The sequence below is a fragment of the Triticum aestivum genome, chromosome 7B (assembly GCF_018294505.1).
Source record: "Triticum aestivum cultivar Chinese Spring chromosome 7B, IWGSC CS RefSeq v2.1, whole genome shotgun sequence".
Taxonomy (NCBI): Eukaryota; Viridiplantae; Streptophyta; class Magnoliopsida; order Poales; family Poaceae; genus Triticum; species Triticum aestivum.
Window position 1 is genome coordinate 759,175,965 of NC_057813.1, and position 72,089 is coordinate 759,248,053.

The following is a 72,089-nucleotide window of genomic DNA, read 5'->3' on the forward strand; positions in this document are numbered from 1 at the left end:
CCCTCGACCCCGTGCGCCTCTACTCCAACACCGGCGCGATTGGCCGGCTTCTTCACCGACCCGGCGGCCTCGCGTGTCGTCCGTGCGTCTGCCCATCGGTCGCCCCGACTAGGCGGCCTCGCGCGTCGTCCGCGCGTCAGCCTGCCGGTCGCCCCGACCCGGCGGCCTCGCGTCATGCGGCAGCCCTTCACCGCCGCCGTTCGCGCGCCGGCCCGCCCCTCGATCAACGCCGGCCGTCACCGCCCTGCTCCGACCGGGACTCCTGCATCACCCCGACCCGGCGGCCTCGCGTCATGCGGCGGCCAATCATAGCCGCCCTGCCGCCCGCCGCCGCCGGCTTCATCTCGGACTCCGCGGCCACCACGCCTCCACCGAGCGGCGTCCCCGACCTCGCGCGCGATTGGCTTGATCACCCGCTCGCCGCCGCGATCCGCCTCATCTACGTCGCGCGACCGACCTGGCCCATCGGTTACGCGCGCCTCCGCAGGTCCCGTGAAGATCGTCCCCGAGTTCAGCGCGCCTCTCCATCGATTGAGCATCGGGCTGCCGCTGCGCCGCCCCGTCGGGCTGCAGCGCCGCCGCCCCGTGGTTTTTCTCCCGGTTGCACCGACCCGCGTCACCGCTGCGTCGCCCCTTCGGGCCATAGTGCCGCGGCCCGCGGTCCCCCGCCGCCCCGAGGGCGTCCGCTCTAGGCCGTCCCGTGGTTACATCGACCCTCGCGCCGCCGCTGCGTCGCCCCGTCGGGCCGTAGCGAGCGTGGCACGCGGTCCACGCCGCCGTTCCGAGGCCGTCCACGCGGTTGTGCCGACTCGCGAACCGCCGTTGCGTCACCCCTTCGGGCCGCAGCGTCGCGGCTCGCGGTCCCCGCCGCCGCCCCGAGGTCTTCCCGCCGTCGCCCCGACCCTCGCTGTCGCCGCTGTGTCGCCCCTTCGGGCCGTAGCGCCGCGGCCCGCGGTCCGCTCCGCCGTCACCCCGCGTCGACCTCACGTGGTATGCGCCGCGCCGTCTTCCTTGGCGCGGGAACGCCACCGTCCGCGCCGGTCTTCGTCACGCTGTCAGGGTTCTTCGCCTACTTCGAGCACCGCCGCCGCACTCCTAACCTAGCCGCCGCCGCCGCCGTCAGGCCGCCGCTGCCGCTCTTCTTTGGCCGCCGCCACCGCTACCTTTGTAGCCGCCGCCGCCGCCCGTCCACCCCCTTCGTCTTCGTCCAAGCACCAGCTCGTCGCCAGTGTCGCCGTCATCTACCCCGACCACTTCGTCTACTCCGACCACCGTTAGTGACATCGGCCCCATGCCGATGGACGCCGCAATCGTCGTCGAGTTCTTCTCTGCTGGCCCCTCCGACTTCTCCGACATGGCGTACAGCTCGTGCAGGTCCCTCGTCTACGCATGCCCGGTGCTGGCAACACCGACGCGTGCCTTCATCCACGACGTGTCCCCGGGCCTGGCAAGCCTAGTCGGCGCTTCGTCAACTTCGTCTTCGTCCGTCTACGCATGCCCGGTGTTGGCAACACCGGTGTGTGCCTTCGTCCATGATGTGTCCCCGGGCTTGGCAAGCCCGCTGCGACGCGTCGTCAACAACATCTTCTTCCCGGCGCACCACTACTTCGACACCACTGCGCCCATGACTAACTCGGCGCCTCCTTGCGCCCGCGGCTCCATGGCGACCTCTTCGACACCGGCTACCCCGACTCGACATCGACCACGGCATTCTTCGCACGGCTACCTCGACCACGGCTCCACCACACACGCTCTCGGCTACATCGACAAACGGCACAAAGGGCTATCGCCTGCTTGAGCAGCCTCGTCGGTTCTCACTCCAGCCATGACTGCGATGCGTCGACCGTTCTGACTGTGGGGGGGTGTCCGTCGGCTTGCCTTCGGATTCTTCTCCAGTCTCACCGTCTGCGCCGCTACCGTTGTGACTGCGGGGGGATGTTGAGTAACGTGATTGTATTAGGAAACATAGCTTAGACTAGGAAATATTCTGGCTTGCCTTGTACTCCAAGTAGATCATGTACTCCTATATATATGCCCACGAGGCTCAAGCAATACAACGAACAATTCCACCAATCCCTCTCTATCTTTCAACATAATCAAATGAGCGCACCGAACCGCTTCCTTGCCATCCAAAAGAGAGTTTAAACAGCATGCAGCTTCAGTTATAAGTGGATATGAACGATATGGCCGCAGAATACACTGAGGTGAATGAATCGCACATTATATATTTTCTAGGTTTTGAGTACGGTTTTTTATAGATTGAGCTACACGGCACCTCATATCAAAGCCGTCCAAGCTGGGCTGAGGTTCATATGGATACGTGCAAAGATTCGAAATCAGCAAGTGCGCCAGGGTACTTAACGCTTGTAAGACGACCTAGACCTACACGGCACCGCATAGCAGTGTTCGCAGCTGTATCAGACGCATAGGGACTCCCACTTGTAGGCTACTGTACACTGCAGGTCGCAGTTTGTTGCAGACCACCAGTTGAGCATTGAAGTACCTTTTTTTTCTAAACAAGTATCATCTTGTACTGGACACAAACCAAAAAATACTATACTCCGTATAATATGTGTGGAGAGGAGAGTGGTACAGGGCTATGCTTCTTAAATCTCATATTATAAGCACCGATGAGACCAATATGATTGACTAAAAGCATCATACCACGACCGAACAACATTTACATGTGCATGTTTTTGTTTTTGCGCGGATTTGCATGTGTATGTTGAAGAATATATAATTATACAAAAACAAAAGAAGAGGAGTAAATATGTGCAATATATATTTTCGCATGTTATTGTGATAGTACTAATGTTCATATGCAGAATAAGAAATTCTCCTTCAACCCCAGGACTCTCCCTCTCTCTGAATCAATGAATGGACAGCTCCAAGACAAGACGTGCAGGATGAGACATGCACTAGCCAACACCTAGAAAGCAAAAAAGTACTAGCTAGCCTAGGAGAGCACTGTGTGCTCACGTGATGGTCAAACACTTACCACTGCTAACCTCTGCTCCACCACTGCTAGCAGCACGTATCTCGTAAAACAAGAACGGTTCAGATAATGGGTACCGTGGAGCTCGTGCTACATTGCAACTTTCCGATTTTCTAGTCCCAACGACTCAATGTGTCTGCATCCGTGTTCATACATATGCCAGGAGCAATTTCGGCGACATTAACTGTCCGCCAAGGAAGGGATCCCTCTCTGGTTGCAAGCTACTCTGCTATATGTTTCACACCTCTCGCAAACTAATGCTATATACAAGAGCTGAATAGAAGAGCAATCCAGTCTCCAGTGTGTTCATTCCTCTGCTCTGCAAGAAACAGGGGAATAACAGAGACAAATACGAACTCTCCCTTGCTGTTTGTTTGTTTGCCCTTGGTGAAATAACTGAATTTGAGTTGTATACAGGAGATGACCTGTTCAATCAGAATGACTAATACTCCCTCTGTCCCAAAATTCTTGTCTTAGATTTGTCTAAATACGACGAAAGGAGTAGAACTGTATGAGTGCAATCATGACAACTGAATGGCTAATACGACTAAGGCTGCGCTTGGATTGTCGTGTTTCTTTCCGATACAACCGTAAATAATACACGCTCCCGGACGTCTGTATAGTTTATTACCGAAAATCTGTGTAATCCTGTAAAATACACTTATAAAATTGATACACCTGTATTAAATTACACTCAATCCAAGCGCGGCCTAATAGAACTGAGTGGCTAATAGGACTAATAGAAAATTCTCAATTAGAATGAAGGCATGACCAATTCATGCATCTAACTGAGAAAACTGCATCTGCCAAACATTAGAGGGAAATGATGATTATTTAGTTAGACGCAAATCCGTCAACAACAATTGTTCATTAAGGTAGAGATCCCTCTCTGACAGCAAGTCAAGTCTTTCCGCGGGCAGCGAGTAAACTAGTCTACTACTGCTAGTATGACTAAATAATTCTTGTTTATTTCTTATACCACCCTTGCTGGAAGGAGAAGTCCTCAGTGCGGGATCAGACCCGTTTCATTCATCCTTTGTTTCTGTTTTGAAAGAAACAGAGGATTAATAGAGAGAAATACAAACTCTACCCTTGCTGTTCCCCTTACAAAACATGCCAGTGTGCAGTAAATGCTAGTTCCTAATGATATGATATGCCAGTGCACACTCCTCTTCCACCGCCACCCCTAACCCTTCACCTTTTGCAACTACCAATCGCCGCCTCCCTCTGCACCCAGGATTTGGTGGACTTGGTCCACCTCTTCTTCATCTCCCATGCCCCTCCACCTTGTTTCAACAGGGCCCGTATCCAACAATAAGCTGCAGGACTTCAAGCAAGCCGGACGAGCAGCATTCTATTGTAGTGAAGCAAACACTGATCATTTAGCCACTGCCTTCCATCTTATATGTGCTGGCAAAGAGAAGGAACCCACCAAAAATAACGTAGTTAAGCACTTGTCACCGTTCTAGCAGGAGAAAATGCAGAATGAACCAAACGCTAGAGGACATTATAGTACAAACCATACATGCGATGGTAAAAATGATTGGCCTGGTTGGAGCTTTCTCATCGCACCGGCTTTCGATCAAGGAGCCACCAGTGTTGTGGGCTGAAGAATGAACGTGTGTTTGGTTCCACTACAAGGATTCCGGTCTATTGCAACAAAAAATATTGCTACAACTATCTTTTGTTGCAATAGAATGACATATTACCACAAAATTCGAGTTCGTGGTAATAGGATCTACATATTGCCACAATTTCGTTTCATCGCACTAAGTACTCATTTTGTTACAATAGAAGCCATGTATTGCCACAAGCTGCCTTGGCGTTGTAATATGGTAGTGATATTGCGGTAGTTCCATCCCGTTGCGTGAATTAGGCATCTTGTTGCAATAAAGACTAGGTATTGCAACAAAGTACATCTTTGCGGTAATATTTAGACATATATTGCAACAATTCTGACATGTGGCGCTAGTCATAGATACTGTTGCAAAAAACATGGCTTAGTATTGCAACAAAGCATGTATTGGTTGTAACAGGGTGACTTTTTGCCTCACCTTCGTTGCATTGCAATAACTATTACATATTGCGAAAAATTGAGCATCCATGGTAATACGTACAACATAATGCAACAATCATCTAGTGTTGCCAAAATGGAGCAAGATATTGCAACGATATTCTCTACAGTGCTCCTGATTTTTTTGCTTTATTTATTATACTATTTTTTAGGATCTGATTAAAGGGACGTACTAGTTTAAAGAGGTATTAACACATTAGGTACCACAACTTGCACCTAAGTTGCATTTTAGTTACATATCTTGCAGAGTGGACATCGGTGGTACGACAACTTGGAGGAACGCTCGCTTACACGCGTGCGAAGCGTTGCACACTCACGAACGCCCTTCACTTTAGGGTTTCTTGCACCGCCAGGGTCTCCTCCACTCGCCGTACTGACCTCCTCAGGTAGCAGGTCGTCATCGGCACCGGAAAGACGGCAAGCTAAGTGCCCTTCTCACAAAGGTGAGTCGTGAGAACTGAGCAGCAAATCCTCAAATTCTCTTCCTAATTGTTTTGTATCTTGCCTGATGTGATTGTATGATGTATTTATGTGTGCTGTTAATAAAAAAGGAGATTCCATATAAAATTATCTTGCTTGATGTGATTGTATGTATTTATGTGTGTTGTTAATAAAAAAGGAGATTCCATATAAAATTATGTGTTAAAATACGTCCAGATACATTCCTTTTTATTCATTTTGATGACAAGTATTTCCGAATGGAGGGAGTACAACACATGTTTCAACATGACAGCACACGCAGCCATACTTGTAAAGATTGTTCACACAAAAGACCATAAGTTGACGGCTAAGTAATGAAAATAGCAACAACACTAAATGACCACAAGTTCATAGCAACAGTGTGTACATAGCATCACTGTCAAAATAGCAACATCACTAAAAGAACAATAACTACTCTTTTCTTCTCTTCATCACGAAACTGTTAGTGCTGGGCACTAGCTTCTGTTCCCATTTGCCACAACAGATCACACCATGCAGGGGTGCCTTGTTTGAACCTGTTTCACAATTAACTCAGGAGATACTACTTGTAGGTAACCATAAAAAAAGTTCAGGAACTTATATTCGTGGCTTAAACATGTGAAAGGCACCTTACCAAGGGATTAAAAACCACAAAGAACCCCTGGTCACCATCCGATTCTTCTTGTCCCAAAGGAGCAACATGGCCATCATTTACGTAAGCATCGTCATCATCCGTATCATCATCAGACTCGAACTGGACATCTTCAAACTCAACAGATTTTATATTTTCTATGACTGAAACATCAACACTGGATCCGTCATCATCATTTATACATTGTAAAGCAAAAATTGGTTGATGGAATAAGAAATAGTACTACTGTCAAATGGTAGTATATGTGACATGAGTTTAAATAAGTTCAGTTTAGTACTCCCTCCGTCCCATAATATAAGAACGTCTTTGACACTAGTGTAGTGTAAAAAATGTTCTTATATTATGGGACGGAGGGAGTAGTTGCCTAGATAATGCAAAAACAGAAATTCAGAGAGAGACAGTGAAGATATCATAGCTCAAAACTAACAACCAGATTGTTTAACTTATGCTCAAGAACATAGCATACCTTTATGCTACTAACCTCCACGAGTGTGTGGTTCTACATACCTCACGCTGCATATCAGGTTCAAGATACTTGCTTGATTCTTTACTTGATTCAGTGTATGATACTTGCCATGCAATTTTACTTTAGGAGTTTCAGTTGAATGGTTGCAGCCATATGTGAATTTTTATAGATGGTTTGATTTGAATGATTCACTCAATTAAAGTTGATGTGTGTTCCTGCTTATGTTCCATGACTTCTCATTCAGTGTGTTTTTGTTAATTCTCTTGGTTTGAGGTTCGGTATTTAGAATCATGGTTCTGACTAAAAGTACTGTTTGCTAATGCATAAATAGCTCAGTCAGTGCTACTTTGTTTTCTTTGAGACGATTTCTTTGTTTTTAATTTAAGGGATCATTTGATCAGGACAGGGATGGCCAAATCAAAGCCAAAACAATATTACCCTAATCCCATGGTCTGAAAATTCTTCCAGATCTATTTTTACCTTTGTCACACGTTCTTTAGAAGATCTTCTGTCACTTGCATTATTTCTCTAAAGCGTGCCATGTGAAAATCTTGTTCTTATGCCTTCCACATTGTAGTCAAACTGAATCTGCTATAGTAAGCATTATATTAAAAAAAATAGAAATTTAACAGATTTTGGTAGAAGACAATTGATTACCAAAGTCATGAGAGCCAAAGAAGAGACCACGTGTACCTGAATTTAGTGAACAGGGGCATACTGAACGGTGTGAAGCAACACCATCTTAAGGCAAGGAGCCCGAGACAGCAGCTTTGCGATTATACAAGCACATGAGCAGGGAACAGATTGAACTGAACTGAAGTATATGAACGGCATTCATGTTCATCAGATCCAGTTTTGAAATTTGCCTGGGTTTTCTATCTTATTATTTGCCTGTACCATATGATTATTGCAGATATGGAAGAGCATGAAAGTAGCTGCCAATAAAATAGCAAACAATAGAAAATTGGTCTGCTACTTTCAAACTAAAAACAACATCCTTATGTTGTATGTATAGCACAGTACTAATGCCCATGTGATGTATTTTGAATCTAATTTTGATGCACTTGCAATGAAAAATACAGTGGGAAACATGGGGGATAATCATACTATTGTTGTTCAGGTCGTTGGTCGCAAGGGAGACAGGCGAGCCAGTCTAGGCGGAGCTGAGCAGAGGGACGGCTGACCGGGGGAGAGCTGCTGCAGGCCCGTTGGCGTCGGAGTTGAGGTGTCGGGCGGTCCAGCCACACACCCACTGGCAAGATCGACCAGCCGAGATCCAGGGAGGAGGAGGCTGACGGGCAGAAGGCACCGAGCGGCAGGTGGCGGAGCAAGGTTAGAGGGAGAGGGTAGCGACAGGGAGGCGCCGGCGTGGGATGCTTCGTCGCGCCGCCATGATGTGGCTGCTGGATGCAGCCAGCGCTCGGGTCGCATGGCGGCGGAACAGGGGATCGAGGTAGTTTTTTTCTGTTTGAAAAGGAAAGAGGAAAAGGGGCACCAGATCGTGGGCAAAGAAGGAGCGAAGGAAACAGAAAAAACTGATCGAAGGAAAAGGGGAGGAGATTTCGCGCGGCGCAACCCACCAGACCCGCGTGTGATCCATCGCACTCCACCAGACAGGAGACAGGGCGATCTGATCCATCGCGCGGATAGCGTATATTACTGAAATACGTCCACGCAAAAAAATACTACTGAAATATGTGATCGACGTGGCCCTTTTTTTTCTTTTTGAAAGAATATAGTAATTCTATTGACCAAACTTTGATTATCTGCAACTTTTAATAAACCACAAATCCAAATAACCTTATTATTTTTGGATTTTTTAAATTAAACTGTCATTTATATAGTAAGTTGGTTGCATATTTTTACCTACTTAAGTACTGTAGGCACGACGACTGCTGCCCGAGGTCAAGTACGACCCGGGGTCCGGCACCAGACAATTTCCCCTGACCGTCCACGTGTCCCCAGAGTCATGTTGTTCTCCGATTCCTCCCATCGACGCCTCCCCGCCGCTATCGAGGCTCAGGGGAACCCGTCTCCCAAGACTCCGGGGGCGGCTCCATCAAAAGCTTCCAAGACTGTGTGCTTTATTCCCAAACTCCCCGTCCATCCACTCCGGAGTCGATGCCGCCCAACAATCGACACGTATCAACGTCCTAGACCACCCATGTGATCACTAACGTCGCCTCCGATGACCAGGTCGCCCTCGACGACCGGGTCGACTCCAGCCGCGGCTCCATCAGAAGCTTCCAAGACCGTGAGCTCCATTCCCCAGCTCTCCGTCCATCAACCCCGGAGCAGATGCCGCCCAACAATCGACAAGTATGAACGTCCTACACCACCCATGTGATCACTAACGTCGCCTCCGATGATCGGGTCGCCCTCGACGATTGGTCGACTCTGGTCGCGGCTCCGTTGAAAGCTTCGAAGACCATGCGCTCCATTCCCGAGCTCTCCTTCGATATCTGAAAATGAATATATAAAGAAGAGACAAGGCGTTGGCCTTATCTGAATACATTTTTTGTTTTTTAACAAATGTGTGATATGCCAATAAGTAAATCTCAAAACTAAATTTGTTTGGTTAATAATTGATATAGTTGTATCTCTATTATTTCTGTTAAAACAAAAGCAATATGATTATGTTGGACCCACTGTGGCGCGAAGGACCCTCTCGAGTGGCCCTCGCAGGCGACGGGAGAGATTGCTAGCCGCCTCCCAGCGCCCCGCCTCCTGCTCCTCCCCTCCCCTACCGCCGCTAGAGGGCGTGACTAGGTGAAGCCCGGCCAGCAGCAGCGGCGGTAGGGCTCGTTCGCCCCCTTGCGTGTGGATCCGATGTAGGACGGATCTGACAGGCAAATGCGTCGCGATGCAGGGTTGTTTAATTTACATAGTTGAATCTATATGCTTATCGTTTGAACAAAAGCGACATAATTATGTTGGACCTACTCTAGCGTGGACAAACCCTCGACGGATTGTCCTATAAAATGAAAGATGTTGAGACCACCCCATCTGAAAATCGGAATGTGAGATCGAGACTGACATAGATCGACCGTCTCATAAACCCATCCCATCAGTACTTATGTTTCGAGATAAGGGTATAACCTAATAGTTTTAAAGTGAGGATCGCATGAGGTTTCTGTGACATGTAGTTTAGAATTGGCCAATTTTTTGCTGCTCTGACCAACCATTGACCAAGGCACAATTTGTTGACATATCCCAACCTAAGTGTAGATCCATGATGAAACAACACCTTCCTAATTGGCTGCGGGTGGTTGGCGGACCGGGGTTGCGGCGGAGTGGTTGAAGCACCGTGGTACATCACCTACCTAGTCCGTGCACCGGTTGACGGTGAAGGCGTCCGTGGACGTCGTGTTCCTCTCACTCCTTCCGTCTTACTCCGGGTGAAAACTTGATCTTTGGATCGGACAGTGGCAATGTTCGTGGTTGCGCCCTTCCTAGAGGCATCGTCTTGGAGTCCTCGCTCCAGCGTTCATGTATCTTGCCTTGGGTGTGTGTGGCGTCCATTTGTATCGGTTCCTTCAATGTATGTGATGGTTGTTTTGCAATATAAATAGTGAAACTCTTTTTCGTTCGTCATTGGCTTCCTTAGATAGCGACGACTATTCAAATGTCAACGACGAGAACGTTATAAAGGAGGGCGTCGGATAGCCCCTTCACAATTCTCGGATTTGGTGGTTTTTCACCATGATATAGCTTTTTACAAATAAACATTCGTATTCCCCCCATCTCTAAATATATTTACAATCTAGTAAATTCCCTCCAAAATAATTACTTTTTTAAAACAAAAAGAATTTCTTTCCCACCATCTCTAAATATTTTTAACCTACCGCTAATAGATCCCAAATTAGCGTCTTTGTTTCCACCAAAAAATTAGCTTCCCGCTAAATACCTTCCTAACAACCCACGAATATATAATTCTAGACCAAACCACGGCGTCTTCACGGGGCGATTGGATCTGAGGTCTCGTCTCTGTTCATGTGTGCTGCCGGCATCATGCCGGCGTCAACAGAGCGAACCACCGCAGCTGCACGGCGTCAGGTTAATCCTCCCGATCTCCTCCCTTCCTGAAAAATCCAGTCCTCCTCGATCTCCCCCTCCTCCCTCTCCTCTGTGCCCGCCTCCGTCCGGGATCAAACCCCCCTCCCCCACGAGCTCCTCCTCGACGCGCCGCTCTCGATCCCGATCCATTCAGAGGGGCTGCCCCTTCTCTCCTCCGCTCGCCGCTTGGCCGTAAAAAAGAAGTCCGGGCAGGGGACATGGCCGCCGCCGGTGGCATTTCCCCGTCGCTCCTCGATTCGGCCGCCTCGGCGGAGGCGCTCGCAGCCTGGAGGGTCGGCGCAGCGCCTCACCTTGGCCTGGAGGCTCGCCGCCATGGAGCTCGCCTCGGCCTAGAACTGGCGCTCGACGGGGCCTCCCGGCCCAGTTCATGGCCGCAGCCGTCTTGGCTGTGCACGCCGGCGTCGTGACGTGGTGGCCAGACGCTGGTTGCTGCCTCGCCCGACCGTAGCGTGCCCGAGGTGCCTGCAGGCCTCTCCAGCATCTCTGCTCCTGGACAGTGGCGGTGTGTGTACTAGAATCCTCTCCGGTGATTTCACCTTCGGGCCTTGGTCTGGTTTTCAATTCCCCCGACTGTACATCTGGGTTGTTAAGAATCATGTCTGCTCCTTGGTCTGTAGCTGGCGTTATCTCTGCTCCTTTTGCTTGCCTACGTGCATCAGTCCCTGTTGTGTTAGATGCAAATTAGGCTGTTTGAGCACCACTATGTAGATCCTAGTTTTTACTTTTTCGGTCTTTAATCTCTTGTAATTTTTGACACCCTTAGGCTGAGATCTTGTATCATTCTGGTTTCGTTTTAAAATGAGAAATGGAGCAGGGGAGGTTGCCCCCCTGTTCATCTAAAAAAAAAATCTCACTTCTGTAGACCGACTTTCTTAGTTCAATCCCCGAACTAATAATGATGCCAAATACCAGATTTTTTTCTGGATACATGGATGCTTTCATGATCCACTTTACATTTGTTTTCTCCCTCGGTTCAGTCCGAATCTTTACGTTACACTTAGTATCCTACCATCTCTGTCGCTGTCACCCTGCATACACCATTAATTCTTATATCTGAATCAGGTTGGTTAACTTTCGATGTAATATTATCCGTTTTGTCTAAAATAAATCCACATGCTTACACTCTGTAGTTTCTTCTTATACATCCTACAGTCACTTTTGTAGTCTGTTCTCCTGAGTTCAGTACCCCAATTTAGTGGTGGTGCCCACTGCCAAGTAGTACTACGGAATGATTCATGTTAGATAGAGATAGATTGGACTCCACATCACAATTATAGTATCTATGTCTAGGTTCTTGACTTGCATTTCCAAAGATAAACTTTTTTTGATGGCTTGAGCTGCACAAAAGACCTGAATATGTTCAGGAATTAATATGTTAGCTGTTCCTTTTCTAGATTCGAGGTATAGTTAGATTGATCATGTGTAAAATGCTCGTGGATACGACGCACGTTGTAGCTACGAAAGTCTGTTAGTTTTATTCTAATAAATACTTTTTAGCAATTAGCATAGATCGAGATGAGTTTCTTTCAACACGTTTTAAGCCATAATGTCATATATTAGGTGATATATGTGCGTCGACAGAGCAGAGGATTCAGGTTTAGTCATCCTCTATATTGCATTTGATTCAGATTACTATAAGATGATTTTTACTAGATATTTGGTCTTACACGAGTCAATTTGGAAATGTTTTTTCCTATAGGTTCGGAGAGTATTTTCACGAACAACCTATCACTGATACATTGGCTTTCATGTTCATTCACATATGCTTAATACTTCTGAATAACGTACGTCAGGAGAACCTAGGGTTCAGGTTTAGTGCATCCTCTGCATGTTATTCAGACCACTATAATACGAGTTTTTAATAGATATTTTGTTTTTATTGCTTTCTTATATCGTGTTGTGCCTTGTCTAGCTGGAATAATCAACATAGATTTATACTTTTTGCCGTATCATTTAGCTCGAAACTTGCTTGAGATCGACTCGAGATGGTTACAACATGAGCATGAGTCGTGTTCTACAGCTCGACCTTGAGCTTCTTTCAGTTTGAGATGCCTCGAATTTTAGTATGAGTTAAACTGATTTGATTTTATGCCTGCTTAATTATTGCAGGATTGAGCCAACAGATGGGAACCAAACAGGTGATTACAGTCATATGCTTGCGACCTTGTAAGATTTATGTTGCTTACTTGCATTGCTAAAAGTGCACTTCTATTTACAGGTGCCTACGAAGAGGGTTGACAAAGAAAATAGTAATCCAAACTTGCAAAATATTCTTTCACAGAGATCTAGTCCTAATAAGACTCCAGGTTCAAGGCCAACAGCTTTTCTTCAAATGCGCTCATACAAGCTGCTGCAAGGAATTCTTGAATGTTTAAAGCAATGGTAAGTCACAACATTGCTTTCTCTTCGTGTTCACCTGCATTTTATACGTAATTGGCCTTCATAATTAGCTAGCTGCTTCTTCCCTTTTACCATGTGTTCTTGCTGCATCGAGTCACAACTTAAACAAAAAATGAATATGTGCTAGCTGGGGACATGAACTTAACTGAAACTATACATCGAGTCACAACTTAAATTAATAGCAGAAGCTTTTAGTAGATGTACGATCGGAAGATGGCATCATTTTGTATGCACGAGCAGGATGTCACGAGCATGCGCGTGATGCCTTCGCTGCTGAGTCCATTGCAATGTCCCATGCAATATCTCTTGCCGCTGATATGGGGGTCGTGAGGGTCGTTTTTGAAACGGACTTGCAACTCCTACGGAAGCACTGAATATCAATAAGGTGGACTCGTCGGCCTATGCTGCTGTTATTGAGGATACCAAGTACCAGCTCAAATTATGGTTTTCTTATTATGAAATAAATATATGTCCTCGCTTGGCAAACTCTGTTGCTCACGAGCTTGCTAGTCTTGGTAGGATGTACGAACCTAACCACTATGTGGAATGGAAGGCCGATGTACCAGCCCTTGTGGCTGCTTGTGCTTTGGGTGATTCAGCCCAGCATTGTTAAGTTATATAGCAATGTTTTTTCCTCAAAAAAGAAGCTTTTAGTAGATGTACTTGTGCTTATGCTTTAGACCTTTACACTTGTATAATTGTTTTGATCCCTCAGTTACATGCTTGCTGACACAATATTAGTCTAGTTAGTCTCGCGATAGTTCTTTTTAACAATGGGGCTGGAATAATTGTATGATGTATGTTATGCTCGACTCATTAACTAGAACTTTTTCTATTTCTTGATTGCAGGATCCAAAGAACTAGCTGGACTGGACTCTAGATCAAGAACACTTTAGTATTCGCAGTTAATTAGGATGGCTAAATTACATTTGAGTTTCATTTGATGGATATTTGCTATGAGAATTATGAATTTTATGAATCTACATATTATACGTATGATTTTGAATATTGTAATTGAAAGCCTATATTATTTTTACGGTTGCAATAGGCTATTACCACAACCCACTTTCGGTTGCCACATGCTAGCACTTGTTTGTTGCACTAGGATGTTGCAACAGAGTGCTTTATATTGTCGCAATAGTTTGGCACCACAATTTTATTCACGATGCGACAACTGTTTGGTGCCATGAAAGTAAGTTTTGTTGAAATAGAGTATTGCCACAGAAAGTTTAAATTGTCGCAATACTTTCTTTCTACAAAGATATTACCTGTTGTGATACCTATTTACCACCATCAAACACAAGTATGTTGCAATTTCCTGTTACGACGACTGAAATATTTGTTGCCATAAGTTAATGCCACAAGTGCAGTGGGTTGTGGCAACATGCCTAATGCCATGAAAACAAGGATTGTTGCCATAGTTTATTGCCACAAGTGTAGTGGGTCATGGCAACATGCCTAATGCCACGAAAACAAGGATTGTTGCCATATTTTATTGCCACAATTGACTATTGCCACAGAAGAGTAATGTGCCACGAAGCGGCCGTCGTTGCCATAGGTTGTTGCCACAAATGTCTATCGCTACGAGATATCAGTCGCCACGATTCGTTACATGTTGCATTAAAGCTATCTCCACAAATCAAATTGTGGCATCAGGTGAGTTTTGCCACGGGAAAACATGTGGCTACTTCTCGCATTGATGTTGCGATAGCACGCTTTATTTCCACGATTGCTTTTTCGTGGTAATAACCTATTACCATGTGTCCAGTCGCAACGGCTACCAACGAATGTCGTTTTGTGGCAATAGGTGCCTATCGCCACAAAACATCATGTATTGCAACAAACAATTTTGTTGCAATAGACCCGGATCCTTGTAGTGTTCACTGCCACCAAGGAAAAAATGGGATGAGGAATAAGTCAATAAGTACTATATAACATGGCGTTGGACTTCATAGATACACCACAATTTAATAAGGATACTCAAGAAGTCAGTACAGTACAACTTGAAAACCTGTTTTTTTGTGGGAGTTACAGTAGCAGAAAATGGCTGGCTCATCCACATCTTTTAGCCAATTCGATCCGTTCCTTCAAATGAGATTGATCAACTGACAGCATGGCTCTGACTGCAGTAGGGAAAATGGCAATGAGAGTTAGGCACTCACAAATCAATCACTAGTTAGGCAAGATTCACATGTAAGCGACCCAGCAGCAACTAAATTCTTGTCACAGCACGCATCCTAATCAAGTGTTGACTGATCTGATCAAAATTGCACTATTTTGTCACGGATACAATTGCAAACAAAATAATGATGATTACAGTCAGTCTAAAGATTAACAAAACTAATGCTGACAAAATGGAGATCCTCTGTAAACCTTAAGAGAGACTGCCCTGGATTGTGGAACAAAAGTATTTTCCAACTCTGTTTACTAGATTGATGAAAGAACAATGGCAAGCTTAACAAAGGTGATTTCTGTGTAATATTTTCCAGAGATGCAGAGGTAAACAAATATCTAAGTAATATAAAGCCAATATGCAGATGTCAACATAATAAGTTTGTTTTGATTATTACTAATAGGTTCTGAAATATGCACACGGCCTATTACCTCCACTATTGCTTCAGCTATAAACTATTTCAACTAATGTGTTGTGTAGTTCCAGAGTTGTACCACATGCCAGGGCTATCAACCGAAGGAAGAACCTTTTTTCACCCTGAAACTTTGGAAGCACAAGTCAATTAACATTCCTACTTTTGTGCAGAAACGCGAGCAATTACAGAACCACCTTCCATATAGATGCAAAGGGAGAACATACTAGACAAACCTTTCAGTGATAGCCTGACATCTGAATGTTGGGGAACGTAGTAATTTCAAAAAAAATTCCTACGCACACGCAAGATCATGGTGATGATATAGCAACGAGGGGAGAGTGTTGTCTACGTACCCTCGTAGACCGAAGCGGAAGCGTTGACGCAACGTAGAGGAAGTAGTCGTACGTCCTCCGGTTCAACCGATCCAAGTACCGTTACTCCGGCACCTCCGAGTTCTTGACACGCGTACAGCTCGATGACGCACCCTCGATCTCCGATCCAGCAGAGGCGCCGAGGGGGAGTTCCGTCAGCACGACGGCGTGGTGATGATCTTGATGTTCTCCTGTTGCAGGGCTTCGCCTAAGCACCGCTACAATATGACCGAGGTGTAATATCGTGGAGGGGGGCACCGCACACGGCTAAGGAACGATCAATGATCAACTTGTGTGTCCTAGGGTGCCCCCTTACCCCCGTATATAAAGGAGGGAGGGAGGAGGTGGCCGGCCCTAGGGGGGCGCGCCATGAGGAGGGGGAAACCTACTCCAAGTAGGTTTCCCTCTCTTTTCCTTATCTTATTTGGAGGGGGAAGGAAAGAGTACTAGTATTAGGAAGTAGTACTAGTAGTAGTAATAGGAAGAGGGGGAAGGAGAAAGGAAAGGGGGGGCCGACCCCCCTCCCCAATTCGGATTGGGCTTGGGGGGGCGCGCCCCCTTCCCTTGCTCCTTCACTCTTCCTCCTACATGGGCCCAATAAGGCCCATATACCTCCTGGGGGGTTCCGGTAACCTTCCGGGGCTCCAAACTTCTCCGGAACCTTTCCAGTGTCTAAATATATCCGTCCAATATATCAATCTTTATGTCTTGACCATTTCGAGACTCCTCGTCATGTCCGTAATCATATCCGGGACTCCGAACAACCTTCGGTACATCAAAATACATAAACTCATAATATAACTGTCATCGAAACCTTAAGCGTGCGGACCCTACGGTTCGAGAACGATGTAGACATGACTGAGACACATCTCTGGTCAATAACCAATAGCGGGACTTGGATGCCCATATTGGTTCCTACATATTCTATGAAGATCTTTATCGGTCAAACCGCATAACAACATACGTTGTTCCCTTTGTCATCGGTATGTTACTTGTCCGAGATTCGATCGTCGGTATCCAATACCTAGTTCAATCTCGTTATCGACAAGTCTCTTTACTCGTTCTGTAATACTTCATCTTATAACTAACTCATTAGTTACATGCTTGCAAGGCTTAGGTGATGAGCATTGCCGAGAGGGCCCAGAGATACCTCTCCGACAATCGGAGTGACAAAACCTAATCTCGAATTATGCTAACTCAACATGTACCTTCGGAGACACCTGTAGTACTCCTTTATAATCACCCAGTTACGTTGTGACGTTTGGTAGTACCCAAAGTGTTCCTCCGGTAAACGGGAGTTACACAATTCTCATAGTTACAGGAACATGTATAAGTCATGAAGGAAGCAATAGCAGAATACTAAACGATCAAGTGCTAAGCTAACGGGATGGGTCATGTCAATCATCTCATTCTCCTAATGATGTGATCCCATTAATCAAATGACAACACATGTCAATGGTTAGGAAACATAACCATCTTTGATTAATGAGCTAGTCAAGTAGAGGCATACTAGTGACTATATGTTTGTCTATGTATTCACACATGTATCATGTTTCCGGTTAATACAATTCTAGCATGAATAATAAACATTTATCATGATATGAGGAAATAAATAATAACTTTATTATTGCCTCTAGGGCATATGTCCTTCACTGAATATGTGAAGTTGGATCCAATGGACAGTACCATTCTCATGTGGCTGAGCAGATGATCTATCAACTAAATTGATATGATAACTGATGTAAGCTTCTGAGAGTATATGTTATTTGAAATAAGGATTGCAAAGAGTGAACAACTGAAAACTGGTGTACCATTCTTTTGATCCTCAAACCTGAACTTTATAGGTACACCACCAAGTCTTGTGCGTAGCGACCAATTGCAAACGTGAAATACCAGGAACCATACCAGCGCAAACATGATGAATACCTAACAAGCCAAGAGAAATGGTGAATTCTAGAACACCTGGCATCAAGAGCAATGTAGCAGTGGGTGAGAAAATGGCAAACCTTAATATCAGTAGCGAAGCACAAAAGTCTCGCTTATTATGTGGTGATATTTTGATCCTCACACCCAAAGTTTCCGTGTACACCCACCAAGTCTTGACGAGTGATGCCGGCCAAAATTTAAGTGTAAAGTACAAAGAAGCCTATGAAAACAAGCATAAGAACACCTGCAAAACATGCCAAGCAAAATGTTGAACGCCAGAAAATCTAGTAACTATAGCATGTAGCAGTGATGAAAAAATTGCAAACCTTGTATCAATAGCAGAACACTAAAGGCTGACTTATTCTCCAATCATTTCATTGTAATATATTGATCCTCGACAGTCAATTTAGTAGTGTACACGAAGTCCCGATGAGTGATGGCTACCGAAATTTAAATGTAAAGTATGTAGAAGCCTACGAGTACAAACATAAGAACACCTGCAAAGAAAACTGAAACAAATGGTGAATACATGAAAGATGTGTTATGATTTTCGTCCAGGAAGTAAAACAAAGAAACTCACATAAGGCATTAACTAATTTTTTTAGTGATTTTATCAACTTGTATGTACGAAGACAAGGCAGATGGAGAATCAATTGTTAAACAATTGTTTCATAGGAGAACCATTTTCACTGCTCTGGGAAGAAAAATGGCAATCTGATATATTGTACAAGTGGAAGTTTTTATAACTGGTATATGGCAGATCAGGAGTTAAGATCCTGTTAGATGTACATACCAGATTTGTGTACAGGAAGGTAGAAGGCTTCTGGTAATATCAATAAGGCTTCTGGTAGTAATATATTAGATTCTGACACCAGAACTACTTAGTAGACCATCGAATCTTTGAGGAGTAATGAAAATCCAAATGTACATGCAAAAGCATGTTGAACCCTATGAGAAGAACACCTGCGCAGAAAACCAACAGAAATGGTGAATACAAGACCGATTTCACAATTCTTGTCGAGGAAGAAAAACAAAGAAACTTCATAAAGCACTAACTGATAATCACACCATTTTTCTCAAGATGTGAGTGAGAAGGTAAGGGGAGTGGATAACATGTCTTAGCAATTGATATGAAACAACAGGAACAAACTTTTAAGTTAGATGTATACTTACCGGATTTATGTACAAGAAGCTTGCCACAAGACCCTCATCTATGTGACAAGTGTACAAGGCTAGAAGAATGTACAGGGGAACTCCAAGGCTGAGACCTGCATAGCAGATGAAAACAAGCACTAATTAGATTATGTTGCAGGGGGAAAAGCAAGGGTGGTTGTGGGATCTGTAAAGCAATGGGGGACAAACAAGGAAGTAGCTTTTGTTACCTTGGATCAGTCTCACGGTTAAAGCCTGATATTTGGGATGATTCCCACTAACCCCTCGCACTGCTGTTTTAGCTCCGAGTTGCCGCAGTACTTGACATTTAATTCTTGAAGTGATTTGGGGAGGCCATCCTCTGGCAGCGAACGGACAACAGGACATGAGTAGACCGATAATTCCTTGAGGTTTGTGAGCTTTTGCAGCCCTGCAGGGAAGCTTTGAAGCTTGCTAAAGTCGATAAACTTTAGTTTTTGGAGGTATACGAGGAGGTGAAGGGCGTCCTCTTGCTCCTTGGTAAAGCGCTCCATCTCTTGGTTGCCAGAAAAGCCCAGGAGGGTGAGGGAGGAAGAGAGGTGGTTGCAGATGGGCACAAATAGGAGTCCCATGGCATCATCTGTATGGAGCTCCTACAGTTTGCATCCATTCAGGGGTGAAACAAGCTGCTGCAGTTCCTGCTCTTTTCCTCCATTCTGTAGCTTCTGCAATTCCTGATCCCATCCAACAAAGAATCCAGGGCAGCCACCAATGACTAACCATATGAGCTTTCCCCCAGCAGTAAGGAGAGGCCCGAGGGTCACCGTGCCTTCCACACCCTCAAGAACGAGTTGTTGCAGGGAGGATGGAAAAGGGCAGCAGGATGGAGAACTCTCTGCGGATAGTATCTTGGAGCAGGACCAAATTTGTAACTTCTTGAGGGACGGCAGGGCCTGGAGCCCTCCTCTGGCAGGAAGAAAAGTTGAAAGGGGGTCCACCAGGACCAGCTCTGGACAACTCATGATGCTCAACATCTGCAGTGAATCAGAGAGATGGGCAGGCAAGAGCAGCAGCGCTGAATCATCTTCTTCTTTCTCCTCCACCTCCGTAGCTGCTGCTTCTGACGTTGCTTGTTGCACATCCAACCCCACTGCCAGTTGTGTTATCTTTTCACATTCTATGATTTCCAATTGGGAGAGGTTTGGGAGGTGGGTGAGGAGCTCTGTCAATTCCTTCCCACGTGATTCCTTGCCCCGGACCACAAGATGCTCAAGGGGGTGCTGCCATTCCACATCAACCTCTGAACCCTCTACAATCACACCTTCTGAACCCAGTACAGTCAACTTCTTCAGTGAGGTCAGCAGCAGAAGGTGCTTTGACTGCAGAGCTGGGCCCTTGCAGAGTACAAGATTCTCAAGACATGTCAGGATATGTCAGGATATTGAATGCTACCACCTCATCTAAGCCCTGCAAATCATCTTTTCCCGCAATTACCAAACAGCATTCAGAGATGGAATTTGTTGAGTAGGAAAGCTTTTCCAGTAGCTTTACATCACTTATATTCACACTACGCAGAGTTTCAGTCCATGGGATATGAGCCACTAACAACAGTTCTGGACACTTCTCTATCTGAAGCTCTTGCAGTTTGGGAAACCAATCAATATTCCGGTCTTGATCTGATGGATAAACAATCTGGCTTGCAAATGGCAGCTCCAACAGTTTAGGGCAGTCTTTTATAATCAATACTTGCAAAAGAGGAAACATATGATCAGCATCCTGTGATGCTACCCATTTTCCAAAATTTTCCAATCCAACAAGCTCAAGCCTTATTAGCCTACAAAAGCTTTGCTCTATAACGAACTCCTCCAATGCGGCAATATGTTTCAATATTACTTTACCAAGGCCCCACATCTTCCCCAAAGGAGGGAGATATTGCCAAGACACACCAGAGAGATGAAGAGATTCAACAGTGACCTTATCACCCAGCCATGTTGGACAAGAAGAGCCTTTGTGCCCTCTAATGCACAACTCCTGAAGATATCTATGTGGTTGAAGGCTCCCAAGGACAACTGCTTCCACACCAGGCTCTGCATTAGACCGCTCGCTATCCCAATCCAATGTTAACCTCTCCAAGTGGACTTTCTCTCCCAGATTTGTTTTGGCTTCTTCTTCTTCAGTGTGTATATTCTCAACGTTATAGATGCCAAGCTCCCTTAGGTCCATCAAATGCTCTAGTTGACTTGGTTCAAATCCTTCATTTTTTTTATTGACTCTAAATATCTTCAACTCTTCTAAGAGTCTTAGTTTTCCCACATTGACAATATCAGAATGCAACTCATTAGCTGGTGTATAAAACCGACTCATGTTTACAAGGTTGCTCAACTCTTTGGGCAAATGACAGTTTTGGCACCATGACCCTAGACACAAAATCCTTAAATGATAAAATCTAGAAATGGTAAGTAGTAAATGTATCTCCCTCTCACACTTTGTCCCCAGATATAGGTACCGCAGATGAACAAGTTTTGAAAAGTTGTGTAATATGGACTCAACAGAAAAGGAGATTTTATCCAAACGGAGAACACGAAGAGCATTTGCTTCCCTAAAAAAATCACCCAGAATGCTGACAAAGCTTTCATCCACTTCTCCAAATAACAACAACGTATGCAACTGTTTAACCTTCAAACTTGCCTTTAACTTTCTCAATTGCCTCTCAAGCTTTTCAAGAGAAATTTTATCAACATGGTCTATGATTATAGACAAGTGGTGCATGTTTGGATTAATTTCTTCTAATCTCACACTAGAATGATGCACAGTAAGACATTCATGAGACGCAACTTGCAATGCTAAATCATGTAGCAGGTCATGCACAACATAACATGGGTACCCACCACCACTCTCCTCTCTGAAAAATCCCCATGCCACCAGATCCTTTAAATTGTTCGAGCCTGTAAGTTGAAGTGTTTGGTTTCGTGCACCAGATTGTAAGATACCTAGTCCAATCCATAAGTTGATTAGCTGGGTTGCACTATACTTGTGATCTTCAGGAAACAATGCAGAAAAGGAGAAACATTGTTGATGCTGGAAAGGAAGGTGGTCATAACTAAGCTTCAATGCAGGCATAATGCCATTGGCATCGGTCTGTGTCTCCCATTCTTTACTTTCTAAGACACTTCTCCAATGATGCAAACTAAGGTCTTTACTTAACAATATACCAACTGTTTTTGCAGCAAGAGGGGAGCCCCTTAGTTTTTCCATTATCTTATTTCCAATCTCGAGCAAAAAAATTGATCACTTCTAACGGGCTCATTGCCAAAGACAAATGCAAGGAATAGCTTCCTAAATTCTTCAGATTCTAACCCTTGCAATTCAATATGTTTAGCTGTTCCAACCATGTTTGTTATTTTTGGAAACCTAGTTGTGACCAGAATCATGCTACCCATTGCTTGCGATGTTTTGAGTGGCAACAATAACCTTTTCCAATCATCCCCATGACTAAACTCCCACATATCATCCAGTACAAGCAAAAACCTTTTAGATTTTAATATTTGTTCAATCAGCTCCTCAACCCTACCATCCTTTTCCCCTTCAACCCGAGGGATGTATGTATTAATCTCTTCTAACAGCTTATTCAAATTGAGACTGAGTGACACACATACCCAAATAACAACTTGGAAATGATTTTGAACTTGTTGGTTTCTATATATGTGTTGTATCAGAGTTGTTTTTCCAATTCCCCCTGGACCAACAATCGGAAGCACAGTTAGATCATTGCTAAGGTATTTACCCTTGGTCATGTCACGTATGATGGCATCCATGATAAGGTCCCTCCCATACAATTTTGGCTCTATACTTTGACCGATAGTAATGGGACGTCTCTGGGCAATATCTGGAATAGTTATACGGTCACAACTCTGCAGAATCTGAGTAAACTCTTTACGCACAGGCTGCAATTGCTCTACAATATGCCTCATCCTTTCAGAGAAATCAACCCTATTAAAACCCAGCACTGGTTTTTCTCTTTGTGGCGCACCACAAAGAGTTGGCTAGACAGAACAATCATCATGAGCATGTGGGAAAGATGATCAATGGACAAGTTTAACGAGCTTGGGCATGCATACACTAACCTCTTGATTGGCATTTGGCGTTGCGGATGAATTACCGCGTGGCTTCTGCCTAGCACGTGCCCAAGCACAACAGCTTGCCCGTTGTCCTGCATCTTCTCCAGAATCACCTGTAGGGTTAGCAGCAGACCAGTAGCATGAAGATACAAATGTCAGTTTGCCAACAGCTTTGGCGGCGTGACGAACGTTGAGGGCAAGGTCGCGGATGCCGCCCTTGGCATGCTGGTCTGCAGCATCGTATGTGCCGTAGAGCTGATCATGGATGCGGAAGTAGTCCAGCTCATCCAACAAGTCCTTGGCGGAGAGCGCCGAGTCACGCAGCTTCCCTAGGAGCACTTGCATGGCCGGACCATCGACCTTCTTGTAGCTGGCAGTTTCGAGGGTGGCCTTCACGAGCAGCAGCTCCATCCTTAAGGCCTCGATGTTGAGACCCAAGTTCTTGGTGGCACCCCAAGCCTCCAGCACGCCATCAGCAACGGGGGCCAGCGCCTTGCCCACCACCCATTGCGCCGCACTGAGGAGCGCATCCATCCTGCACCAATGTATTCAGGATTTGTGATGTAACCACGAATCAACAGAAATTCATTAGGGTGATGCAAACCAATTATGTAGCAGGAAATGATACTCACTACAGAGAAAATTAATTAGACTTGTAAGTCACTGCTTGCGAGTATGAGCAGGTGCAGGAGAAGAATGAATAAAAAGCACTTACGCAGACACACGGGAAAGGAGGGGAGGGGGGCGCCTGCCGTCCGGCCGGCGCACGTCGTCGAGGCAGTCGCCGACGAGGGGTGTCTGGATGAGAGTTGTGTCGGGTTATGTTGCTCAGCCGAGTAAAGAGTGTGGGAATGTGGTGCATTAACTCACGGAGGGAGGGAAGATATATAGAGAGACGAGCAGATGGTACTGATACCTCCAACGACCGGGTCTGATGAAAAGAGGAAAAGGAGCAGTACTAATCGCAACTCTATAATACGCAAATGGCGTCAGCTCTTGCCACAGTGAAGCTAATTAAACTAATCACTGCCAGTAAAGCATAGCATCCTATGAACACTAATTAGAGCATAGCATCAACCTGTGCGTGGCACACAGCACGTGACATCTCTAAAGCATCCCGTCGAGCGAAAAAAAAACAAAAGCCTCAGTTCTTGCGCACTAAATAATCGCTGCCCCATACCATGCAGCACCACCATAAAAATACATACCAGTGGCTTCAGATCTCACCCTGGCCGGTGGATGACCAATGGCGTCGCGGTCTTCAAGGTTCGGCGTTCCCAGGCAACGCTGTCCTGATCAGCCGGTCCAAGACAAGTGGCATCACTACTGCAGGTTTGGCGAGGTAGAGAGATTGTTATATACAGTAATATGTATTGGAATATTTACACGTACTTCCTCCATATAAGTCTTTTTAGATATTCCAACAAGTGACTAGATACGGAGCAAAATGAGTGAATCTACATTCTAAATTATGTCTATATACATCCGTATGTTGTAGTCCATTCGAAATATCTAAAAAGACTTACATTTAGGAACTGATCCTACCAGCTAGGCACTCGACAAATGCATAGCCAGATAGCTTACTTGTATGCAGTAATGTAGGATCTTGATTTCTATCAAGTTGTGTGTTAAAACTCTATATTCATCTCTGCTGGAAAGCTAGTAGAGCCAATGAAACAGAGAGAGGGACGTACCTCTGGTTAGTTAGTGCAGCAGACGTTGGATCACACAGACTCTTAGTATTTGCATAGCTAGCAATCGTTGTTTGTTTTATCTCTTGTGTGCATATCCTGTAGTGATCAATTAGCTCTTGCTTCATCTGTTCAAAATTGCAGGTGGATGGATCGACTACATCTTGGGAGCTGAATTAAATAATTCAACCTGGCAGCGAGCTACTTAACTCCATCCAATGCAGCTGTCTTTATTACATTCTGTACTTGGTTTATTGGCTCCTTCCAACGTTGTTGTCTGCTAACGTTCAAGTGCAGATTATTCATGACGTTTCAGCTATGAGACCTACGCGCTAGCCAACTGCGCCTCTGTTGTAATTCTCGAACTTCCTTTGAGTGGTAATATATTCAGGTGGGGAAGCTCTCCCCCCCGGTGACCGTTCAAAAAAAAAAGATTATTCATGACGAGATAAGATCGATGGTGCAGCATCCTATGGAGCAACACTATAAAAACAATACTCAGCTTTAGATCTCGTGCTGGTGGCCGGCCAGTGGTGCTGCAGTCTTCAAGGCACATGCGTTTCAAACGGCATCCAGTAGCATGCCATTGGGTGAGACAAAACATAGCCTAATATTTGGTGCACAGTGTGGATGAATGTTATTATCACTGCAAATTTAAAAGGACGCCCAGCTTTTCAAGTCTCCCTGGGCTCTTTGTTTTACTGTTTCTCCCTCTCTTTTCTCGTGGTTGGTTGGTGAAGATGGGGAGATAACAGGAACCTCAACAATGGAGAAAAGGAATGACCAGGGGCGCCCTTAACGGGATTGTGGCCGTTTTAATCCATTCTACAGTTTTTAACCATGATTACTACTTAATAACTGTAATATTACTAGCTAGCTGTTTTTAAACAGGCCGTTCAAGGTACCTACATCGAAATAGTGAGCTGTGATGTAGCTTATCTATTATGCTGATGCATCATTGTGTTTCAGTTGGTAATTCCATATGGCTCTAATCCTAGATTACCATGTTGCTTTTTTCACAAAATTCCGCTGTCAGAACAGTGTTGTTGGACCAATCGTGGGACATGACATGACTGCTACTAGAGTGAGTGTTAGGAAGGAAGGATACCTGCATCGATGGCTAGGATGGCTGCAGGGAAGTGAGATTTGCCGGCGGGCGGAGAACCGAACGGTGGCGGCACAGAAATTTGGCTGAAATTTGCCAAATTTGACCAAAATCTGAAGAAATTTTTTTTGGCCGAAAGTGACTTTTCGTCCCAATCCGAGATGGCCGAAATCTTTTTTTTTTTTGGCTGAAAAACAAATATCTGCCAGAGCCTACATACAGATCCATCACTAGTTGGATGAGTTTTGCACATAACCAGTTGAGCAGCAAGTAATCCTCGGCATAACTCACGTCCTGATTTAGTGATGCCTGGTCAGAACAAAAACAGACTACTTTGTGTTAGAAGTTGGAAGTAGAACATAAAGGCGATAGTTGACAATGGAAGTTTGACAGTAAGTTTTTGTATGTATTCACGATCACAGATTCACAGTGAAGGAAGTTTGACCACCCACATTCTAAATATCATATGTTCCAGAATGGGGGTACTAGTGCCGAACATATATTGATTAGAACCAAATTCCACACCTAGATGGCTTATTACATGGACATAATTGAGCTGACATTCCATACAATTCAACTGCAAGACTTGTGAATCTACTTGAAGATAGCATCCAACATTACCATGAGCAACAGAATGATTGTGTTCCATATGCAAACCCTGTCAGCAGACAAAAAAAATGGTACTCCCTCCGTAAAAAATATATAAGAGCGTTTAGATCACTACTTTAGTAATCTAAATGCTCTCATATTTCTGTACACAGGGAGTACCATTTACTCTAACTGAAAGTAAATTTTTTCTCCCACGCGATAACTAGTAGTGTAGTGTGAATATCCTGACCGTAGATAGCAGTTAACATAGTAAAAAAAAGCTAGAAAATTCTGAAGCAGTTGGAAAAACATTGACAATTGTACAGCCAAACAAACATTTTAATAGAAGTTACATTAGAAGTTAAGATAAGAGAGATGTGTATTGTTCGAAAACCAAGAGAGCAAACATTTCAATACACTATAGTACAAGAGCATTGCAGCATACAAATTACTCCCTCTGTTCCTAAATATAAGTCTTTTTAGAGATTCCAGCGCAGACTACATATGAAGAAAAATGAGTTAATCTACACTTGAAAACATATCTCTATACATCCATATGTAGTCCATATTGAAATCTCTAAAAATATTTATATTTACAAATGGAGGGAGTAGTAAAGAAGATAAGAGAGATGTGTATTGTCCTAGTAGTATGGACTCTCCAGAGGCGGCTCACATTAGTTTACTTTCCCTCTCTCTGTAAAGCATCCGATGGAGCAACCTTCAGATCTCACGCTGCTGGCCAGCTGGTGGTGTCACGATTTTCAAGGCCCACACATTTCAACCTGTACACGGCAAACAACGCTAAAGCCTCCAAGAACCAAGATAATGATATTGGGCAAAACAAAATAAAGCCTCAGAGTTCGCGCTGGTGGCCAGCCCGTGGTGTCACGGTTTTCAAGGTGCACACATTTCAACCTGTACATGACAGACAACGCTAAAGCCTCCACTCTAATAACATTGGGCAAAACAAAACAAAGCCTCAGAGCTCATGCCGTGCGACAACGTCGCGCCATGTGAATGAACGTGACAAGCAAATATTGGCAGTATTCAGTACGATGCCAAGAGTATTGAATGTCCACAAGTTGCTTACTTTACTGTTTCACCCTCTCTTTCTCCTTGTTGATGGAACAAATAGTTGCCTACTGGTTGGTGAAGACCAGGGAAGACAGCAGGAAAGCTCGACAAGGAAGACAAGGAATATCCGGGGGCTCTGATTAATGGGATTTCAGCCTTTTTACTCTATTCTGTAGTAAGTTGCAACTTGCAACCGTGCATGCCTAGGAGACTACTATGACTGCTGCTACTTAGTTGACTGTAATGATAGTATCTCCGGTCAGGATATTCACATACCTAGATTGAAACAGTGAGATGTGATGGTAACATTAGAATATCCCATATATGTACTCCCTAACTAAAACCACGACAAGTAATTTGGAATGGAGGGAGTAGTTGTCTCAATTTATTCAAACAGTAAAAACTAATCCATCAATTATTTATCCCAGGAGGGTGGGTGATTGAGTAGGACAAACAGAACAAACATTTTACACTGAAAGAAATCCGATCTACTGTACTTTGGGTTTGGGTGTTGCTTGCGGAGAGAGGTGAGGAATACGTACCGAGGTGGTCGTTGGTGGTGAGTGAAGGAGAAGTAACGCACGGTCATTTCTTTGCCACTATAGAACCATGATGTAGGTGAGGTGAGATTCATTCGGTTTTAAAGGAAAGGGCTCGAGCTAGAAATGACATGTTATGGCGGGAAACTGAGCGGAAGAGCAGAGTCCGGCTGGAAAAGGGAAGGGTGCGTCGTGGGGTTGGGTTTTTGTATACACCCCACACGATGGAGATAAGATTGCGGATAGTCGGGACGACCACTCCACCACATATGGTCTTGATTGTGGGGAGCCCGAACTATTTAGGCTGTCGAATTTCGGGGAGCCTGCTGGGCACCCGTACACACCCGGACATATGAGGGAGAAATCAGATTTAACCTTGAAGACGACCTTAATCGTTTTTTAATTCATGCATTTAAGAACATTATAACTGGGCACCCTAGGAGCTCCCTCACACTATCAGCCTTTGAAGCCGTCCGATTCCAAGATACGGCCGTCTCTAAGCGTTGGATGCACACTAGATTTTTCCTTGCTCCCGTCCCCGCAGTTTCATGAGGGCAGCTGCTCCCATAACAATTTTGGACCAACGAGGTTAATTGGGCCAGATAGCCCACCACATAGCCGGCCGAAGCGAGGGAGCATTCGCTGATCCAAAAAGCAGCGAACCAATCAGTCGTAGGCGATTCGAGTGCTCGCTAACCCTAACCAACGCCAGCGGCGACGGCGGCGGCAGCGAGCCGAAACGTCTTGGAAGCGGGGCGGCGTGCTGTCGGTGTCGATCTCCACTTGCATGGATTCGAAGCGCAGCAGCGTGGTTGTGGACGAGGGGCGCGACGTCCATGGCGCTCAAGCTTTGGCGACCATGCTGGTACCAATTTTGGGTGTTTAAATTTGTTATACTGACCGAACTGTACTGTGCTGGTAGCCATGGCGTAATGAGTCAAAAAAGTCTGTTCCTCCGCATTCCAGGAACAACCCAACTTTCTCCGCAACGACGACCACCATGCATTTTTACCAACTGTCAAACCATCTTATCTCATCCTAGCAAAACATATTGTATAGAGTAGGTGCTCGCTACAGTTGCCTATCCGGGCCTCCGGCCACATTCGAACCATAAACATATGTTTTGTCCAATAGTAGGTGCAGATGCTAGGGGCTAGGCGTCGACACCTCTGGCCTCATGGCACTCCATGCAAAGCCAAGGCAGGTGATACTCCTTGCAATTGTTTGTATGCTTGCATTGGAATAAATGGCCATGTGATTTCTGCTGCATGGCAATGCTATTTTAACAAAGTATTGTTCAGTTTGCAGTAACAAGTTGGTACCCTCTTATCCTCTACAGGTACTACATCGGTTAAGCAATAGGTATTGTCTTTCTTAGACATCAACATTATTTTGCTAACATAATATAAATCTTAAGTTAAATCAATTGATAATGTCCTTCTTATGACTGAAGAAATTCACTGTTAGACACTTAGTGTCAGGGGCAGTTGGTCAGATATAAAGCCTTTTGGTAAACCAGGTGGATTTGATGGTCTAAGTAGCTATTGATTTGCTAACGGGTCGCTGCTTTGCAAGATAAAACTGGCCCATCTGCGTCCCCCACACATAGCTGACTTATGCTGCAAAGACTGGATTCCCTCAAAGGGAAAAAAAATTGAGACTGATGGTGGCAGAATGACGAAGAAGCTTGGTCATCTCTCTTCTGTTACTGTTGCTGGCATTAGGCCTCGAGGTAGTCTGGCCTATCAATGTGTGATTCCCCGCCTTGATCTGTATATATCCATGATCTCATTGGCTTCAATCCTTTTGGTTTTAAATTTTTTTCCTGTTATGTATGTAGCATCAGGATCATGAGAAGGGTGTGGAGGCTGTCGGGCTGCAGTCCCATGGAGTTCTATGCCTCCATATATAGGAAGCGGATATAGTTGAAGCGCCATATCCAATTCATCGACCTCGCCATGATGAGGGTAAAGCACCTATTACACCTTCAATATTGGTTGGGAATTGTGAGTATAGGTTTGCTCTGTCTGTTGATGGATTGTTTCTGTTGGGGTGTGACAGCAGAAGGTGGTGACCAATAGGAGCAGGAGTAACATGGCACAAAGGTATGTTGGTTGATAAGATTCATCCACATACCATGTCAATATTCTTGGACAAGTACGTATAGTGTTTTCTACTCTCAAGGACTTTGGTAACTTATTATTAGGTTGATCTATAGTCTCTAGGAGTTTGATAACTTATTATTAGTTTGATCTTCAGTCTACAGCTCTAAAGGAGCTCATGCGACATATAGAGTTTTACTTTAAACTTTGTAGAGGATACTCGGATGTGTACACATTAGATGGCCACTTGCTATAAAAACAAAAGTCGTGGCTGGGAGATACGTTATTTTTTCATACATAACTCACACTTCCAGTTTAGGTCGGGGAACCACATAAGCATTTGGAATACCATATAATTGCTGGCTCGAACATGACATGAATGTAGTGCCATTTATGTTTCATATTTAGCTTTGGGGATGAAATGGCGAAATTTGAGTAGCTTAATTTGATGTGACTTTGTGAATGCATACGTATTTGTAGTGCTCATGGTCACTCCTGAGAAGATATGAAAAAATTGATACGACTGATCGTGCTACTTGGCATAAGGCCATAAGTTCATTAGTTTCATTATTAGATGAAATTGATTACCTCGATTCATGCTGCATGGCACATCCGTCTAAGGACAGAGCTTGTGTTACTTTAGTCACTGATATTTGCTCGCTTTAAAATAGCTCATGCTGAAACAAAATGATGGCCGATGATGAATTATTTGGTTAGAAGACAATTTACTATATTTCAGTTGTAAATGCGGTTCTGATTGGCACTGGAAGTGATGAAGTTCCATAACTTGAGAAAGAGACATGTTTTAAGAGATGGTGATTCAACTAATATGGCAATGATAGAATCAAAACAATATCTCTCATTTCTTAAATTTACTTAATTTACGTTAGGTTTTCTTTCTTAGATTTACATTGAATTTTTTGTACTTCCACTTTAATAAATTTAAGAACTATCCTACTGATGTGTTTAATAAGGTGCCCAAGAGTTCCAATGTAGCCATCTGCAGAAAATGCATGTTGGACTGCTCAGAACATACTAAAGAGGAAACAGTGACAACAACTCAGTGGTAGAACATCATGTACTGAATTTTGGCCAATAAAAATTTAGAAGGAAGCTAGAGCCGTATTGCATTGGTACTAATAACCTTTGGCACTGAATCTAAGCGGACAGTGAAATTCTGGCTTCAGCTTTAATTATTCTTAAGTCCTTGAGATGACTTGTTTTCCATTTGAACCATTGTTATTCACCAAGGTCTCCGAACAATCGTTGTATTGTAATGACAACGGCAGAAGCCTAATACTACTATATTGCTTTGAGTTTCAGGTAAAATGAAATTACACAAAATTGTTTGTAATACTACAAGATTTAAAGTTTACATAAAATGCTTCCGCATAATTGTATCAAGCTTAACATTTATTATTACCCGAAGACGGGCGCAGCAACGCGCGCCTTTCATGATCTAGTATGCATTATAGCCCGTAGCAACGCATGGGTGTTCTACTAGTGAGTTGGAAAAAAAAATTCCATACTCGTTAGTCGGCTATGTTCTACGTTGATTGCAGATAAGAACTAGAAAACTGGAATGGACATGTCCTGAGTGTGTCACCAAATTCATTTTTTCCTTCGTTTGCCTTGGAAGAAGCAGAGGAATAATAAGAGAGAGAAATACAAACTCCCTTCCAAAAGAATACAAGCAAAAAATAACATGCCGAATTGAAGTAAATAGCACTATGCAGGGTTCCATGAATCATACATGGTGCTGAAAATGAGGTTTTGTCTAGAAGGAAACCAATCGGTTGAAGATGCCATAACTGACAGTGGAGAAAGATTATTAATTTGTTCGACGGGAACACAAACATTGTAAACCGTTGTTGCACAATCACCCAGCAGGATTTAGCTGTAGGTGTATGTACTGAAATCCGTATCAAATTAACAAGACTTGCAATTGCAAACAGTCTACACTCAGAGTAATCAAGAGGTACTTGGGTTTAGAGTTGTTCCATCTTCACATGGAACGCGTTGAAAGTTCCCAACGATCGATGGCTGTAGACGCATTGCTTGGGTCCTGGAAGCTTGGACCACCGACACTGGTACCCGACAGCTTATTTCCTTGATGGCACATGCAGGCGAGCTGATGGTTCTTCTGTTTCGCCGTGCTCCGCCCCGTGTTTTGATTTTCGGCCGAGAAAATCAGGTTTCGGCCGAAATTCGGCGATCTCGGCCTGGCCCGGTAAATGTCTTTATCGGTCAAACTTTTCGGCCCAATTTGAATTTTCATGGCCCAGCCCAACTTCTGAAACGTTCGCAGTACGATTTGCCTCAGTAAAACGCTCAACCGTACACCCAAACCCTAAAGAATCTTATTTCCTCCTGCTCCTCCTGTGTGTGCCGCGGCGGCGCTGCGCTCCTGCACGTTCTGTGTGTGCCGCGGCGGCGGCGCTGCGCACAGGGCACAGCAGCAGGCGTGCCTCCCCGGCCGCTGTCGCCGACCTCTGCCGGATGCGGCTGATTCCGTCAACAAATCTTCTTCTTTCGGTTCTTGAAGCCTCCGTCATGCTGCTCCATGGCGATCTCTTCATGGACTTTTCTTGCAAGATGTTTGTGTGGAGGCGTCAGGCCTTGAACTAATGCACGAGTTTTCTGATGATGTTTCTAATCCCCAGTACTAATCTGCTAAACACTATATTTTGTACTCATGAGGGTTATGCAGATAGTTAGCTTTTATTCCACTTGATTTTATTTTTTTGGTTCATATTTTGGTTAAATTTCGGTCAAATTTCAAATTTTGGTTTCACAATTTCGTCCGAGATTTTACGAGATTTTTAAAATAGCCGAATTTCGGCCATCTCTTGAAAATTCACAAACCGAAAGCCAAAACACAGGCTCCGCCTCAGTCGTACTGCCCTCCGCTTCAGCCCGCCTCGCCGGCGCACGAGCGCGTGACGCCCGTCGCTTCTCCCGGCGGCGGTGCTCCACCCGGGACATTGCATATCCGCTCTTGGGTGGCAACACTGCCGGCTCCTCTCTTTCCCTGTGCTCTCCTTTGGCTTGACTGCACTCCGCTTCAGCCGCACTTCCCGGTTGCAATGACCGCTGCTCTTGCGTAGCGGCCTGTTCCTCTGTTTCGCTGTGCTCTGCCCAACGCTGCTTTGCACCTGCCTCCTCTGCTTTGGCTCGAGTGAGCACCTCTGTTTCGCCGTCCTCTTCTTCGGCTTGAGTGAGCTCCGTTTCAGCTTGCTTCGCCAGCGCACGGGCACGTCGCCTTCCCCGGCTCCGAAAATAATCCATGATAGATATTGCGTTCTCTTGCCCAATCACAATCCTTGCCATACAAAAGAAAAAGATACACTTATATACAGGTTTGCTATCACGGGAATAAGAATGTTGATAACTGTGGCAAGGATATAGAAGAATACACTAAACACATGCAAGTTTGAACAAAGGGAAAGCTTGATAAATTATCTGAGACAATGCCATTTATCATTGTTTTCCAACTACGGTACGGAGCATGCAGCGTAGCAAGCTCTCTCTTATTATTAGTAACTCTAGAAATGAAATAAAAATAACAAGCACAGGTAATACCGTTGTGAGCCCATCAAACAGGCGAGACCGACAACAGGTCCTCCACCACCACCTAAGTTGATGGTTCTCTTGAGCCTGTCGAAAATGGAATTTTCCATGATTAATATAGGCAGCTACGTGCTAAATTTTGTTCCACAATCCCCGGCAGCACTAGTTGATCGCTTGTGTGCAAAGCAAACATGGGGTGGGGTTGTAGTTTGGAAGGGCGTTCATAATGTCTGCAAACTATTGTGATTACCTGAAATCAGCAGAGCTCCAGATCTGAATGATGCCATGTTGCGTTCCTGTAATTAGAACAGGAAGGGTTGGATGGGCCAGGGCACAGAGAACTGGAGACATAGCTTGTAGCGTACAGATGCACTCCCTTTTCTGCAAGTCCCAGATCTGTTTTGAAAGAAACATAGCAATTTATACTCCATTACAGTATTATTTGCAAAACGAGGATCGTTCCAGCCTCTCCAACTAAACTAGAATTAAATTGTAATGAGCTAATCTATACCTTTGCAGTGCAATCCTGATGGCCACTGACCAAATAGTGCTGATCTCCACGTCTGATAAAATCAAGGCAATTCACCATATCATAGTGCCCAGGCAAAGAATATTCGGGGGTGTTGGAATCAAGCCTCCAAACCTGAACGTCATCAAGCATATACAATGAGGACTTGAGGTGCTAGTATTGGAAACTATCTTCATAACATCAAAGTTTATAGTTAGCGTAAAGGAGAAATCCAGCCAGGCAAACCTCTATTTCGCCATAACAAGACCCACTCGCGAAACAGTTCTGGTCCCATGGGTTAAATGCGACTGTCCTCCTCCTCGGAGACAGGTTCCCGTCCCAAGTCCCATAATATGTCGGCTTCCAGGTCTGGTCCCAGTCTAAAACTAGTAGCAAACAACCATAGGACGACAACACACATGGTAGGGTTGGATGAACGGCTAGTATTGGACGGTTGGATGGACGTACACTAGATTCAACACTCTTGATCTTTTTTATTTTCTTCACACACGCACAGTCATACAGATGGAGGACATCTTTATGTGTCTGAGCTATAATCCATTCCCTTCTTGCAATAAATTTGACATTATTTACTGCAGTCAAAGTGGTCAAATTAGTCAGTACTCAATGGCAGTGTATCATATGACGATACAGCTGCGTTTAACTGTCACTTCTGCTCGTAGATACGCATCAAAAGAAAATACCTGCAACCTCCGCGACTTTAAACGAATTCGTCGGGTACTGCATGCCATACAAAATGACGTTTTTAGTTCAAAGTAAAAGGCGCGGCCAAGGCATGCATTTTACTTGCCAACATCTATACATATTGATCCAGCTCTTGTTGTGATTACCCTTTACATTTAAAAGATAACATAACTATATATTTCGTAAGAGTTTGGATTAGCTTGCCTTCATCTCATGGTTCCATACGCAAGCATATCCATTTCTATGACCTGTTAAAACCCTGTGCGACCATAGGGAATTTACCATTGGATATAATGACATTCAATCCAACACATTCACTTGAACAAAGGAATGAAAAAATGTACATGTCCATATTATGCTAGCTAGAGTATATGCACTAACCATGGCTGTGTTGGATGTGCATCTATGGACCGCATATCGTCAGGATTATACTTCACCGATATATTCTGAACCTACAAAAAGAAAAACTCAACAACATCAGAAACAAAAGTTGATTTTAAGTTGGATTGGCCACATGTGGCATTGTTGGTCGACTTGTTAGTAGGACAACAAATATGTTGAAGTCAAGAGGTAGAGAAAGAGAAGTGCTGATCGAGTGAGTTAGTGTGGAATAAAAAAAACTGTGCAAACCAGAGTAAATAGGACACTCGCTAGCAGAGTGTTGACCAGAGGCACGCCTTGCTCCATCAAAAGACCCTCTAGCTATCATTGTAGTGCGTACCAACGCCGGCGGTCGATCATGGTCGCTCGTCTATGATCGGACAATGAATATCAATGTAGGGGCGCCAGTAGTGACTACGCCCAACCCATATCACCTACTATGATGCCCACTGGGTTGAGTGCTTCAATACTCGCCAATCGACGTCTTGCTATTGTGCCCTCCTTGGTGATGCATTTGCCGTCTTGTCATCATAATACCAGCTGGTGGTTATCTCTCTCTCAGAGGATGAATAAAAAGAATTTCTATTTTCAGTCACTACGGGCTACCATCACCAATTGATCATGGGTGCACTCCACATTCACCTACATCTTGAAATTGTGGTCTATTTTGACAATATCTCATCGCTATACATGAAGGCCAACCTAGTCCACCATCGGCGAACAGAACACACTGAGTTCTTATGAACCGTGGGTAGTTACATATGAGAGTAGAGGGAGATGTGGTGCCCAAAGGGATCTCGTCAGTGAAAGAGATGACACGGTGGTTTAAGCTAGGTTTAGGACTACGGATGTGTAAATTACCCTGCATCCTGCATACCTACCTTTCTTTATCATGAGAGGTTCACAATGGTGTTTCATCTGTCTACTAAGCTAGGTTACGGGTATTTTTCTCCTGTGTGACCTTGTTCTTTGGCAGGAGTTCATCTAGCTTTTGTATAGATAGACGAAGGTTGGTAATTTGGTAGGTATCTTTGGGGGATACAGTGTCCCCCGATCAATATATCTCCATTAACTATTGAATCCTTCAAGTAGTGCCCTCATCCTTATCTCACACAAGTGTCTACTCAGGCGCATGACTCAGGATCCATTAGACACTCGATCAAGTGATCTGGTTTTGGTACGCCATATGGTATCCTCCTCCGAGTGGATACTCTTACTCACCGAAAAGACCCCGCCGGTACGCGAAAAGAGGTTGCAAATTGCGTGCCTCATTGGCGTTAGTCTGGTAGTTAGGGAAGTGCAATCCAATAACCCTTCCGCATGAGCGTTTTCCTCACTGTGATGAAAGTTGCATCGTCCTATATGGGGTTGGCTCAAAAGTCAAAAAATGGTTCAAGCGTCGAGTGACACAGACTCCCTATTTGTCAATACCACGAGAGTTATTCTTCTGTAGCCGAGATTTTGGGTGGTGGCGCCATTAGCCTTAGGGTGTCAGCCCACTAGCTTGCTTGGCTGGCACGGTCGGTTGATGGAGATGGTATCCGTGCCCTTGGGAGGATAAAGGTGTGAGTGAGTGTGCCCAAGGAGCCAAGTTCCTTCCACACACACACACACCCACCTACACAAAATCCATTCCCGTGCACAGTCACATCCCCTAGGTCTGAATGGAAACTGCCGCCTAGAGTCCGAGTACTTGCCACTTAGCAGCTCTCGACACATTGGCCAACCATTGTTCCTCTAAACTAGAGAGATGGAGTGCCTTCTTGCTACAAATGATGTAGCCCCAACCCGGCAAGTGACTTCGTTGTTGATTTCGCAGACTTCATCAAGTGCAGTCTGGTTCTCCCACACTAAGAAGTTTGCTAGTGTGCTTATGAAGTGGATACCAACATCTACATTCAACTAACTTCGGTTCAGCTTATGCGTCCATCCACAGGACGTCCAAACTGTGGCGGGGTGCTAGGTAACATTTTGTTGCATGTAATTTACCTAGACCAAGTCACTAGTTGTAGATAAGATCTACTTCCATAGCTACCACTCATGTTTGATGTACAAAATCGGCTACAATGTGCACCACTCATGTTGTACTATATATACATGATTAGTAAAATTATGAACTCTCCAACCCTCTCCTATGAACATTAATTGAGAGAAATGTTTTGTGTAGTTGAACTAACTCACCTCAGATTTGATCTCTTTGTACTGCTGATAAACGGCTTCCAATATCACCTCATGCACCATATTCCCAAACTCTTTGGCTTCCTCGAAAAAATGATCAGACTCAGATTGGTTTTGGAATACCATGATGTACTTACCTCCCAATAAACTGCTTTGAATAACGAGATCGAAGTCTTTATTTTCCTTCAGCCTCATCTCCTCTTTTGTTGTCACAATCAAAGTATAAGTGGACCTAGGAGGCACAATGCCATACAATGGAAGCTTTGTGAAGCACCATGGGGACTTGCGGCTCTTGTCCACAAGTCTAAATGCCACATTTTCATTTGTGTTGTTTGTTAGGTACAATGAGCACGAGATGGGATCATTAGGATTATATGGGAAGCGGAGTTCCCGTGGGTTGATGCACCCTGCAATGTCCTGCAAAATATATGAGTCATTGGATAGCGATGTAAAGGGTGCACATAGCTAGTGAAACTAATTAATAGCTGCCCAATAAATATCATATGAATTTTACAACTAATACAAGAGACCGATCTGCATTGTGGAAAGAATTTATTGCAGCTAAAACTAGACAAGTCAACTAGCTGTATAAGCTTGACTTCACAAAGATTAAAGGCGAGGTGCAAAAGATATCATTTAAGTATTTAATTAATTCACTCACCCCTCCAAACAAATTTAGTGAGTTCAACTTAGAAGTTGTGTCTCCAACATGTTGTCTCGTGTCTGCACTTAACTGCCACTTGTTGTAATCCGTTAATTGCTCATGATAATGCACATTATTGATATCCATAAATGCCACTGTGTTTCCTTCTCCAATCACAATGCTGACATATAATAGGTACATATGCACATAACATTAAAAGTCTGGCATAATAAATAGAAAGCATGGAAGATACGCTTTTGCGCAGTAAAGGAAAAAACATGAATATATACCTTCTCATCACACATGCAAGATGGTAAGCACCTCCAACACAACCAATCTTGATGATTCTTGTAAGTGTGGGAGGGCATGAACAAATCCTGTTGGAAAAAAATTGACTAACTAAAGGCGTGTATGATCAAGATCTCGAGTACATGTACGATCAAGACATTGAGTGCAACATCAATAATTGACTAACTAAAGACGTGAAAAAAAATTGATCGACTATATGCATGTGCTTCAAAAGGACACTAGGTACAGTCACTACATTTCAAGTTACCTGCAAATTTTGGTTCTCCACAAATAAATAGCACCATCGTTTGAACCTATAATTAGATTCTGAAGATTTGGCTGGTACAGGACAGACTTAACTGGAGATACAAAAGCTTCAAGTGTATACACACATATCTTCTGTGGCAAATACCATATCTGATTCGGGGAAAAAGAATCAAGCATTGCATTAGAACTGTTATATGAACAATATTATATTAGCATGTCTTGCCACGAGTATGGCAGACCTTGGCAGTCCAATCATCTGACCCTGTAACCAAAAATTCTTGATCATGGCATGTGAAGAAATCCAAGCAGTTCACTTTGCTCGAATGCCCATGAAGAGGATAGTTGTATCCCAAATCAAGACTCCAAACCTACACAACAATCACATATAGGAGGTCATAATCAAAGAAAATAAAGGCCACAATCATAAAGCAATACTTGTATTCATCACGCAAAAATCTAGTGAGAGAGAGAGACGGATACCTTCAAAGTGTATTTTTCGTTGTAAAATGACACTGTAGCAAATGTGTCATTTGGGTTAAATGTGGCATGATATATTTCAGTAATAAATTGATCCTTAAACTCAAATGTCTGCATGCACTCCCGGTCCCAAAGCTTCATGTGTAGATAACCCACTGATAGCACATACGGCTTGGTTGGATGAACGGCTAGTGAGTACAGACGGCTAAAGCCATTGGTAAAAACTCTCACATTTGTGACCTTTCGCTTGTTTTCATAGTCATACACATGGAGATAACCATCTTCTGTGCCAGCAACAATCCATTGCTTTCATTCAATAAATCTAACGCACCTAACTGCAATGAGACAAGATAACAACTTATGAGAATGGCACCTTGCATGATGGAAGTACTATTAACAAAAGTCCAAAATCATGCCCTTTGTCGCTGGGAGTTTAAGCGAATCCACTTTTCTCTATTGATAGAAACAAATTACTGTGTTAGTCAATGCAGACCAAAGCATGATATATATATTAGTGCTGAGAGGCATCAATATTCTTTATCGGGAAAAGGACAACACTGTTACATGCCTGTGTCTGATGGTCCCAAAAGCCAACATGCCCATTCTCTTCTCCTATAATTATACTGCCAGAAAACAATTAATGAATTATCCAAAGCATATAGTGCAATATGTCATGAAGAAAAGTCTATTTTTGGTCGACCCTTAACTCCCAACCAAACAACTTAGAGCATCTCTAGCCATTCCTCCACCCTTTAATCCCCCATGCTTTAGTTCCCCATTTTTTGATGGATTAAACTTTTGTGCCCCTAGCTCTTTCCCCCAAAATTTTCTTTTGCAGTTTTTCCTAATGTTTGCATACAAGGTCCATTTCAACATATATTTTCACAACATATTAATTTGAAACTTGAGAATTCAAATACCTATCAAAATTACTGTTTTCAAATTTAAGTATTCAAATTCAAACACAACATATGGTCCAAATGAACTAATAATCCAAATAAAGCATGATAAAAGCACAAGAATGAAGTTCTATGAAGTTGACTATGGTACTCAACAAAATCTTCTTGAAGTTGGTTGTGAGTTTCTTAGTTCTCGGCCCTTTGGTATACTTCGGGGAATGCTTGGATCCTGTTTGGGTGATGTTCTGGCTCCATCATGGCCCCATTATAGAGGAACCACAAGTTCTCTGGGTGCTCTCTCTCATCCTTGATGATCACAAAGATAACACATGTTGCCTTGACCTTGACATAGTCTCTGAGGCTTCCAATACTCAGGAGGGCAACGGATAATCGGGAAGCAATCTTTAAGCATACCGAAAGCGCTCTCAGCGTCCTTTCTAGCAGATTCTTGGCACGTGGTAGAGTGAGATCTCTTGTTCCCTAAGGATGCAGGATTGTTTTCACAAATGTGGTCCGTGGAGAATAGATACCACCAGCAAGGTAGTTCTCCGTGTTATACTCATGGCCATTGACAACATAGTTGTAAGGTGGAGCATCACCGGCAACAAGCTCTACAAAAAGAGATCTCTTCAGGATATTAAGATCGTTGTGAGAGCCAAGAATCTCAAAGTATGAATGTCAAATCCACTAACAATTCTTCCATGTAAAATTCATGCAGTCAATGGATCCAAGCATCCCTGGTCAACCTCTCTCTTCACTTCTTGTCAAAAGCATCTCGGTATCTTCATCGGTGGTTGCCCTCATGTAGGGATGAAAATGAAGTGAAAACTTTCCGCTTTTTTGACAAAAAGGGAAACAGAGAGGAAATACGGAAGCGGAAAAGGAAATTTGCAAAACCGAAATGGGAAGACAACTTTTTACACGAGAACGGAGACAAAAACGGAACAACGTTTTTCGATGAAATATACATGGAAATGGAGCTTTACATTTCTACTATGGTCCTTTGGCTGCTTTGTAGCCCAACCATCAAACAACACACAATTACAATGAGAAGAAAGACCTATTGCCCAACTTCTACTTCCCCACAAGAAAGCTAGCCATTATTGTAACTACAATGGAGGCCAGGTCTGAAATTCCCCTTCACACTTCATAGATTAGTTTGTGTTGGTACAATGAGTTGTACTTGTCAGAGGACACCGATACACTATGTGGATTCCCTTATCTAGGGAGCTTGTCCTTCTGATTACCAAAAATGTGTTTTTGTGCTACCAAAGTTGACCGTGCCGCAATCGGACCAAGAAAAAGGGTCAAACCAGACGGTTTTCTAGAGAAGTGGGGTTAGATAGGACGCGTGAGTAGTTGGAAGGGTGTGCCCACGGCCTAGTAACCAACTCTGATGTGCTACTTTGTTGTACCGTACGAGAAAGCAACTTTATTTGACCGTTGTTCTACACTATATTAGCAGATATATTACTCAAGATATATAATTTTATGCGAAAAAATCAGACAATGAACAGCGGTCCAACCTGTGAAAACCTAAACCGATAGGCTCCCCGGTTCGGTTAATAGTCCAATTTTAAACTATGGGTCTGGGTCAGGCTCTCTTCTGTAGGGACGCAAGCGACAGTGAGGTGCCAGGTGGACTAGTCGATCCTGGACTTGGGAGATGCAGTTGTCGGCGAAGGCCATGGCGAACTATGGTCGTGGCGTGCTGTAGTATCTTTGTTGAAGGCCTTGTCAGTGCAGCCCATGTCTCTCCATGGAGGTGCTCCGGGGGGAACCGTAGATCCGATTTCCCCGATTAGGACTATGGCGTTGGTCTCTGTCGCATTCCCTCTTGGAGGTGTCATCTCGCAGTTGGTTCCGGCCGGGGAGACATGTAGTTGGTGGTGGTGGTCGTTAGTGCCTCCTGCGGCAATTGCGATGGGGCTGAGCGAGGATGAGGTTGCGGCATGGTTGCGGAAATCGACAATTCGTCGTGTTCACTAGGTCACTATGGTAGGTTTGATGCTATGGAGTGGGAGCTAAAGCGGCAAGGTCCAGGCGGTGACGATGGCATGCGATGGGTGGACCAATGAGTGATTCTTTGTGGCACCAACCTGCATATATCCTCTTCGGAGCTTACCCCAGAGCAAACTTTAAGATCGCAGGCTAAACCATTTCACGGCTGGCTCATGCGAACACTACAGCCTCTATAGCCGGCGATACCGGCCGCTATCCCATTTCGCGGGAACAGTACATGTGCATATTTTTCTCGGGAAACAGGGGATTTTCAGCAGAAAACAGAGGATTTACAGTATAAACTCAAACATAACAAGTATAATAGAGGTCTGCACCAGTTCAACCGAGGTTCTTGATCTGTCACTTATTCACTCACAAGCAAATTAAAGAAGTAGATCAGGGCATCACAAGCCATCATCTAAAGAAAATATTGAGTGACAGATCTTTTGTCTATGTTGAAAACCTAAGCTACAACCAGAACCTGAACCTAAGCTACAACCACGACCATGGCAGTGACCTATGTTCAGATGCCATGGTCGTGGTCGCTGCCTTGCCGTGGTTGCTCCCTTGCCATGGTCGCTGCCTTGCCGCCTTGCCACCTCCCCGTACCTGAATCAGGTTTCCGGCGAAGCGGCAGTCAGCGCCGACCGCAACTGGAAAGAACATCACAGCCGCTGCAACCTTTTTGATGGGAGGGAGAGAAGGGAATGGAGACTGGGACACGATGCTATGTTTACTGGAGGATGTGCTATATATATGTGGTGAGAAATTTGGGCCGTTTCTGGTCTGTTTGGGCCCTTGTGTTTCAGACTTTCAGCCCGTCCCCCGAAACTACAGTGACCACAACAACAAATCATGTTGTTTTCCGCGCGATTTGCGCCAGATCGCGTTTTTTGCGTGATTATGTCAAGCGGAGGCTCCTTGCCCGCGATAGCGCCACGATCGCTCTGCTTTTGACCGTGATTTTAAACTTTGACTAGGAGGCAGTGATGCCGTGTCATCGGCGTCTATGGCTGACTGTTTGGCGGTTCTTCACGTGACACACGCTTCTGTGTGTTGTGGGCCTCACTGGCGGCCATCAGTGATGGAGTCGGAGTTGCTCTCTTGTGAGGAGTGATGAAGATGGTGCAACAGTACTAGCTTGTGGGTGCCTTCCTTCTCGGGGGTTTGCGTGGCGGCTTTGTCTTGTATACCAGGTCAGTCAGCTGTATCATTTTTAGCCCGGAATTCCATAATTAACCAGGCAATTCTCTTTTTGCTTAATTAATGGATCGTATGGGGCAATTGCCTCCGAGTTGGAAAAGAATATGCTCACTTGCAATATAAATAAATAAAGCATTCATGTGCTCAGTCACAAAATAGAGGTGCCAAGCCGAATGAGACTATGGACTGGCCATTCCTGAGGTAAAATAATTAACATTGGAGATCGTAGTTTTTTTGCATTTTAAATGTCAATCAACATTTTCAGGAAATATCTTGTTAGAGAGGTGCCACATGTATATTCAACAATGTGCATTTATATATTTTTTTATGTAGGGAGGATGCACTCACCACTGCTTGGCCTGGTTTGTATCCAGGGAATACTGGCCTAGATCTTTTACCTTGCATATTATCTGCTTCAACAAAGCTATGGTTAACATATGACTGGAGACCACCTCCATGTTTTATTGCACAGACATTGCAAACGAGAAAGAGAAGATATAATTGATACCTTGATTGTGGGCGGGATTGGCTGCGGAATATATGACCATGTGCGTATGCGTGTAAGCGCAATCCAAACAACCACCACAAAAATACAAGTGAAAACAACACAAAAAGTGAAGTAACATTTATACTAGAATGTAAACCTTTTGGTTTAGGAGAGATCAACATTTATCTATCCATCTTCCATAATATATATTACAAAGTAGTGGAAAAAAGAATAGCAAATATTAACCATGCTAAAAATTGGCGGTGATTGATGCTCATATTTTATTGCCTTTCCACCTACTCCCTTAATGGAAAGATGGTACATTATTTTTATTAGTTGTTAAGTTTTCAAAGTATACAGTGGGCCTTTTACTATCTCAATGGTAACATATAAGATTATGCAAGAACATACATACAACAACTTACAAAACTAATCGTGCAAATGTGTGACATCATATTTATACTGATATAGTAACAGTTATACCTCATACGTCGATGTTGTGGTGTGTTGTGGTGGAGTATAAAGTGCTTTTAGTTCCACCTCCTGCACTGCATTCCCCATCTCTTGAAAATACTTGTCTGGTTGGCTTTGGAAAGTCTTTATATGCTCATAACCCCCTAATATTAGCGAAGCACCGTGGAGGATCACATCTGTGATCCACTTTCGTGGTAACTCTTCTTTTTCTTGTGTTGTCACGATCAGAGTGTAAGGGGTGTTAGGCATCACAACACCATACAATGGCAGCCTTAGGAAGGACGAGAAGCTTGTTGGGCCCACCTACTGGGATTACATGTGTGCTGCATTCTGTTGATAAAAGTCTATCAATTATATGTTTCATACTTTCTGGTCTGTTGGCTGGTTTTAAGTCTGTGCACTCGATCCCAATCTCAGCACATACTCGTATTTGATCCCACCACAATATATCTGACTTATAACTCCAACTTTCACGTACCTAGGATAATTCCAATCATGAATACATTATCAAATGGATCAACCTTTTTTAATGGAAACTCAACTTTAATGCAAAAGATCATTATGTTAAAACTTGACTTGGAAAGGCGACGTATAGAAATTTTCTTACATCTGCGATACTTTCACACCTCTTCTTTCCAGTCAACATCTCCATAATAATAACACCAAGACTATACACGTCAAATTTGTGTGTGATTTCACCCTCATGGAATTCTGGTGCCAGGTATCCCCTGAAAGTACATATAGTCTGATCAATTAGTTATATGTTGAGAGACTGCAATATAAAATTGCATTATGGCTGAAATAGTCTAAGATATAGCTTCCAACGGGCTTTAGATGGCTTACAATGTTCCGCCCACATTCTTAGTAATCACACGTGTTTGGTCTTCCTCAAAACACCTTGATAGTCCGAAGTCAGTAATTTTTGGCATCATATCTTCATCCAATAATATATTCCCGGGTTTTAGATCCAAGTGCATGATATTGTTTTGGTGAAGATAATTTAGCCCTTCGCATATGCCTTTTATTACTTGGAAGCGCTTTACCCATTCAAGTCCTCCAGATGAATCTACAAATGGGAGATGAGAGATGGGAATTAATTTATTATATATTTGAGACTGTTCCTTAATTTTTTAAAGAAGAAATATTAGATTACACGGTAAATTATTTCAGCTATATATGCTTGAGTAGGTTGAACCAAGCAATATCCATTGCAAAAGATTAAAAGGTAAACATGAACCAACCTGTAATATAATGATCAAGACTTCCCCTGGGCAGATACTCGAAGCAGAGCAGTCTTTGTTGTACATCTGCCATAACCATTTTCCCATTGTAGCTTCCCATATTCCCTTGGGTGTCAGCACAATATCCCAGAAATCGGACAATGTTTTTGTGCTTCACTTTCATTAGACATTCCACCTCTCGGTGGAATTGTTCCTCATACATGTACGTATTTGGCAGCCTCTTTACAGCGAGAACGCCATTATCAAGTATTGCCTGCAGCAGGGAGATCATACAAGATAAACTTTGAGTTCCCACTTCAGATGAAAATTGATCGAAGTTGTCAGAAGAAGAGTGCGGGCAGCACGTGAGAGTTCTTAATCCTACCTTATAAACCACCGCACAGCCACCTCTTCCAATTATCAACTCGTCAGAAAAATAATCTGTGATTTTCTCCAAGAGAGGGAATGGCAGAGCCATTGGCTCTGCATCTTCATCATGTAGCATATACTCCAGGTCAGTTTGAGTTATACCACCTCGGCGATCCATTAACTAGGCACCAGGGCCAGTTATATATACCAACTTAGTTGCCTGTCTTGTAACAAGAGGGCACGCGTTATCATTGAGGCCACTAGTCCAAATTACTGGACGAATCATTAGTTTGCAAAAAAATCGATTCGATTACAAGAGTCCAGAGTCCTGATATGTATATGGATGCGTACCAGTAAAGTAATATAACACAAATTTACCTCTATAATTGTTGCTTGCTGCCGGACGCGCAAGAGGGATCTTCTCCTGCCTGCCTGACTGCCTGCCTGTCGGAATCGGAGAAGGGAAAGATGCGATGAACCGCTGCTCAACTAAGCCACTGCACCGAGTGGTCCGCTACGTCGCCTCCTCCCTCCGTTCCGGATAGCAGGCTCCCAGATCTACTCTGCTTTGGTGAGAGACAAGGGGAGCAGGGAGTGGCGGCTGGCTCTGGGGACTGAGGTGGGGAGAAGAGGATTGGAACGAGCTGGTAGTAGATATAGGTCACGGGATGGAGAATAGAAGATGATGGGCTTTCGGCCTCGGACCGTATGAACAGCGATCCATCTCTCCATCTCGGACCATATGAACAGCCATCCATCTCTCCCTGTTTTTCCAATTTCCCTTGTTGCAAAACATAGCGACATCAGTTAGACAAATTGCGGGCAGGCAACATCAATCAGCAACAGTATCAGCACTGGCTGCTCGAGGATGAAAGGAAATTCCTCAGGAAGAACAGTAGTATGGCCGCAACGACCCTGCCACTAAATTTCCCCATTTTCCCTTCTACTATGTTTCTTTTTTGGGGTATATATAATTTAAAAATTATTGATAAACTTTTTCCCTCATAAAATTGGTCAAACTTTGTAATGGTCCAATTACGGCAAAATTTACGTACGCGGTATTTTAGAGTGGAGACTGTTGCAATTAAACACGACAGTACTAGTGTCCTGTCCGGTTGCATGCATGTCTATGTATGTGTCCTTGTAGGATTCTAACCATCATCACACCGAGTAGGACTATGATAGCGACTGTTTAGCTGCTATATATTATGTAGCTATATATACCCCCTGTAAACTGGTAACAACCGTGAGTTGTCAAAGCAACAAAAAAGTACTGGATGTAGTACACGAGACAGAAAAGAATCGATCTGGATTAGCTACCAAGGCTAGCTTTGCACTGCGGTGCACTGTTTTTCTCGGCGTAAAGTATTTTCGTCGAGTTCGCCAGCGAGCTTCGTTCGTCGTCAGTCGTATCGTCGTCACTGGAAGTACTCAGCGTCGGGACTGGGCCAACACATACTATTGTCCAACTTGCTTGGAAGAGTACACTAGTGAAATCCATGGAGGGAGTTGCATGTCGAGCTCGGCAGAAGTCCTCCAAAACCATGATGTATCAACGACATTTTTTCGCTCGGTTGAAAGTTACCTTGATGTTGGTACGTAAGTTATCGGGTGCGCAATGTGTATATTATCATATGCTATTTACACAAAAAATTATTGAGAGTATGTTTTCAACAAAATAAAATTCCGGGTCAAAAGAAGCTATCACGGTGTTTGTATGTATATTATCAGGTTAGTGGCATGTAAATTATCATGTTTTTTACAGAGAAAATTACCGGAATATGTTTCAAAACAAACTCGCAAGAAAAGGTTGGGCGCGCGAGAAGCGGATCGGGCAGCAAGCGAGTCTTTCAGACCTGTCACTATATCCAAATCGTTCGGAAGTTACATATATCAATGAAGAAAAAGTTCTTGTTTTGAAAATATTTCACAAATTTTAGTAAGTAAAATAAAATGAAAAAATAAAAACCAGAAGGAAAATGGGACAAACAAAAACAACAAATTTAAAACCATAAAATTTTAAAAAGTTTTCATGTTTCGAAAGATGTTAGAAAATTGTTCATGTTTCGAAGTTTTGTTCAAATTTTAAAAAATGATTGGTGAAATTTCCTTCAAAAATTCAAAAACTTTTTTGTATTTCAAAAAATTTCATATTTTTAATAAAAGTTTCAAATTTCTTCAGAAAACTTTTTCAAATAGTATATATATAGGGAAAATCCATCCTACCACCCGGTGGTAGTTACCCCACATATCTCATATACTACCATGTAGTACTATATATACTATTTTATTATTATAAATATGTTCATATACTATATCTAAGATATTTCAAAGCAAGTTACATGAAAAAAATTGTATATGAGCCCATAATTTTTGTTATATATGTGAAATACGTACAGAAAAAAAGAGCATACTCAAAACATGATACATACTACCTAAAAATTAGTATATATACTACCTAATCATTGTTATATACTACATACTACACGTGCATACTCTTGATTTCGATAGATAATACATACAACATACAAAATGCAAGTGTTGGTAACTACCACTGCTTGTAGGAAACATTTGTCATATATATACATATATATATATATATACACACACACAAACAAACGTTGTTCCGTTTTCTTATAAATTTCACGCTAGAAAAAACCACAAGCAGTGGTGGGGTGAGGTCTTGGCTTAATGGGCCTTCACATACAAGGTCTCGCGCCATACTTTCAAAAAAGGCCATCCTCCCCTTTAGTATGAAGGGGTATAGTGTAATCTCAGTCATTGATGTATTTACTAGGGGTGAACTGAAGCAGAAGTGATCACTGTTTATTTAAGCACCAGTGCTTATTTATGCAAGGTACATGCTTAATTAGGCGTCTCTTCAGTAGAAATAAGCAATGTTGCTTCAGAAACCCGGTTTAATTTTTTAAGCATGTACCATATAGGGCCTGAGGATGAGTCCATTGATCCTTGAGAGCCTGGGAGCATGCAAAGCTGCTGAATATGTAGTAGTAGATACTCAAAGACATGAGCTTCATACATAAGTGTATGTATAGTTTGTTTGAGCCTAGCTACCTCATATGCATCAGTGAAATGTCGTAGTACGTAGCATAATACGAGCTATATGTTTCCTGTCTGGTGAGCTAATCCCTTGCTAGCATCAGCAGCAGCGCATCCTTCATTCACAGTTGCTGGGTCCAACTCATCCTCATCTATGACAATCACATTGGCTTCCTCTGTTTGTGCTGCTGGAGCAAGTGCTGCTGCAGGCTCAGCATCACCATCTATACCCAGGTCAAAAGTTGGTGCATCGCAGTACCCGTCACCATGAGAGTTGTACGAGTTTGATTTGCGTATGGGTTGAAGGCCCAGGGCATCTCCTTGCGGCACATTCAATGGTGCATCCTTCATTGACATGGTTCGCAATAATGTTCTAGTTGGTGGCCTAGGAGGCTTGCACCTGCTTACAATGTTGAACACCTCCTCTTGTATTAATGTGTGCTGAAAGTCAGCTCTTGGTGATGCAGGCTTGCTTAGCTGCTGTGTGTTAGCTCTTGGAGATGAAAGTTTGGCAGATTGATAACCTCCTTCCGTGTTTGGCATTGAAGTATCTCTATGAGTTGGCACCTTGGGGCTTGCAGTTGCAGGGCTGGCTTCTTGAGCAACAGTAGTAGTTTTGATTGTGACCCCACTGCTAATTGACACTTCAATTGGTACAGTAGTATCTGCAGTTGGCATCTTTCCATCCTAAGTTGGCAGCAATCTAGCTGAATTTGGCACTCCCACATCGATGGTTGTGACACGTTGTTCTGTCTCGTGTCTGAACCGCACACCTTTTGTGCCATGTTACCCCTTTGTGCCCTTGGAAAACTTGACAATCTTTTGCTGCTTAGCTGGTTTAGGTAGACCTGTTGACAGAGGAGTCTTCCCCTTGATCTGTTGAACTCCTGTGATGGTTGTAGGCTTAACATGCATTGTTGTCCCCTGTTGAGTGGTGGTTGGCTCTCTGCTCACTACAGTTGGCAAAACAGTTGGCACCATAGCTTCCTTCTCCACATTTGTTTCACCATCTGCCCTCAGTATCTATTGCTTGGTTTGAGGCATTTTAGATTCTTCGTCATTGAAACTGCCTTGCGCTTCTGGACCACATGATGGTTTGCCAGGGATGCTGCCTTGCTCTTGCTGGAGCTTACATCTCGAATGCTCTTCAAATATTCCTTGTATTTTGCCTTCGAATGAATCCAGTCAAAACCCTTCTATGCTTCCTCCATGTCAACTTGATTCTTTTCAGCCTCACTTAATAAGAACAACTTCTGATCAATGGCAAATTCGATGTTCTGACACATGTCTTGGTGATGAAAGTCTGGCACGGGGAAAGTGGTTGGGAAAGCTGGTTTCAAGGTGCACAGCTTGAACATATCAATGCTCCCCTGAGACTCTGTTTCATCATTTTTCTTTGACTTCGGAAAATGCTCATCTTTCCAGCAAGTTTTATCCATCCACATCTCTAGTGTGCTCTTGCTGCTCATTGAGTTGCTGCTACTGCTAGGGTTGATAGTGCTGCTAGTCCCCCTATTTGTGTTGCTGCATATACCCCAGAACCAAGGCCCTTGTCATCATCGTCATCGTTGCTGTCACTGTCTCCATTGGACCCCCCTTTATTATCACGATCAACATCCTTGTCTTCTTCCTCATCATCTCCTTCCACCTCACTGCCGTCAACTGCTGCACGTTTGTCTCCATCCCCCTCTTTGGCCTCCTCTTCTTCTTCCTCCTCCTCTGCTTCATTATCTTCTTCTTTGTCCTCCTCCTCTCCTTTCTCCTCTTCTTCTTTGTCCTCCTCATCTCCTTTCTCCTCTTCCTCCTCCTCCTCCTCCACATCTTCTTCTTTGTCATCATCATCTTTGTCCTCCTCCTCTGATTCATCCTCATCTGTGTCCTCGTCATCTTCAACATCTTGCGCTGCTTCCATTTCATCATCTTCTTCTGACTCCTCCTCAACAAACTCTTCTTCTTCTTGTATAGGTGAAACCCGTCTCTTTCATTTTGGAGATCAGCGTGACATGCGGGTTCCCGTTGATGGTTGTTGTACGTAGGGATCAATATCCGGCTCCTCGTCATCGATCTTGGCAACTGCTTCAATGAATGTGCTAACCTGTTCAGTTACTGTCTTGCACAGGTCATTAACCACTTTGGCAATCTTTGCCTTCTTTTGCATCAGCACAAAAAAAGATTCAGTACTGATTCAATTAGAAAACATTGTAAAAAGAAAATGTTGTTAACTGATCCAAACTCCTTTATGCAAAGACTTGCCTATGGATTGTAGGCTAGTGGTAACTTGGATGCCACAAATGCTTCAGCTTGCAAAAGACCACCAAACAGTGGTGTCTGCTCCTTGCCCCTATACTCCTCTTTTAGCTGATGTGAAAAAGAGAAATAGAAAAGAACAAGGTTATCAAACAGATTTTGTGTTGAATGAAAACCAATTGTTATAACATGTGCAACTATAACAAAATGCTGGGCAGACTGAATTATACATATATGCAACTGCACAAACCAAAAAATCTGTGCAACCCACAGGACACAAAAAAATGTTTCTGCCAAGTGATGTTAAACATTTGTGCAACAATATAAATAAAACTGTGCAACTTGAAACAGATGATGTGCCAATTAAAAATGAACATGTGTGTAGATGCCAGACAAAAGCTACAAGCTGGACAACTACAGACATTGTTGTGCCAATTGATCACAATGTTTGTGCAACTACCAAAAAGTGTCGAAAGCTGATCTCAAAAGCATATTTGCAGCTACCAAGGAATTAAAAACTGATCAGACATGAATAGAACATAAAAAGAGCACCTGTTGAAAAAAAAACAAAGAGAACTCACTTGTAATTTGCCGAACACACCAGGAGAGATCGAGTCCTTCTTGATCACCTTGGCAATTAGGCTACTATCCCATGCATTTGCTCGTATGGCAAAGTTGCTTACTAGGATATCATGAACGAGCGCATCAAAGTATAGGATCTGCAGTTATTATGAGGAGTATTTCAGAAACTATAATTGCGGAAAGAAGAAAAACACATGGAAGTGCTCGTTTTCACTCACCATCAAGTGATACAAGCAGCAGCAAACGGTTTGCTTCTCCTGGTTCATGTTCCGGAAAGCTTCATTTATGTGTTCTGCTACAAAGAGGCAGATGTTTGTGTTCTTCAGCATTTCATGATCTAGCACAAGTCCGTAGCATTTTGGGCTCAGCTTCAGGGCCGTGGTTGGTGCTACAAAAGTGTTGAATGCAACCGCAAGCCAGGCCATAAAGAATGTGTTATCTGTTTTTCCTGCCATATCCTTAATCATCTTGCACGATGAAGCTTTGAGAAATTATTGACCCAGTTAAATCAGATGACCTAATTCTAATTGGAGACAACAATTAAATGTGGGCTTTTAAAATTAAAATTAGGGAGCTTAGTGTTATGTTAGTTTTATAGAGGATTGCCTTTCATACCCCGTCTCCTCCATAGTGCCGCGTTGATCAAGTACATGCGCGGGTGCACGGGAACGGCCAGGGTTACCCGCCTCTTCCAAACTGACCTGACCTTACCTCGCCCGCCTCTTCCAACTGACCTGACCTTACCTTGCTCTCTCTCTTCTCTTCTCGCCAGCTCCACCAGTCGCCGCTAACAGCCTGCTGACCATCTAGCTAATTAACTCATGCCGCTGACCATCACGCCACACACATACAACTGCTACGAGTAGACACACTACACATGCACGCACGCACACTTTGCCACGGCTTCCTCTACGTCCTGCGCGTCCCGCACGCACCCGACACGCCCGACAAGCCCGACATTACTAGTACGTCCCGCACGTCCCGCGCGCACCTGACGCGCCCGACAAGCCCAACACCACCAGTGCGTCCCGCACGTCCCGCGCGAATCCGTCGCGCCCGACGAGCCCGACCACACACGCCTACACTGTGGCCCCGCCGCGCCTGACATACCCAGCGCGCGCCAATACACGCGCCTGACGCGTCTGACACTAGCGTCGTGGCTTATTCCGGCCAACATGATTGGCCGTCTTCGGCCACTCTCCTCCCTGCGCCGCACACGCTACTTTCTCTGCGCCGGCCAATGCTCGGTACTTGCAGTGGCCAATGCTCAAAACTAGTGGCTGGGGCGCCACCTGGTGGCGCCTCTTAAGGCGGGATTGTGCGCACTAATCAAGCCATCGTAGCCGTGTTTGTTAACGTGACTATATGACAATAGGCTCAGTTTAGTGAGAAGACAAGCAGCGCAGATGATACAACAACAATTGAAATACACGTAAACTTTCAATTGGCAAGCATAGTAAATCTAATTTTAGCATCGGAAACCTGGAAGACAGCATGAATACATTGACATATAGCAGAAATAAACTCACAATGGATATTCATCTCACAACTTAATACAAGTACTACAAAATCATATGTCCATATCATAGCATAATGAATGTGCACAAACATATATTCATCTACAGACAGGTGGCATGCAACAACTGAAGGAAATATGCCCTAGAGGCAATAATAAAGTTATTATTTGTTTCCTTATATCATGATAAATGTTTATTATTCATGCTAGAATTGTATTAACCGGAAACATAATACATGTGTGAATACATAGACAAACATAGTGTCACTAGTATGCCTCTACTTGACTAGCTCGTTTATCAAAGATGGTTATGTTTCCTAGCCATGGACAAAAGAGTTGTCATTTGATTAACGAGATCACATTATTAGAAGAATGATGTGATTGACTTGACCAATTCCGTTAGCCTAGCACTTGATCGTTTAGTATGTTGCTATTGATTTCTTCATGACTTATACAATGTTCCTACAACTATGAGATTATGCAACTCCCGTTTACCGGAGGAACACTTTGTGTGCTACCAAACGTCACAGCGTAACTGGGTGATTATAAAGGTGCTCGACAGGTGTCTCCGAAGGTACATGTTGGGTTGGCGTATTTCGAGATTAGGTTTTGTCACTCCGATTGTCGGAGAGGTATCTCTGGGCCCTCTCGGTAATACATATCACTTAAGCCTTGCAAGCATTGTAACTAATGAGTTAGTTACGGGATGAAGTATTACTTAACGAGTAAAGACACTTGCCGGTAACGAGATTGAACTAGGTATTGGATACCGACGATCGAATCTCAGGCAAGTAACATACCGATGACAAAGGGAACAACGTATGTTGTTATGCGGTTTGACCGATAAAGATCTTCATAGAATATGTAGGAACCAATATGGGCATCCAGGTCCCGCTATTGGTTATTGACCAAGAATGGTTCTAGGTCATGTCTACATAGTTCTCGAACCCGTAGGGTCTGCACGCTTAAGGTTTCGATGACAGTTTTATTATGAGTTTATGAGTTTTGATGTACCGAAGGAGTTCGGAGTCCCGGATGAGAACGGGGACATGACGAGGAGTCTCGAAATAGTCGAGACATAAAGATCGATATATTGGACGACTATATTCGGAGTTCGGAAAGGTTCCGAGTGATTCGGGTATTTTCGGGGGTACCGGGGAGTTACGGGAATACGAGGAAGAAACATTGGGCCTCATGGGCCAAGTGGTGGAAGAGAGGAGGAAGGGCGCGCGGCCCCCCTAGCCCAAACCGAATCGGACTAGGGGGCCGGCCCCCCTTTCCTTCTTCTCCCCCCTCTCCTTCCTTCTCCTTCTCCTCCCCTTCCTTCCCTTCTCCTAGTAGGACTTGGAAAGAGGGGGGAATCCTACTTGGAGTAGGATTGCCCCCCTTGGGCGCGCCTGCTCTCCTTGGCCGGCCCCCTCCCCCTTGCTCCTTTATATACGGGGGCAGGGGGGCACCCCATGACACACAAGTTGATCTACGGATCGTTCCTTAGCCGTGTGCGGTGCCCCCCTCCACCATATTCCACCTCGGTCATATCGTCGCAGAGTTTAGGTGAAGCCCTGCGCCGGTAGAACATCATCATCGTCACCACGCCGTCGTGCTGACGGAACTCATCTCCGAAACTCGGCTGGATCGGAGGCCGGAGATCGTCATCGAGCTGAACGTGTGCTGAACTCGGAGGCCCCGTACGTTCGGTGCTTGGATCGGTCGTATCGTGAAGACGTATGACTACATCAACCGCGTTGTGCTAAACGCTTCCGCTTACGGTCTACGAGGGTACGTGGACGAACACTCTCCCCTCTCGTTGCTATGCCATCACCATGATCTTGCGTGTGCGTAGGAATTTTTTTGAAATTACTACGTTCCCCAACAACAACAAACCGTTGGACTGATAAAAGAGATGCGAGTCAACACAACAAATGAACAGGAGCCATGATGTTCATAAACATAACAGAAAAGAAAATAGTGCATGATCAGAAACACAATACTTCTTGATCCATCATAAGTTGATCTTCCTCAAGTGTCTCGCTGAGATTGATCAACTTTTAGTCATTCATCTTTTGATAATGATTCCAGATGTCAATTTGAACTATTAAAACACAGGGATGAAAGACTGAATGTTACAAGCAGACTAACTCAGCAGCTCTACTGAAGATAGGAAGAGGTGGTGGACCAGAGGAGCCCGGGGTGCCAGACGGACGCGGAGACAGAGCAGCAGCACTGCAGTGTCCTAGGCTTTCCCAGAGACATAATATCTGCCATTTCCCCCACCCTCTCTCTTCCTCACCTCGTCTCCCACTCTTTCTTCCTTCCCTCACCAGGAGAGGGACATTGACTAGGTCCAGATCTGCCATGGCCGCAATCACCTATAACTCCAAGCTTTGCCACCCACCATGGAGGTTCCTCGGCTCCGACGCTTGCTCCATGGAACAACTCAAGGTACCCCGCCTCTCTCTCTGCCCCTCCGTTCGCTTTGATTTGGCAGCCCTCACCTTGACTTCTCTCCCTATCCAGCACACATGACAATGCATGTCGGGCATAGACTTTGCAACTGGGACAAAATGGTCACCCCCAATCCACCCAGTTGTGTGTGTCAATGGTGGACTTGCAACTAGAGCAAAAAAGATGGCCCACCCATTATCATGTCGGGGGGGAGTTGCAACTAACCAGAAATGGGTCGTGCCCCGTAGTTGCATGTCGGGCGTGGACATGCAATTAGGAAAATATGTCCACCCCACCCACCAGTTGCATATCAAGGGTAGACTTGCAAGTATGACAAAAAAAGGAGGTGGGCCCCAGTTGCACGTCGGGTGTGGACTTACAACTGAGACACGAAATGGGTCATGCACTTTAATTGCATGTCGTGAGTGCACTTGCAATTTGGATCAAAATTGGGTCGTGCACCCCAGTTGCATGCTGGGGTGAATTTGCAACTGGGACAAATTGTTCACACCACCCACCTAGTTGCGTTTCTGGGGAGGGGGGGGGGGGGGGGCATTGCAACTTGGAACTAGGGAAAAAGAGACTGGCACATTTGCATGTTGGGGCTTGTCTTGCAACTTGTAAAAAAAAAGGGTTACCCCTCGCTAGTTGTGTCTCGAAGGTGGGACTATTTATTTATTTGAAGAACAAATCTTCCTTCAGTGTCAAGGGACGGGACGGGAGCTTGTGATTTTGATTTTCCCTGGTTCTAGATGTCACATGGCCCGTGGCCCATGCCTGAAAAAACATTAAATGTGTTTGTTCTCCTCGCATTGCACTGTAGATGGGCCAATAGATACCCTGCTTGCAGGCCCAAGTCTAGAATCGAAACATCTTTGATGTTTGATACGTACGAGCAGGTTAAAATAGTACCACCTCACATCTACACCTATTAATATGAGCGAGGTGAACGGACCAAAAACGGACCAAATTACGGTGGTAAGAAGCAGTAGCCCCTTTATTAGTAGAGAAGAAGATATAGATAGATATAGATATAGATATAGATATAGATGATATAGATGGGTGATCATGTCCACACATGCGCTGATGGAGGACCCATAGTCTTACGATCTCACTGTACGGCCAGTGCGATATTGAACGACAATTGGTTGTAGCAGTCGAGGATATTCCCGTAGCCGATGCCGAAGATGTCGCAATAGCGCTTGTAGAACCCGATCTGATCGGCCACCCCTGTCGTTTTGCCCCTTGCCATTTTCGATCCCGCCATTGATGACATTGGTGATCACGCCGTACCCAGGTACCCGTCTAGCAGTGTTGTCCCTGGTTGTCGGCCTCCACAACCCTGTGATCACATCGTAGCATGATGTCTTGTTGGACTGTGTCGTCATCCGTAACCAGATCGCTGTCTTGAACGCCACCGTTCGGTCCATGGCCACCAGGTCCGGGTTGTTCAGCAGGTCCACCCCGATCGCTCCTCCCGCCGGTCCGTAGAGATCGATCCATCAGTAAATAGACATGTGTCCAGAATTCTGACCAACAAAGACAATGTACTTTTATGTTTGGCCAATCCAAACAATACGATATATAAATATATTCTATTACTGATCTAAATTGGATAAAACTCAGAAAGTTTGATTTAGGACAGAATTAATACACGTTGTATATTTCTTATTATGACATGAAGAGAGTTTTGTGGTTGCTTACTGGGTGAGCTGGATGGGGTCGCGGCCGTTGTACTGCTTGCTCGACGCGCACCGCCAGTCGGCGCTCTGGCTGTAGTAGCGTTCCGACGGGCTCTTCTCCTGCTTGAAGTAGTAGCCCCATGAGAAGGGGCCGTCGGGTGCGGTGGGCCAGCCGTCGGTGGTCTCATGAGAGGTCTGGCTGAAGAAGGCCACCACCTCCCGCTTTCGCGTGTCCAAGTCTTCCGTGGTACCAAAAGTCGGGAACGCACCGGCGGCGGTCAAGAAGGCTTCATACGTATAGAACCCGCGGGCCAGGCACGCCGCATCGTTGCGATGGAGGAGGAACCGCTCGAAGAGGTCCGTGGACACGATTGATGCAACCCCCCCCCCCCCCCCCGGTCACCACCGCCGCCGCATCCACTGCACTGGCTCAGGCAGCCGGGGCCGCAGAAGTCGGAGGTGCTGCCGCAGAACCCGACTTGGCTACAATAGAGGCAATTGGCGCACATTGCGCCGTCGGCCTACGAGCCGCACTGCTGGGCCCTGGCCAGCTCGACCGCCGCCGCCTAGATGACGGCCAAGATGGCTGTCGCAGACGGTTCTCTCAGCACAGACATGGTTCCTGGCTGCGGGATGAAGGAATCGACGCTCCGAGTCAGACATTTTATAGAATAGAGCAATTTAGGCCTGCAGTCGTCTTGGGCATTGAATTCTGGAGCACGGCAGCTGGCCAGAAGAAGTTTCGCCTAAAGAGCATTGCTAAACACATGATAAATTCATGCACGATCTGCACACGATAGCACATCTACACCCTTGGGTTGCCTCGTTTTGTAAATCTTTGTGGCCCAAATCGTTTCGTGTGTGGATCGTGCATGCACAGTTCGTGTGCACAACAAGGCCTCAGCCAGCCAGCAAAATCTCAGTGCACCCTCTCCCTATTAGAGCATGGTTAATAATAGAGCCAACGGTCGGCTATAAAAGTTGCCATGTTATCTACAGCCAACCTTTTAACCGGCATGTACAATAGTAAGTTTTAAATTCGTGTCTTGGGTCTCGTGTTGCAGCCGGCTACTAACCAAGAGCCCGCTTCTCTTCTCTCTCATTTTCTCTCTCCTCCAACTAAGCAAAGATATATTATTCTATTCCTTATAGCCTGCTTATGTCACCCTATTGTACTTGCTCTTAGCGACACAAGGCCTTAGAATTTGTGCTGCACCACTGCACTTTAATTTTCAATGAACTTTACCGGTCTTAATTTCACTGCACTCTGTCTATCTTATTACTTACTTGTGTCCTCTTTTTCAAATATACTTAGAAGGCCTTACATCAATGCTGCACTCCATTGAGAAAATTCATTTAGGCACTTAAAGTTCCATTAAAAACATTAAAAAAAAACATGTAGTATCTCGATAGAGTTGTGGTCTCAAGTCTTAACCAAAGACTTACCCTGTTTCTCTCGCTATCAGTGAGCCATAAAAAACAAAAACAAATATTTGAATGCCAACCAATTGGCTATCGGCCACAACACTTCCCTTAATTTGAGGTGGGCACCTGTAAATTTGGTTACCGACATTAGCAAAAACCATTCTCTATTCTTCTGCACAAAAATGCTTTAGTCGTGTGGAGACATCAGTTTATTGGGATAATGCCCTCTATACTTGCCTAGCTAGATAGGAAAATATTTTCGTAGTTTCCAGGCGAGATGCCAGGTTGACCTCGAAAAATGAGTAGCCCCAGTTATTTAGATGCATCTCCTTTGTCCACAGATCAAAAACTACTAGAACACTAGAGCGATACTTCATGTCCACCTGCAGCACCACCACGTCCCCGCTCCTTTTCCCGGTGCCCTCAAAGTTAACGTCTACATCGTCACCGCTATGGGGGATGTCAGGGCACACTAAGCGTAGTTTTTCCTCAATGTCGATCACATGTTCCAGTGACCAAGAACCACCAGCTAGGACCTTAGGGAGTTGTATCCACACTGATATCTTGAATCCCTGTATGGCGAGAAGTTTCAATAGGTTCCTGTCCAGTGACGTTGCCAGGTGGAGCTTGTTAAGATTGCGATTGGTGGGCGGGAGCTTCACGTGTCCCGGCACCCACGTGCCCACATCATATGTGACGATATGGTCGTTGTAGTACACTAGCCAATGGATGATTCCACCACGGAGGATAGCAGGGTTGCTGTATTCAATTGTCTGCATCCATGCAAAGTCGGGGTGTCTCGTGTAGGAAGTAATAGTCTGTCATGTACCCAAGGAAGATATGGCGGACAGTACTTCAATGCTCCATCCAGAGACATCGAAGAAGAGCAGTCGATGCCATCCGTAGTAGTCAGCAGGACGTATGCCTGACAGTCGTCCCGGATACTCTGGATATCTGTCGGTCTTGAGAGGAATGTGCGGTGGCCGGTCATGGGTTCATATATGCATAGCTCAGAGGAGCACTCTGATTCTGGTTGAGTGTAACTGCCGAGAAGGACAAGGCCGCCGCGGGACGTCATCGGGTAGTATTGGCCAAAGAGGTTAACGGCATGGCGCGACATGCAAGGGCGAGAGGAAGCTGTGGGAGAAGTGCATGGCTACAGACGTGACCGGCTGGATCGGATTCACAAGCTCCATGTCATAGGTGCAGTGGGCGAGCATGGTGGAAGTCGTTTGCTGGCTGAAGCGGTGTATGAACCGCGGCTAAGGAAGTCTTGGCGCAGGTGTTTACTGAGAGCGTCACAACGGACAAGGCTGAAAAAGTCGGTTCGTGCCACGATCTCAAGGAAGAGGTCAGCTGGGAGCGTCTGCGCAATCTCCAGCGCCGATGCTGGCAGACATAGTATGTGGTTCCCTCGGCATGTCGGACGCGGCATAAGTTGGTCTGCGTTTGAGTTGGAGGTCTTCGCTTGCTATAATTATAACTAGAATAGCTAGGTATAGGGAACGCCGGCACATACGTCGTGTCCGATCAGGTGCGCACAAACAACTCAAGTGTTTCCTGGCTGTTAATATTGCACTGGAACAATATACAGTTTGTCTAATTCACATCTATATGTTTTTCAAGTATGTCACATCTAAGATCCCACAAATACATAATGCAGCAACAAAAAATAAAAAACTAAAACAGAAAAAGGCCACAAACATAGTGGACATCAGCTTAGATGTGACATAACTATGTCACATCTAGATGTGTCCTAGACAGGCCCAACAATATAAGTAGCCAAGTTAAATTGGGCGTGAAGAGATTCCTTGGCCGGATCCGACTCCCAAGTCGGACAAGCCAGATGGAGACCATGGACGTACTCGCGCGGGGAGCGTCCAACCCGGCCGTGGTGTCGACCGTTTATGTACATACATCATGACGCTCCCCCTTTCCAAATTTTTTATATTAGATTTATCTAAATAAGGATGTATCAAGTCACATGTTAGTATTATATACATGCGTATCTAGACTAATTTAAGACAAGAATTTTAATACGGAAGAGTATGTTTTAAGCTATATAGTAGGAAAAAAAACCAACATATCGAAGCAGCCTAGGGATCTTGTGGTGCAGTACGTTGGCCCAAGACCTGCTGGTCATCTTTCTTTGGAATTAAATTTCGTACGTCCCGAGGACTACTACTACTAGTTGCGTTGGGCAGGCTCCAAGGAAGATGCATCGGGTACGTACGTATACACATCTTTGTTTTCCATCGGTAGTTTATTTCCCTAGCTAGTCCAACTCAAATAAACACGCTCGTGATCTTTCCTTCTTTTCCTGTTTGCTTCCATATATACCCCCTCCATTGCAAAATTCTTGTCTTAAATTTAAGGTCCCGATAACTGCCACACGTGTGGGCGTTAAGGGATCTACCCACACGTTATGTGTGGTGCCAAAGAGGACCAGCCCACACGCTTGTGTGTGGGCAAAACAACTAGCGTCCACACGCCTTTTTTTCCTCCCGGTACCTCTTATACGCATACGTGTGGGCGAAATAGATAACGCCCACACGCCCGGTACGTCAGGCCTCGTACCTCGTGGTCCCGCACGCCCCACGTGACACTTTACCGCGCGCACGTAGTTGCCATGGGTCGGACCCTCGTCTATGTTCGTTTAAGTGCAGTGTCATGTCGCTGAACTACGGTTGCCATTTCGGACAACTACAGTTGCCATGTCTGCTCAACTGCAGTTGCCATCTCAGGTCAAAGTTCCATATTGCCATTTTTTGGACAACTACAGCTGTTGCCATGTGTGGTCTGGTCTACTGCAGTTGCCATGATTTCAAAACTTTAGGAGTTGCCACCTACTAACACTAGGCAGTTGCCATGTAGCACTGAAAAAATGGCATGGCAAAAAAACATGTTCGGGTAAAAGAGAGAGTTGCCATGTGCTCACAAGCACGTTAGGGCAGTTGCCATGTAAAAAGAAAGAGTTGCCATCTGCTTACGTGCACGCTAGGGCAGTTTGCCATGTACCATGCAAAACATATGGCAACTGACATGTTCGGGTAAAAAAAAGAGAGTTGCCATCTGCTTGCAATCACACTAGGGCAGTTGCCATGTACACTGCAAAACACATGGCAACTGGCAGCTTGGGTGTGGGAGAGGAGGCGGACGTGTGGGCGAGATGGTAAACGTCCACACACCAGCCCTTGTGCGTGACTGAAAACTGGTGTATGGGTGAACTGCTAAACGCCCACACACCGGCCCCTCCGTGTGGTAAAACGAATATGTGGGCAAACTATGTCACACACCACACACACACCTTGTCCTACGTGGAACAGAAAACCGGCCAGATTGTGCCAAGATTCATGCATATAGTACCGGACGACGATGGATACGTGTGGTCGAGATGGTCAACGCCCACATGTGTGGGCGTTAACATTTCCGTTATTATATGGATGGAAGCTCACAAGTAAAGAAGGAAAAGGTGAATTGTTTTGAGTTGGACTAGGAAACCAAAGATACATACCCAATGAAAGTTCTGACCCGTACGTACACGATGCAAGACATGGTTACTCCTAGGGACGTACGGCAACGAACTACATCTAATTGAGCTTGCCGGTCTGAAACATGGTATGGGCTGGATCCAAAAATCACAAATATAACAGAAAACATGTCGATTTTCTTTTTTCGAGATACTTCCAATCCCTTGATTTTTTTTTACTTACTCCTTGACCTAATGTTTGCTCATATTCATCCCTATAGATGCTTACATGCACACCCCTACGAGCACATCCGAGATTGATGTAGTTAAGGGAGACATCATACCACCGCTGAAATAAATCACACCGAAAACTTTAACCAAAATTTAGGAAAATGTGACCAGCCAAGCTAACTCAATAACTTAAACTGCAGGGAGCGACAAAGTGCAGGGAGCAGCAAAAAATATTTTTTTAGAAAAGGAGGATGACCCTCAGCCTCTGCATCTGGGCGATGCATACGGCCACTTTATTAATTATTCTCACAAGACCGTACAAAGTCAAACAACAGTAAGACTAAAGCCGCCGTCTAAGCAACAAATGTCACTACACCTATCCAATTATTCTCACATCGCAGCCAAGCCTAACATCTAAGACCTGAGACCCCAACCTAGCTACTTGCCGGGACTGGGGCACACACTGGTCCGGCGTGCTCTCAGAGGCCGCCGCCGCCAACTGCCACCGCTCCATCTTTAGAACGGTACTGATGCATCAACCTTGCTCGGTCTAGTTATCGTCGACGCCACCATGGCGCCCAACGACACCTCCAGGGAGCAGCAAAAAATCTGAGGCCTTGTGTAGTATACTTCCGTAGATACATCTATTTGAGCGACAAGTAATTCCGGCCAAGAGATGGGAAGAGGGTGCTGTGAGATTTGCTGGCTGGCCACACATTGCTTTTTTTCAGTAAGCTGTTTATTTGCACGACATGATCGGTGAAATACCGCTAAATCGTACTTTCCGAGTCTATATGATTCTACACGTTATCAACCATTTCCTGAATGGATTGATCGAGAACGGCAACTTACAGGTTGCAACTAGCAGGACAGCCATAGCTCGATACCTTCCTTTCCCATACCGGGGCCGCCCTGCTAGGTTTTTTTTTGGGGCAGGGAAACATTTAAAACCAGCCAGCCTGCCAAACCATTACGCCGGTCGCTCACTCTTGCAGCACAACAGGCTTTGTTGGGCTCCAACATTGCTAACGTTTTATCTTATCTATTCATGCATGCCATGCCCTCTTTTCCACCCTTTTTCTTTCTACCCCCCCCCCCCCCCCCCCTCCCACAAAAAAAAGAAACACATACGTGCTCGTTCTTATTTCTCTCTACATCGTCGCGGGCGCTACACGCAGCTCCCTTTCCCTCAGTACAAAACATTGTTCCTCACAGCTGCGAGAGTCGCCCCTGATTGCGATGAGCTAGCTGCGGTGGCGCCAGAGGGCGGCGATCTCGCGCGTTTTTTTTTCCTTCTCAAATTTGTTTTTCCTTAGATCTGCGGGTTCCTGTCAAAGTCATGTATTATTTTAAACAGATGGTTTTTTTTCCAAAATTGATGAAATTTTACTCAAGTTCGTGAACATCTTCTTCAAAATAAATTAACATTCTTCAAGTTTGTGAACTTTTTACAAAATTAGATGATTTTTTTTTCAAATTCGATGAACTTTTTCAGTCTCAATGAACTTTTTCAATTTCATGAACTTCTTTTTTAAATTCGATGAACTGTTTTCAAATTTGGTGAACATTGTTTACAAATTTGATAAACATTTTTCAAATTTGATGAACTTTTTTCATGTTTGTTCTCAAAATCTATGAACTTTTTTCCACAAATAACTGAACAATTTTCAAAATTGGTGAACTGTTTTTCAAAATTGATTAACTTTTTCCAAGTTGAGGAGCTTTTCTTCAAATTTGTGAACTTTTTTAAAAATTAAATAACTTTTTACAAAATTTGTTTACTATGAAATTTTCTCAAATTCATGAACTTTTTCTAAAATTATGAAATTTTCTATTTTTTCGTATTTTATTCAAACATCAACGGTTGAGCAGGTGAACCATCATGAATTAAAAAAAAGGAAAAGAAACAAGCAGGAAAACAACTGCATTTTTTATGGCTTGCATTTTAAGAAAGAAAAAAAAAGGAATATATCATGTCAGGTGTGATGGAAGAGTTGGTTATTGCGCTCGTTCTTTAAACTGGTCTATCGTTGTTCGAATCATGGTGAAAGATCTTGATATGTGGTGAAAAAATAATTAAGAGTATGTTGCAAACATGATGAGAGGTGAGTGAGTCATGTGTGTTCTTTATGCATGATAGGTGTTCGGGCATGATTCATTAATTCAGATTCGCTTACAGCAGCTGTTAGGGATGAAATTCAGAGATGAGCATAGCAGAGTGGGTGAGATGACGATAGTATGGTGTAATAGTATTTTGTGAAAGGTCAACTTATTTGGCATTCACCTGGAAGAGAAACCAGGGTTTTATTTTTTACCTTTCCAACTACAGTAGAGGAGTACATAGATGACTACTGCCAGGAGTTGAAACTTTGAAACTTCCAAAGAAACAAACAATTGATTGTAGCTCACACCATGGAGCGACAATAGTGCCGCAATCTCTGGCGCATGTGTTTTTTTTGTGGCATCACCAATCCTGTGTATTTGAGACTTTTTTTTAACCAAAAGGGGTTTCCTCCCGCCCCAACTATATAAAGCCAAGGCAAAACCACCAACATAGACTCTTAACAGCGCTCAGCGGCAACCGAGGAGTAGCTGCCACAGAAGAAAGCCAGGTTTTAAGCTACCCTATTACAAAGTTTTAGGCAGATCCAGAAGGAATACCAGGTAGGCATACATGCCAGCTAACAAATAGATCAAAGCAAAGATGTGCAAACTAGCAGAACGCAAACCCAACGACGCTCCGGTGATACATTAGTGCCACGTGATCCTAAAGAACTCCCATCTTATGTTCAGTGTTCTAACAGCCTTAAGCACCGGAGAAGAAGCGCACCCTGAGCCTCTGAACATAGAATTTTTCCATAGCTAGATCGTTGCACCCAACAGATCCAAAGCACAGCATATACTTCGCCATCTTCGCCCCTGGAAAACAAAATCATTTCGCAAACGCCATAAGCTCCACAAGGCAGCAGCAGTAACTATGTTCAAAGCTTCAAAATGTTTCCTCATCTTAGGTGTAATAACATTAAAGCTATCAACTACTATATCCCAAACCTGCATAGCAAATATGCATTCAAAGAAAAGATGTTGAATGGTCTCAGGTTCATTGCAAAAGACATAGGACATGTCCTCTACATGCCTGCGCTTAGCACGATTATCCCTGGTCAACCTCTTATTATAGTAGATCAACCACAGGAAAACATGGATATTGGGTGGCACTTTGATTTTCCAGATATCATCTTTAATCTCAGCAAACACCCCCCCCCCCCAAAAAAATTGATTAATTTATAAAAAGACTTGACAGAGTACTTGCTGGAAGATTCCAGCATCCAAACAGGTTGGTCTGGAGAATCAGATAGAGCAACCTGCTTAACTAAATTAGTGAGTTCATTCCATCTAGCTATAGCCTTTTCCTCCACACATCTTCTAAAAGTAAGATGAAGTTCACCACCGACCCAAACCTGTGCAAGAGTAGACTCTTGCTGCTGACAGATATCATACATGTCCCAAAATGAAGTGTTTAGAGAGCAATCCCAAATCCAAATATCATGCCAGAAGGCAATACTTTTGCCATCCCCAGGGACCCATCTATAAAAAAAATAGATGCTGCAAGGGCCAAAGATGAGCTTTTTTTTGACCATTAGGGCCAAAGATAAGCTTAACATAAAAGGAGACCCCAAGGTCACCCTAGTGCCAAAGAAATTACGGATGGCAGTGTTATATTTGTAAGCCAAAATCTTTTTCCAATCACTATCCCTATTATCATAAAATCTCCTCCCCCAAGAAGCCCAGAGGGCCATGTTAAAATCTCTAAGGTTGGGAACCCCCGTACCACCAAACTCTTTTCTCCTGGAGATCAACCCCTAGTTAGCAAGATGATATTTATGATTATCACCCACATTACCCCAGAAGAAGTGAGACATTTGAGATGTAATCATATCAATAGCCCATTTGGTAAAATTGACAATGGACATAAGATAGGCGGGAATACTAGCAATACAAGTAGTGAGAAGGATCAATTTGCCCCTGTAGGAGAGAAATCTCCACAACCAGCTAGATATCTTCTTAATAATTCTGTCAATGATGGGTTGAAGATCTTCCCTTCTAAGCTTTTTAAAATGTAGAGGGACTCCTAGATACTTAAAGGGGAAATCCCCAAGATGGCAACAGAAAACCTGAGCAAAATCTTTAGACAGCTGCTCCGAAATATTAATGGCATGCAAATCACTCTTATGAAAATTAATCTTCAAGCCAGAAAGATTTTCAAAGCAAGACAAGATCCATTTCAAATTTTTGGCATAATCTAAAGAGCTATCAAGGAAAAGAATGGTATCATCAGCATACTGTAAGCTGACCAACCCACCAGGAATGGCATGGGGCAACAGCCCACAAATTAAACCTCTATGGGAAGCCTTATAAAGCATCTTAGAGATAACATCAGCCACCAAATTAAACAGCAAGGGTGAATGAGGATCACCCTGCTTCAAGCCTTTTCCCCCATTAAACTGGCGGCCATTAGAATCATTAATTCTGACCTAAAAGGTCCCTTGGTGAATAGTAGACATAAGTGATGACCCACAAGTGTAGGGGATCTATCGTAGTCCTTTCAATAAGTAAGAGTGTCGAATCCAACGAGGAGCAGAAGGAAATGACAAGCGGTTTTCAGTAAGGTATTCTCTGCAAGCACTGAAATTATCGGTAACAGATAGTTTTGTGATAAGGTAATTTGTAATGGGTAACAAGCAATGAAAGTAATAAGGTGCAGCAAGGTGGCCCAATCCTTTTTGTAGAAAAGGACAAGCCTGGACAAGTTCTTATATAGAGAAAAGCGCTCCCGAGGACACATGTGAATTATCGGTAAGCTAGTTTTCATCACGTTCATATGATTCGCGTTTGTTACTTTGATAATTTGATATGTGGGTCGACCGGTGCTTGGGCACCGCCCTTTCTTAGACAAGCATCCCACTTATGATTAACCTCTATTGCAAGCATCCAAAACTATAAAAGAAGTATTAAGGTAAACCTAACCATAGCATGAAACATATGGATTCAAATCATCCCCTTACGAAGCAACTCATAAACTAGGGTTTAAGCTTCTGTCAATGTAGCAACCCATCATCTACTTATTACTTCCAAATGCCTTCCTCTAGGCCCAGATAATGGTGAAGCGTCATGCAGTCGACGTTCACATAACACCACTAGAGGAGTGACAACACTCATCAAAATATCAAACGAATACCAAATTCACATGACTACTAATAGCAAGACTTCACCCATGTCCTCAGGAACAAACGTAACTACTCACAAAGCATATTCATGTTCATAATCAGAGGGGTATTAATATGCATTAATGATCTGAACATATGATCTTCCACCAAATAAACCAACTAGCATTAACTACAAGGAGTAATCAATACTACTAGCAACCCACAGGTACCAATCTGAGGTTTTGGTACAAAGATTGGATACAAGAGATGAACTAGGGTTTGAGAGGAGATGGTGCCGATGAAGATGTTGATGGAGATTGACCCCCTCCCGATGAGAGGATCATTGGTGATGACGATGGTGATGATTTCCCCCTCTCGGAGGGAAGTTTACCTGGCAGAACAGCTCCGCCGGAGCCCTAGATTGGTTCTGCCAAGGTTCTGCCTCGTGGCGGCGGATTTTCGTCCCGAAAGCTTGCATATGATTTTTTTCCCAGGGTAAAATACTTCATATAGAAGAAGATTGGCACCGGAGGGCTACCAGGTGGCCCACGAGGCAGGGGGCACTCCCAGGGGGGTAGGGCGGCCCCCACCCTCGTGGATGGTGGGTGTACTCCCCTGGTATTTCTTCCGCTCAGTATTTTTTATTAAATCCAAAAATGACTTTCGTGGAGTTTCAAGACTTTTGGGGTTGTGCAAAATAGGTCTCTAATATTTGCCTCTTTTCGAGTCCAGAATCCCAGCTGTCGGCATTCTCACTCTTCATGTAAATCTTGTAAAATAAGAGAGAATAGGCATCAGTATTGTGACATAACGTGAAATAACAACCCACAATGCAATAAATATCGATATAAAAGCATGATGCAAAATGGACGTATCAATAACCCATCCTACCCATTTACTGCCAAAGCCTCTAGAAAGAAGCATTTCCTTCAAAAAATCCCAGCTAACTCTATCATATGCTTTCTCATAATCAAGTTTAAGTATTAAGCCACTAGATCCAGACCTATGAATTTCATGCATGACCTCATGGGCCATCACCACACTTTCTAAGATAAATCTGCCTTTAATAAAGGCAGTCTGGTTGGAAGAAATAAGCTTGTCACATAAGGGGGAAACCCTAGTGGTCATAGCTTTAGAAAAAAAATTACAGCACAATTACTAAGACTGATAGGTCTAAAGTTTTTCATATCTCTAGCCATAGGAACTTTAGGTATGAGAGTAATAATGGCATAGTTTAGCTTATACATATCAAGATTACCATTCTCAAAATCTCTAACCATCCACATAAAATCTTTTTTGATCAGATCCCAAAAGGTTTGATAAAATAAAATAAGGTATCTTACTAGAAGGTTGTTCATAATAGAACATTTTATGTTCGATGTTATAAATAACACAAGGGCCATACTTTCATTATGAATGAGATGTATGTTATGAATATTGATAATAATACAATACCTCTAGCTTTACTTTCATAATTCTTTTTAGAGTTTCATACACTCTAGCCCATTGCACAATGTTTGTTGCAAAAGAGTTGTTCATAAAAACAACAATTGTTGTTAAGTATTATGAATAACATGAAGGGCCATGCTTCCATCCAAGATGGGATGTATGTTATGAATATTGATGGTACATGATACATCCATAACACTGACGCTAAATGTCGCAAGACTAAAAGAATACCACACAAGTGTGGCACTACATTTGGTCACATTGGAGAAACCCGCATGGAAAATTCCATTATGATGGATTTTGAAGTCTTTTTGATTTTGAATTATATGACACTTGCAACTTTCCTCCGAAAAGAAGTGACTAAAATACCGTTCACGGGCCATAAGGAACGAACAACAAACTTATTAGTGATCATACATCTGATGTGTGTAGTCCGATAAGTGTTGTTAGTGGTGGATTTATTTATCTTCAGAAATGACTAAAGTAGATATATGGATATTTACTTGGTGAGACATAAATCTAGATCTTTTGAAATCATTCGAAAGGTTTTCAAAAATGAAGTAGAAGTTATTGTAACAAGAAAATTATGTTTCTGCAATTTGATTGTACAAAGAAATATTTGAGTTACATGTTCAGCGAATGTCTCATGAGTTGTGAAAGGGGCTTCATAACTTGCACCTCCCGGAACACCACTGCAAGTGAAAAGTCCGTGAAGGTGTAATCAAACCATTTATGACATGGTAAGATCAAAGATGACATAAATAAATTTGCCATTATCACTTTTAAAGAGTAATGCTTTACAGACTGCGGCTTTTACACTGAAAAGAGCTCCATCGGGTCTGTTGAAATGAAGCCATGGTATGGTACGCCCAACCATGTTATATCTTTTCTTAACATTTGGAATATGGGGCTTGTGTAAAATGTTACAAACCTATTCCAAATCAGACAAGTGCTACTTTGTAGGTTATACCAAAATGTTGGGTATTCCTCCCTAACTATACCGAGGCAAATAGGTTTGCCGCGAAACGGTGTGCTTTTAAAGAGAATGGTTATTTCAAAATGGTGAGTGGGATAGTAGTGCAACTCCGATAAATCCAACTCCACTTCTGCTGCCCATGTCATAAACTCCAAAGAAGCATAGGCGTGAGGGGGAGTGTTGGAGTATAATGTTTGACCCTCTCTCATAATTCAGACAGATGGCTATATTGGTTACGAAAAAGGGTTTCCCCCCGCTTTGTATTACAAAGCAACCACCGATACACCTAACGATAGGTGTTGGGGCCGCAGCACAAATAAGCCCAAAGAAAAACAGAGAAAAAAGAAAGAAAAACAAATGCCAACAACGGCAGATCAACAGAACGAAGACGACCGGCGACCGCTGCACCCTCCCAAGAAGTACCACCACTTTCCCAACACTTTGAAGCGCCGTGTACCAAGCAACACCTTCAAGAAGGAGGCGACGACGACGCCGCTGTTGCCTGGACTAGTCCTAGGGTTTCCCCCGGTACGCAGGGGGCAGTGGGGGGAGGGTGTACCCGACACCCTTCAGGAAGGTCCGGCGGCACCCGCAGGTGTCGCCGCGTCGGGGTCGGACGAGCCGCCTGAGATTTCTCCCAACCCAAACCCCGACCACCACCCCAGACGAATCATAGTGCACTGCCCATCCTGCCGCCCACCAACATGTGCCACCACGGTCATCGAATCAACTTCGCCGTCTTCCTCAGGTCACCGACACAAGACCTGGAGGATGGGAGAAGAGATAGTGGCCTCGGGGGCATCGCAACATCGCCGACGTGAGGGGACAACCACCGCCGCAGCCGCGGAGCCGACCGGACGCACAGACAAGGGGCCTGCCAGGCGCCAAGGCCCTGCCGAACCCAAAAAGCGTACGGACAGCCCCTACCGTCACGCTGGAGCTCGCTGGCCGACGAAGCCGCCACCGCCTCCTCGCCTACCAACCAGGGAGCAGCGTCGCCGCGCACCGAGCCGCCGGCCCACCCTAGCCAAGGTGGAGCCCGAAAGGGTCCAGATCTGGGCCTCCCGGGCGCCGCCGGCCACCAGCACCACCACGCCGCCCCGCGACCAACGACCGTGCCGCCGCACCGAGGACCCCGAGGGCACGCCGCCAGCCGGAGGCCCCTGCGCCTCCCCAAGTGCGCATGGGTAAAGAACGACCCGCCGGCGCCGGCGCCGCGCGGGCAGGGCCCGACGGACCTCGCCGGCGGCGGCGGCAGGAGAAGGACGAGGAGGTCGGGCTGGAGGAGAGGAGGATGCAGGGGTCCGCCCGACACCCGCGGGGGGGGGGGGCGAACGGAAAGGGAGGTGGGAGGAGGAGGGGGAGGAGGAGGGGGAGGGGCGCGACGCGCGCGGCCGGTGGCCGGAGGCGGCGGGAGGGGAGGGCGACCAGCGGCGGCGGGGGGAGCGGGAGGAGGAACCCTAGTCACCCTGCGGGGAGGAGGGGGAAACTCCTTGACCACTGATGCACTAGTAGAATGCCAGTGCGTTCGATGGCTATATTGGTTAGGTGCATAAACATGCAACCAAGAGGTTACTGGTTGAAGCATAAGACTTTTGGAGTTACTGGTTGAAGCATAAATTCAATAGTCAACAATTACTGTGATGTGCAAAATGCAACACGCATGGATAATTTGAACTACCGTCACACGCCCTACTCTTCTCTAGGTGTCATCTCACTGTGTTTGATACTTCTCTAAGTTTATATCCGACGGACGGACGAACCAAGGCTCACTGGG

At 44.4% G+C, this 72,089-nt stretch overlaps 1 protein-coding gene and 2 pseudogenes across 2 annotated transcripts; all 3 read right to left on the minus strand.

Moving 5' to 3' along the window:
- Window positions 1-17,554: 17,554 nt before the first annotated feature.
- On the minus strand, window positions 17,555-23,767 carry LOC123161755 (putative disease resistance protein RGA3). Of its 2 annotated transcripts, none has more exons than XM_044579553.1 (6): window positions 19,391-23,767; window positions 19,182-19,276; window positions 18,802-18,971; window positions 18,335-18,505; window positions 18,089-18,252; window positions 17,555-18,008 (listed from the first exon to the last, which is right to left on the minus strand). In XM_044579553.1, the coding sequence occupies exon 1, from the start codon at window positions 22,392-22,394 to the stop codon at window positions 20,553-20,555; it is 1,842 nt and encodes a 613-aa protein (XP_044435488.1). In that variant the 5' UTR covers window positions 22,395-23,767; the 3' UTR covers window positions 17,555-18,008; window positions 18,089-18,252; window positions 18,335-18,505; window positions 18,802-18,971; window positions 19,182-19,276; window positions 19,391-20,552. The 2 variants fall into 2 exon arrangements, with proteins under 2 accessions (XP_044435488.1, XP_044435487.1); XM_044579552.1 differs by having other exon boundaries at window positions 18,335-18,517.
- Window positions 23,768-33,109: 9,342 nt separating this feature from the next.
- LOC123157414 (uncharacterized) lies at window positions 33,110-46,664 on the minus strand (annotated as a pseudogene).
- Window positions 46,665-56,987: 10,323 nt separating this feature from the next.
- On the minus strand, window positions 56,988-58,175 carry LOC123158810 (basic endochitinase A-like; annotated as a pseudogene).
- Window positions 58,176-72,089: the final 13,914 nt, after the last annotated feature.

Excerpts from the sequence above, each read along its gene's own strand:
- LOC123161755 (XM_044579553.1), bottom strand. The coding sequence starts at position 22,394 with ATGGAAAAACTAAGGGGCTCCCCTCTTGCTGCAAAAACAGTTGGTATA.